Source organism: Pleurodeles waltl, chromosome 1_2 (assembly GCF_031143425.1).
Source record: "Pleurodeles waltl isolate 20211129_DDA chromosome 1_2, aPleWal1.hap1.20221129, whole genome shotgun sequence".
Taxonomy (NCBI): domain Eukaryota; kingdom Metazoa; phylum Chordata; class Amphibia; order Caudata; family Salamandridae; genus Pleurodeles; species Pleurodeles waltl.
Window position 1 is genome coordinate 1,034,778,319 of NC_090437.1, and position 72,089 is coordinate 1,034,850,407.

A 72,089-nucleotide genomic window follows, 5' to 3' on the forward strand; every position below is an offset into this window, starting at 1 on the left:
CTGCTCCAAGAAGCCCCCCACTAGTGGGCAATCCCAGGGGATTGCTAGTGTAGGGTTGGGGGTGGAAGTTGGCCCAGGGGTGGAATCAGGGTACACTGAAGTCACCTTAGTATCCGTGGGTGGGGTGGACATTGCAACTATGGCCACCTTACCTCCCATCATGGAGAGGTATAGGCAGAGGCCTAAAGTCAATGGGACTGAAGTGGAAGCTCTGAGAGATACAGGAGCCAGTGTGACAATGGTCACAGAAAAGCTGGTTTCTCCAGAGCAGGTCTTACCTGGTGTCTTCCACCAGGTGACTTATGTAGATACCAGAACCAAACTCCATCCCATGGCTATGGTGAGTCTGGAATGGGGAGGTGTGACTGGCCCTAAAAAGGTAGCTGTAGCTCCTGCCCTCCCTGTAGAGTGTCTGCTGGGAAATGATCTTGAAGCATCTGAATGGTCAGAAGTGGAGAGAAGGGTCCATGCACAGATGCTGGACCTCCCTAAATGGGTGTGCTGTGACCAGGTCACAGGTGGCACAACAGGGAAATGCTGGACACTTGGACCCTGGAACAATGGGCCAAGCATCCAAGAAAAAGAGAAAGGGCACTGGGTCTGGATTGCCAGCCCCAACAAGTACAGAGGGTCAGGAAGAATCCAACCCTGAGGGGGAGGATCTGAACTCTGAGGGAGGGACACTTTCCCTGCAAACTATGCCTGATTTGGCAGAACTGCAAGGGGCAGGTGGGCCCACCAGAGAAGATTTGTGCCAGGGACAAAGAGAGTGTCCCACTCTTGAGGGCCTGAGGCAGACTGCTGCCAGGCAAGAACAAGGGGATACCAGTGGGTCCCACAAGGTTTACTGGGAGGATGGAGTTCTCTACACTGAGGCAAGGGCCCTCAAACCAGGGGCTACTAGGAGAGTAGTGGTCCCCCAGAAGTATAGAGAATTCCTCCTTACCTTAAGCCATGATATCCCCTTAGCTGGTCATTTGGGACAGACCAAGACCTGGAACAGGCTGGTCAACCATTTTTATTGGCCCCAAATGTCAGAAAAAGTCAGGGAGTTTTGCAGCTCCTGTGTCACCTGTCAAGCCAGTGGCAAGACAGGAGGCAAACCAAAGGCTCCCCTGATACCACTGCCAGTGGTTGGGACTCCCTTTGAGCGGGTGGGGATTGACATTGTTGGTCCCCTAGACCCAGCAACTGCTTCAGGTAACAGGTACATTGTGGTGGTAGTGGACCATGCCACCAGGTACCCTGAGGCAATACCCCTCCGGACAGTCACTGCTCCCACAGTGGCTAGGGCCCTACTTGGTGTGTTCACCAGAGTGGGATTCCCAAAGGAGGTGGTCTCAGATAGGGGCACAAACTTTATGTCAGCCTATCTGAAAGCCATGTGGGATGAGTGTGGTGTTACTTATAAGTTCACCACCCCCTACCACCCACAGAGCAATGGTCTTGTGGAAAGATTTAATAAGACCCTGAAGGGCATGATCATGGGTTTGTCTGACAAACTCAGGAGGAAATGGGATGTCCTCCTCCCATGCCTGCTGTTTGCCTACAGAGAGGTGCCACAGAAGGGGGTTGGATTCAGCCCCTTTGAGTTACTGTTTGGGCACCCTGTAAGAGGCCCATTGTGCTTGGTGAGAGAGTCTTGGGAAAAGCCTCTCAAAGAATCCAAGGAGAATGTGCTAGATTATGTACTGGGCCTGCGGTCACGCATGGCTGAGTATATGAAGAAGGCAAGCAGAAACCTGGAAGCCAGCCAGGAGCTCATGAAGCTCTGGCATGATCAAAAGGCTACCCTGCCTGAGTATCACCCAGGACAGCTGGTGTGGGTTTTGGAGCCCATGGCTCCTAGGGCACTACAGGCCAAGTGGACTGGGCCCTATCCAATTCTGGAGAAAAAAGGTGAGGTCACATACTTGGTGGACCTTGGCACCCCCAGGAATCCTCACAGGATCCTGCATGTTAACAGGATGAAACCCCACCAGGACAGGGCAGACATGACCATGCTAATGGTCACTGATGAAGGGAAGGAGGAGGAGGGTGAACCTCTGCCAGACCTCCTGTCCTCAAAGGCAAAAGATGGGTCAGTGGAGGGAGTGGTACTCTCTCCCAAATTGACAGACCAGCAACAAAAAGACTGTAAGCAAGTTTTGGGACAGTTTGCTAGTCTGTTCTCCCTGACCCCAGGACTCACCAATTGGTGTGTCCATGATGTTGACACTGGTGACAGCTTGCCTGTCAAGAACAAGCTGTACAGGCTGTCTGACCAGGTCAAGGCCAACATCAAAGCTGAAGTGGCTAAGTTGTTGGACCTCAAGGTAATTGAGCCCTCTGATAGTCCTTGGTCCAGTCCAGTGGTACTGGTGCCCAAAGCTAATCCCCAAGGTGGGAAGAAAGAATTGAGATTCTGTGTGGACTACAGAGGTCTAAACGCAGTCACTAGGACTGATGCTCACCCCATACCTAGAGCTGATGAGCTCATTGACAGGCTGGGGGCTGCCAAATTCCTGAGCACATTTGATCTGACCTCAGGATATTGGCAGATTGCCTTAAGTCCAAGAGCTAATGAGAGGTCAGCATTTTCCACACCAGAGGGCCACTTTCAGTTCAAGGTGATGCCCTTTGGCATGAAGAATGCTCCTGCCACCTTCCAACGGTTGGTGAACAGAGTCCTATCTGGGTTGGAATCTTTCAGTGCAGCTTATCTGGATGATATAGCTGTAATAGTTCCACCTGGAAGGACCACCTGGTCCACCTGAAGGAAGTGCTTCAGGCCCTGCTTCAAGCAGGCCTGACTATCAAGGCAAGCAAGTGCCAGATAGGGCAAAGCTCTGTTGTGTACCTGGGCCACCTTGTTGGTGGAGGCCATGTACAACCTCTCCAGCCCAAGATCTAGACTATCCTGGATTGGGAGGCTCCAAAAACCCAGACTCAGGTCAGGGCCTTTCTTGGCCTGACTGGGTACTACAGGAGGTTTGTTCAGAATTTTGGGACCATAGTGGCCCCTCTGACTGAGCTTACCTCCAAGAAACAGCCCAAGAAGGTCATTTGGACCCCAGAGTGTCAGAAAGCTTTTGACACCCTAAAGCAGGCTATGTGTTCAGCACCAGTGTTACTGGCCCCTGACTATAGCAAGGAGTTTGTAGTACAAACAGATGCTTCAGAGGAAGGGATTGGGGCAGTGTTAGCACAAGTTAATGAAGAGGGCCATGATCACCCAGTTGCCTTCATCAGCAGGCGACTACTCCCCAGAGAGAAAAAATGGAGTGCCATTGAGAGGGAGGCCTTTGCTGTGGTCTGGTCCCTGAAGTAGTTGAGGCCTTACTTGTTTGGCACTCACTTCCGTGTACAAACTGACCACAGACCTCTCAGATGGTTGATGCAGATGAGGGGGGAAAACCCAAAACTGTTAAGGTGGTCCATTTCCCTACAGGGGATGGACTTCACAGTGGAGCACAGACCTGGGACTGCCCATGCCAATGCAGATGGCCTTTCCAGGTTTTTCCACTTAGCTGATGAGGACTACCAGGGTGTAGGTTAGTACCCATCACCTTTCATCTGGGGGGGGCAGTGTAGGAAAGTCCTCCTTTTTTGCCTGATCACCCCCACTCTTTTTGGATAGGTACTGGTGGTTACTGACTCTTGGCTGTGCCCTGGGTACTGCTAACCAGTCCCAGGGCCTGTGCTCTGTGTAAAATGGATATGCAAATTAGGCTAATTATAATTGGCTAAGTTAACCTACCTATAAGTCCCTAGTATATGGTAGGGCATGTAGGTTTAGGGACCACAGCATAGGTGGTGCACACCTAGGTGCACTGCTGAGGTGCCCAGTGTCATTTTAAAAGCAAGCCTGCCTTGCTGGCTGCTTTTAAATTAAAGTTATATGCAAATTCGACTTTGGAATTAAAGGTACTTCCAAAGTCTTAAACGACCTTATTTTTACATATAAGTCACCCCTAAGGTGTGCCCTATGTGCCCCTAGGGCAGGGTGCCATGTAACTATAAGCAGGGACTTTATAAAAATAGATTTATAAGCCCTGGTGAGGTAAAAACAGCCAAATTTGTTTTTCCCTCATTGAAGTAAATGGCCTTCATAGGCTAGAATGGGCAGACTTTATTTTAAATTTTAAAGTCTCCTTAAATGTTACATACCAAGAATTTGGTATCAAATTAATTGTTGTAATAAATCCCACAACTTCCAGTTGTTGGATTTAATATAACTTGTTCAGGTAAAAAGTTTAGACTTTACCTAAAAAGTTGCCAATTTCAGCTCTGCATTGTTTTTGCTGCTGTGCTCTGATTGGCCAGCCTGCAGCAGCTTCTGCCAGGCTACTTTGATGAGGTGTGAAGTGGCCTGGCTTCACACAAAGGAATGTGCTTGGGGGAGAGAATCTCCCCTCAGCAGATGGTGAGGCAGGAAGGGAGAGGGCTGCCAAACTGGTCTTCAAAGGCAGAGAAGGACATCTGGAGCACCCAGCAACACCCCCACATCCTGCAACCCCAGACAGCTAGGTGCCCCCTTGATTAGATTAGGAGAGGGCAGGAGAGGGGTGTGTTTATGATTTTTAGCCACACCAGTGGGTGGGCTCAGCCAGATGTAACCTCCAAAAATCAGATTCAGCCATGTTGGATTTTTAGAGACTGTTGCCTTTTGGGATGGATTTTTGCCACACTTCCCAGGAAGTGGTCATCACAGGGGGACGACCCTGTACCTGATTGGAGAACCAGGGCCCCCCTGCTTTTCACCCAGGAGCAAGAATAAAACTGGCAGACCTGTCCCCACACCTCAGATCCCCGCCAACTTTCAAGAAGAAGGAACTTAAGGAGAAGAAGGACTGCCCTGCTGGACCCCTGGCCTGCACCTGGACCCTGCACTCAGAAGGACTGCACCAGCTGCACACTTGGGCTTCACCACAAGAAGGACTTTGCCTGGCTTCAACTGGTTCAAGGAGGGACTCCCTGTTTGCTACAGGTGAAAAATTGCTATCCAGAGTCCCCTGCACCAACTCCTAAAAAAGAGACCAGTTAACCACTGCCCAGTGGCCCAAAAGGAGTTTGCGCCAGGTGCATTCTGGGAGTTGAAGTCCACACCCCCCAAGGACCATCACAGAACTTCTGGACCCTTGGGGTGAGCTGTGGACCCCAAAAAAACCTTAAAAGAACATCTGGGTGAAGCCCCAGAAGTTTGGAGAAGATTTGACAAATTTTGTAAAAAAGCTCCAGAGAGGGACCGACCCGCCGTGGAAATTCTAGCCGGCTTGCCTCAACCGCGACCCGGCCTGACTTCGTGGTTCGTCCCGGCAAAGAAAAACATCCGAAAAAGAGACTAAGAGGGTCATTCTGACCCTGGCGGCCACCGGGCCACCGACCACGGGAGCACCGCCAACAGGCTGGCGGTGCTCCAACGAGCATTCTGACCGCGGCGGTTCAGCCGCGGTCAGAAGCGGAAAGTCAGCGGTCTCCCGCTGACTTTCCGCTGCTCGTGTGAATCCTCCATGGCTGTGGAGCGTGCTCCGCAGCCATGAGGATTCTGACCCCCCCTACCGCCATCCTGTTCATGGCGGGAAAGCCGCCATGAACAGGATGGCGGTAGGGGGGGTCGCGGGGCCCCTGGGGGCCCCTGCCGTGCCCATGCCAATGGCATGGGCACGGCAGGGGCCCCTGTAAGAGGGCCCCGCAAAGTATTTCAGTGTCTGCCATTCGGAGCCGGCATCCTCGTGGAAGGGGGTTTCCCGCTGGGCGGGCGGGCGGCCTTCTGGCGGTCGCCCGCCAGCCCAGCGGGAAACTCAGAATGACCGCCGCGGTCATTTGACCGAGGTGCGGTCATTCGGCGGCTCCCGCCGGGCGTGCGGTTACCGCCTCCGGCGGGAGTCGGAATGACCCCCTTAATGTGTGCTTTGTAGCTGCTTGGAAGGAAGTAAAGTGCTGGACCCATCTTGTACGATAACAAAGGCCTCATGTCCTAGTGCCTTGTAAATGGGATGGAGTGTTCCACCTGCAGGAGTAATCATCTCTGGCTGTCTATGAGACAACGGTACACCTGGCACACAAAACCATCACTTATACAACATCCACGCACCTCATACAACACACACTAACACAACACATCACACAGCACCTCACACATCACCCACACCACATAATGGCACCCAAAGACACCCCAGGTTTTCTGAGGAGGAGCTCATGGTGGAGGAAATCATCCAGGTAGAGCTACAGCTATTCGGATCACAGGTGCAGCAGACATCCATTGCAAGGAAGATGGAGCTATGGCGGAGAATTGTTGACAGGGTCAACGCAGTGGGACAGCATCCAAGAACACAGGATGACATCAGGAAGAGGTGGAACGACCTACGGGGGAAGGTGCGTTCCATGGTATCCAGACACCAGGTAGCCGTACAGAGGATTGGCGGTGGACCCCCACCTTCTCCCCCACATCTAACAACATGGGAGGAGCAAGTCTTGGAGATCATGCATCCTGAGGGCCTTGCAGGAGAAGCAGGAGGACTGGACTCTGGTAAGGCATATCTTTAATATTATATCCCCCCCACCTGCATGCTATCATAAACACCTAGCCCAACCCTCACACCCATCACCCCAACACCCCACTGATAACCCACTATCACAATCCACACAGCCCAAAACCAAGGCCTGCATGTTACACCAATACATGGACCCCATCACCAAAGAATGTCCAGTACAGACACTCACCCAGGCCCCAAAATTACCAATCACACAAGGCCAAAGACAATAAGCCAAGCACAGGAGTAGAGGGTAACTCACCCATTGGACAAGATGGCACACACAGATACAATAACTATGCATTTATCCCCCAACAAGACCCCTACCCAATGTCACCGGACAGGAGGTGCCAGACAGACACAGTGGCACACCAATGGGCCCCTGACACTAGCCTGAACGATGAACAGCCCTCCACCTCCGCCGGCGGAGGGGACAGGAGGTCCCGCCACAGGACCAACAGGCCACCAGCACCCCACCCCCTGCAGAAGGAGAACCAGCCCGCAAATGGTCCCTGAGATCCAGGAACAAGACAAAGAACATTGCCAAGACCACCACCAGGAAATTAGACTCTCCTGGCAGAAGGCAGAAAGTGGTACCCAGATCTGTAAAATGGAAAGCCAAAGTGAACTGTCAGGGTCCATACACAGAGGTAAAAAGGCAGAATCATAAAGTGTCCTACAGTAGTATGATATGAGAGGAGCAGTGCCAGTCTCTTACCTGTGTCTCACTGGAAGATTTGCATGATGATGTTGTTTCCGTTGTCTATATCATCTTCTTCTGCCTCCTCTTCTTCACTGTCCACAGGCTCCACAGCTGCCACAAGACCAACATCAGGCCATCCTCCTGCAGCAAAGGCACCTGGCGTCGCAAAGCCAGGTTGTGCAAAATACAGCATGCCACGATGATCTGGCACACCTTCTTGGGTGAGTAGTATAGGGAGCCACCTGTCAGATGGAGGCCAAAAGTACGCTCAATTATCCTCCTAGTTCACCCATGTGCCTCATTGTAGCGTTCCTCTGCCCTTGTCCTGTGATTCCTCACTGGGGTCAGTAGCCATGACAGGTTGGGGTAACCAGAGTCACCTGCAAATATCAAAGGACAACTGTTAGACATACACCAACCCTGAGGGACTCTCCCATACCCAGACAGCTATGTAAACTGTGTTGGGACCTTGGGCTGACCTCATAGCCACACACGTTGCCTCTGGAATTGCCCCATCACATAAGGGATGCTGCTATTCCTCAAAATGTAAGCGTCATGCACAGAGCCAGGATACTTGGCATTCACATGGCATTTACCGGTCTGCAAAACACACCATCTTCACATTCATCGAATGGTAGCTTTTGCAGTTTTTGTACACCTGTTCATTTCTGCGGGGGACACAAATGCCACATGTGTACCATCAATTGCACCAATGATGTTGGGGATATGTCCAAGGGCATAGAATTCACCTTTCACTGTGGACAAATCCTCCACCTGGGGGAAAACGATGTAGCTGCGCATGTATTTCAGCAGGGCATGTATTTCTGGACAACACGTTAGAGAACATTGGCCACTGTTGCTTGAAAGGACCCACTGGCCAAGAAATGGAGTACTGACAGGACCTGCACTAGAGGGGGGATTCCTGTGGGATGGCGGATAGCTGACATCATGTCTGGCTCTAACTGGGCACACAGTTCATGGATTGTGGCACGATCAAGTCTGTAGGTGATAATGATGCGTCTGTGTTCCACTGTCGACAGGTCCACCAGGGGTCTGTATACCAGAGGATGACGCCATCTAATCATCTGCCCCAGCTGACTTGCCCTATGGAGGAGAAGGGTGAGCAGAGGGTCATACATCACATAGGTTTCACAAGGGTGTTTAGAACAATTGTGATGTAATCGGTGTTTTGCGCTGTATGTCCGTGTTCCTCCCCAAAAGTGCTGTGACGCAGTTAGGTGCCCTGCCATGTGGCCCCCTGAAATGGGGGCTGCCTGACCTGTAGGGAGGGACAAGGGGAAATGAGGTAACTGCGCTGGCATTGTGCAGCGTCGCGGTAGGTAGACGAAGACCGCTGTGCAATTCAGCATTGGTTATCATTGGGGCCTATGGGTTCCAGGAGCCAATGATGATGTATGCCGGCGGTGACGGTACGCACCGCCACGGACGTAATCATCATTTTCTATCTGTCTACTCACTTGAAACCTGACCTTCAACAGGAGAGGAGCTACACTGCAAGTGCTGCTGTGACCTGAGTCTGGAAGCGTCAATGGCTACAGTGTCTGGGGAAAGGGCCCCTGCCTTCACCGCGGAGGAGTTGGACAACCTGGTGGCTGGGGTCCTCCCCCAGTACACGCTACTCTACGGGCCACCAGACAAACAGCTGAGTACACTGTGAGCATGATGGATGGGACATGAATGTATGGAGTGGCGTCGATGGAAGATACAGGTGGGGGGTGGGCAGAGGCCAGCATGTGAGGATGGTCAGTGTATGTGTTTTTGGGCCAGGGTGGGAGGTTGTGGCCAATGAGTAAGATGAACCGGACGGGGGAGTAAAATCCATTCTTACTTTACTTTTCCTCTAGGTCAAGGCCCTCCAGAAGAAGCGCCAAGGAAGTGCGGACCCTGGGGGTGTACCATAGACGGAGCACCCACTGCCGCATAAGATGAGAGGACCTGCGCCACTGGACCAAGAATACGGCAGAGGCCCAGCTGGGGATGGCCTCCCAACGTGGAAGGGGTGCCCGTCGCACCATGACCCCCCTGATGTACCGGATACTGGCGGTGGCATATCTGGAGCTGGATGGGCACTTGAGGGCATCACAGCAGCCACAAGGGGGTGAATACAGTCTCATGCAGCTGACTCTGCGCGCTTTATAAGGTTTCTGGGTGGGGAAGTGGGCTGTGGGTTCCCCTAGGCCAGGGCAAACATGCCAGGGTAGATCCATTGTTAGGCAGGCTCAGTGCCAGTCCAACCCCAAAAGTGGTAGTGGCCCTTTACACCTAGTCAGGCTCCTGTGGGTTACAGGTGTGCATCAAATGGGTCTAGGCACAGTCCCCCATGGGCATGTGATTTTCCCCAGAACTGTTAGTGCATGGCCTAGTGCATAGGGCTGCTTCCTGTGTGTTGTGTCCGCTAACGGTGGTGTTGTTGCAGGCATTGACCATGTGTTTCTTCTGTCTTTCCTCCCCTTTTTAGTTTGTCACCCTGTCCTTGTGTGAAAAAACGGAAGTCCTCATCCTCGGCAACACCCCGTCCGCCTGGGACGACTCCTGGTGGCCCACGGCCCTCGGCACCGCACCGACCCCCGCAGACCACGCCCGCAACCTCGGCTTCATCTTGGACCCTCTTCTCACCATGACCAAGCAAGTCAACGCCGTGTCCTCTGCCTGCTTCCTCACTCTCCGCATGCTCCGCAAGATCTTCCGCTGGATCCCCGCCGACACCAGAAAAAACGTGACCCACGCCCTTGTCACGAGTCGCCTGGACTACGGCAACACCCTCTACGCCGGGACCACCGCCAAACTCCAAAACCGCCTGCAACGCATCCAAAACGCCTCGGCCCGCCTCATCCTCGACGTACCCCGCAACAGCCACATCTCCGCACACCTGAGACACCTGCATTGGCTCCCAGTCAGCAAAAGGATCACCTTCCGTCTTCTCACCCACGCACACAAAGCCCTCCACAACAAGGGACCGGAATACCTCAACAGACGCCTCAGCTTCTACGTCCCCACCCGCCCCCTCCGCTCCGCTGGCCTCGCACTTGCTGCCGTCCCTCGCACCCGCCGCTCCACGGCGGGTGGGAGATCCTTCTCCTTCCTGGCGGCCAAGACCTGGAACTCCCTCCCCACCAGCCTCAGGACCACCCAGGACCACTCCGCTTTCCGGAGACTCCTAAAGACTTGGCTGTTCGAGCAGCGATAACCCCCCCTTTCCCCCCTAGCGCCTTGAGACCCGCACGGGTGAGTAGCGCGCTTTATAAATGTTAATGATTTGATTTGATTTGCATTAGCATCATCTGCCGGAGGAGTATTGGCACCGGAGCAGGTGGGAGCTGCAACCCACATGGCCCAGGAGGGTGAATGTACGGAGTCTGAAGGCACCAGTTGGACGGAGGGCAAGGGGAGCTCCACGACGGGGATAGGAGGAGACACCAGTGACAGCGACTCCTCCTCTGATGGGAACTCCATTGCGGTGGCAGGCACCTCTGTACAGCCACCACCTCCCTACCAGCACCGCCCTCCCAGCAGCCCCTTATCGAGTTTCCCGTGCCCGCTCACCCAGGAGGGTGGACATCTCCTTCGCCCCTGGCACCTCAGGCCCTGCCCCAGTCAGCCCTGCTGCCCTCAGTGAGGAGGCTATTGACCTCCTGAGATCCCTCACTGTTGGGCAATCAACCATTTTGAATGCCATCCAGGGTTTCGAGACGCATTTGCAGCAAACAAATGCATACCTGGAGGGCATTCATTCTGGCGTGGCAGCCCAACAGAGAGCATTTCAGGATCTGGCCTCAGCACTGATGGCAGCCATTGTCCCTGTGTCCAGCACCCCCCTTCCAACTTCCACTACCCAGACCCAATCCCCTCTACCGCAGCCTATCCCAAGCACACCATCAGACCAGCATGCACTCTCATCAACACACAAGAGTGGTCATGGCAAACATAAGCACCACACATCCCACAGGCACTGACACAAGCACCATCCCCATGCAGACACACCAACATCCACTGCCTCCACTGTGTCCCCCTCCTCCACGTCCTCCTCCTCCCTCCCAGTCTCGTCTCCACTCACACCTGCATGGACTATATCCTCAGCCACTACCTCCATCACCAGCACGTCCATCACCACACGTGCAATCACCACCCCCACTACCATGCACACGTCCCCTGTATCCCCTCCCAGTGTGTTTGTGAGCCCTCCTCCCAAAGTACACAAACACCGACACACACCCACTCAACAGCCATCCACCTCACAACAGCCTCCAGTCCATGCACCCTCACCCAAACTCAGCAGATGTACACCTCCTACAACCACTACCTCTTCCTCCACTCCCAAACCCTAAGTTCACACACTATCTCTGTGAGGAATTGATCATCATTATCTTCATATACTGCATATGTGGAGACTTGAACACTATCTTCACACTCTACCTTTCTAGGGTCTTAAACAGGCATACCTTCACAAACCATCTCTGTGAGGCCTTCAACATCCCAATAACCACCCTCCATCTCTTGGGGACTTCCACATCCTAATAACAATACATTTTATCTGTGGGGACATGAGGATCATTATCTTCACACAATATCTGTGTTGAGGCTTGAACATTATCTTCACATACTATCTATGCAGGGGCTTGAACATGCTTCCTTCACACACCAGCTCGATGAGTTCTTAACAATCTCAATAATCAATTATTATCTCTGTGGAGACTTGAACATCTCAGTGACCACATACTTCGTTAGATTGACTTGAACATTATAGATCAACATTAGAGAGCATCTCTGTGGGGACTTGAACATCCCAGTAATGACTCACTATCTCTGTGTGGACTTTAACATAACTGTAATCACACACTATCTCTGTGGGGACTTGAACATCAATATAATCACACACTATCTCAGTGCGGACTTGATTATCATTATCTTTGCACACTATTTGTGCGAAAATGTATACATTATCTTCACATACGATCTATGTCGGGACTTGAATATCCCCATAACCGCACACTATGGTCCATATTAATGACCTGGTTTGCAACAACCTTGCACCACAGAACTTGAGGGTACTTTAACATTACTATAATCGCACACTATCTCTGTGGGAACTTGAACATCATTATAATCACACCCAATCTCTGTATCTCTGTGGAAACTTGAACACCACTATAATCACACACTATCTCTATGAGGACTTGAACATCACTATAATCACACACTATCTCTGCAGGGACTTGAACATCACTTTAATCCACACTATTTCTGTGGGGACTTGAACCTCAATATAATCACAAGTATCTCTGTAGGGACTTGAGCGTCTTCATCTCCACACACTATCAGGGTGAAGACCTGAACATTATATTCACACACTAGTTTTGTGGGGACTTGAACATCGCTATAATCACACACTATCTCTGTGGGGACTGAACATCACTATAATCACACACTATCTCCGTAGGGACTTGAACATCACCATAATAACACACTATCCTTGTGTGGACTTGAACATTGCTGTAATCCCACACTAACATTGTGGGGGCTTGAACACCATTATTGCCACATGCTACCTCTAAAGAGGTCAGGCAGCATGGCTGTACACAGCATCTGTGAAACAATTATGATACTATTATGACAACATACAACCTCTGCCAGTAGCATCACACACTATCCCTAGGCATACATTAACATTTCATGCTTTTTCTAGGGATAAGAATTCTAATAGCTTCTTTGTCATAAATTATTGTAATCTCATTTAGTTATATGTGATCGTATTGCTTGTTTGCATTGTTTAATCTATCCATGTGTTAGTCCTTTATCTCCTAAAACTTTGAACACTAAACAAAAAGTTACAATCAGTTTCAATTTACCTTCCGCAATGCTGATATATTATATCTTCTGATGCATTATTAGTATAATCCATCTATTATGAACCCCTAAGATATGTGTACCCATGCAGTTATGAATAGAATATGACGTAATTTGTGTATACTGACGGTAAAATAAACATTTAGATATGTACTCATGATTGTATTCCAACACAAATGGAAATTATAGAGTAAGTCCCCAAGGATGGTAACACATGTTCAAGTCCCTGTACACGCGACTAAATAACAACATATTCCCCAATTTGAAGCAGGATCCTGTAATATGATTTTTTTCTTAACATTTTTATGTTACTGGTATATTTTTAAAACATTAGGAATGGTTAGTCCCCACAAGGCAAGTATCCACACAAAAGTGACGGTAAAGTGACGGATATACCACCAGCCGTATTACGAGTTCCATAGGATATAATGGACTTGTAATACGGCTGGTGGTATATCCGTCACTTTACCGTCACTTTTGGGACGGATTAACACCTCCTCCAAAGTTGTAATCAGGCCCATAGTCCCCTCAAGGATGGTAACACATGTATGTGTGCGTTTGTGTTCATATTACATACTCCAAGTCAACATCCACAAAGAAGACGCTCACTCAGGATGCTTGAACTGCAGTGAATTCAATTTATTAGTGTAATGACATGGAGAAGGCATGTTTAGGGCCAAAGGCCTTGTTCACATGACCAACAGATAGGCAGTGCAATACGTATAGAAATAACGGACTACATTAGTCTCGTTGAGTGCCATCTTAAAAAAGGCCAAAAGGTGTAGATTGACCTAGAAATAACAGAGAATAATGGCATATGATCACAAATCAAGGAACATATCTCTTAGTAATCATCCAAAAGTGGTATGTTAAATGATTGATCACAAATTGGAGGGTCCACTCTCATCAGAATCAACATCAGCTAGCAGTCATACTGCATGGTGTCATCTCAGATGAATAAAAATAATTATAAATTGAAATAAAGAACATGCACAGCCCTGCCAAGTACCGTGGATCAGGGGTCAGACTTTAGTGCTGATGTCTGCATCGCTGCACTAAAATACATCAGCCACACATGACAGCTCCTTCGTGAATGTGTGATTATAAGGCACTGGTGGAGCAATTAATAACAAGAAGCCCAGGAAGGCTGTTTGGGTGCTTGCTTTCCTGCTGTATTGCCCAGGCAATAAAGTAACCTAGTCAATGAATTTACTTAGCGGCTGCACCATCTGTTTATGTACAATTTGCCATTGGTTCTTGACTAGTTCACTTTCAGAACACTAGGGAACCATAACTATTTTAAAATGTTTGGATTTGCTTAGTTGTAAAAGGTATGTCAGGAGAAACATAGAACTTGCTAAGGAGTGTAGGAAAGAGAAGGAGTCATTGATGGATTTCATGATGATAGAGGAAGTGGATGTTTTGGGTTGAATTAGTGTTTCTGTGATAGAGATCTAAATGCTTCACTCCAATTTAAGATGTTTGCTCCACTTACAGAAGAGGATTGAAAACTCACCCTGCTCCCAGACTCTCTCAGTACACAAAGACACAGTATCCAAATACTGTACCACGCCATCTCTAATTCTGATGGCATTCTTGAAGACCTCAATGACTTGGGCACGGCCGGACCAATGGGCTCTGTCTTTTCTAGAGTCTGAACTAATTTCAATCTCACCTAATAACCTACTTTCACACAATCACAACTACTTATCCTCCCTCTCTTTAAGTCCACAAAGGTCTTCATTCTATGTTTTTGCATATTAACAGCACACCTAATCTCATGATAATCAATTTCAAAACCCTTACCACGCTTAATTTTCAACCACTAAGGAACAAGCTTTGATCCTGCTTTACACCCTCTTTATAGTTCAAATAGAGATAGTTTGGTGAACAGATTTGGAGTGATCCTGTATGTGAGAAGTGTGGACTGTAACACTTTCCTTCAATCTATACCACTTTTACCCGCTAACTGAAAAGCTTCATTAATGACTCTTTAAATCTCTCCACTTAATCATTAGCTGTGGGATGGAACATAGAAATTCTCTTGTGTACAATACCACCTGTTTACAAATAAAATCTTCTGTTTACTTACTGACAAATTGGGGACCATTATCTGAGTCAGTGAATTCAAGTGATCCTTCTCTACAGAACAACTCATCCAAAAACTCAAAAACAGACTCTGAAGTGATTTTCTCCATCATCCTCACGTGTGGAAATGTAGAATAATAATCTACTACAACTATGCCAAACACTTCTTGTCTAGGGAGTACAGAAAATGGACCCAAAATATCAATACCTGATTTCTTCCAAGGTCCATTAGGTAAGTCAACAGAGATTGATCCTTAGCCTTAGTCGACTTGTCACTCGAACCACACAACGTACATGACTTCACCCAGTCATCTACCATATCATCCAACCCAGCGCACCAGTATTTTGCATATACACTCCTCCTTGTGCCTAAAATACCTATGTGTCCCTCATGTTTACATTCCATAATTTTCCCTCTTAAAATGAAAGGAGGAATTACTTTATCTCCTCTGAGAAGCACCCCATTTTCAACCCCTATTTCATCACAAATCTTATAAAAACTAATAAATGCACTAGATAACACTGCTCTGTATGCCAACCTTTTGTGGTGTACTCTTTCACATTTTTCAGAAACATATCCTTTTAACTTTTTTAAACCATTTTTCTCTGTTATATATTCTGTCTCTCCACAACCAATTTCCATCTTAGAAACATCAGAAAGAGTAAAAGCTATGTCACAATCAGGTTCCTCATTCAACCACTGATGTCTAATTCCATTTGTAATCTCAAAATGCAATTTGCGGTCATATTAATTCTTCCCGGCACATCTTTAATCCTGTATTGGAGTGCTTGTAGTTTGGAATCTCATCTAGATAATCTTGCAGTCATTATTATGACATCCCCACAAACAGGAATATACCACACAAACTGCTAACAAAAAGGGGTTTTGTTTTGTGATTCTGACATGGTAGATTTCTGAAAGAGAAAGCAGACTAAATGGAGGTCTTAAAGAGCCAAGTTATGAGCTGTTTCATGAAAACACCACAATAAGACAGTTGGCACATCTAGGACAGCTCATTTCACTGTTTTGCAGATAGATAAGAGAAGGATTGTCCACCACATCTGGCATGGGCAATGTAGGAAAGTCTGAATTGTAAGAGACAAGCTGAGTGTAGGGCTTGAGACGGGAGAGAGAGGGAAAAATACTTGTTAAGTTAGGGATTGCCTATTTTATGTACAACTCTGTAGGCAAAGGTGTGCGTTTTGAATAATGCTAGTTTCAGAATAGGAGCCCATGCATATTGGAAAGGTGATCATTCATAGGCACCCAGCTAGGAAGCACAGAACTGGCAAATCTGATTTGGACAACTTGCAGATGGTTAAATAGAAGACGGAAATCCCTAAGTAGAGAGAATTCCCGTAGTCAAAATGCGAGGTGACTCTGGGTCATGACCTTTGAGGAGAAGCCAATGCAGCATTTTCAGAATGGCAAGATAAGTACCCGAGACATGGTTCACCATGAGTGGTCACAGAGAGGTCTTGGTATAATAGAATGCCTGACAGATTTGTTTGGAACTAGACTCCTCATTTCATCCAGCTGCCAGGAAAAACACCAAACTTTCAACAGTTTTCCAAACGTGACAACCTCAGTTTTGTTATTCATTCAGGTTTATTCATGTCACAAAATTCCAAGTAGCAATTTCAGCCATGCAGGAGAGGAAATGGTTTGAGTCTCTAGTAAACTGAAGGCGATAGAGATTATTATTTGAGTATAGTCTGCATGACAAATTATGTCAAATCTGTGAAAGAGGTTGAAAATATCAAAAGGGTGAAAGGTCCCTCTGTTTTGATCTTCAGATAGCCTGATAGTCATCAACCATAATCACAAGGTAATCAGTCATGTGTAGATTTTTATTGATCTTAGGCTCCCACATTAAGTGATGAGGAGAGAACAGGATATTGCTCCCATATTAGTGGATCCTTTGGCAGCTTCTAGTGAGGCATGCTGGTCCTCAATTTTAACATCTGATACTACCAACTGGAGATGCACAGGAAATGTGCTATGCTACAATCTTCCCTATTCACGTGGGTTGCTGAACTTTGGATTTTGACGGTGGCTAATGTATTTGAAAAATAACACCCCTGACTCGATGTGAGGTCTCCCAAGAGAAATATATTTTAGCGGCAACATCCTTGTATATACCTCTACAGAGGTATAATATAATGAATGATTGAGAGTGACATTGATAATAATAAGAGAATGCAATCTGACACTGCACAGAACAAAAGTGAGTTTTTAAGAGATTTTAGCTATGTATTGTCTGGAAATTGTATCACAGTCAATGCTTACAAGGTTTGCCTCTGCTGTAGACCTTTTTAATGCCTCAAGGAACCCCGTGACAATCCACTAAGCAAGACAATGTGTGGGAATATATTCAAAAACAGTTGGTGCATTTCAGGCAACCAAGAAAGCTGTCTCTTCTAACTACATCATGGACTGCATTGATCAGCAATAGGAAATTGAACTTGTAAAGGACATGGGCCCGGCGGGCTTCAGGAAGCACTGCTGCCATTGAATGGATGAGGAAACATGGACCTAGTGTCTTCTGTCAGCAGTGTTTTGACACTCATTTAACAGGCATTTTCACAACCTGAACTTGAAGCCATAATCATACTGTGATGGTGTAGGAACTTCCAACCTTACTCATTTTATTTGCGACGACTTCTCTCCATCCCTCACTGACACAGTAACTTAATTCTCACTCACTAAGTGGATCTTACATTCATCCACTAGGCCTTCACATTATTCTGTTGGCCTTGGCTAGCTTCACGCTGCACAAATACCTTCACACATACATAAAACCAGAAATTGTTTTGAAATACTGTGATTTCATTTACTTGGATTATGTGGATTGTAGCTTCAAAGAGATGAGTAACAGCTATTTGTAACCTGAACTTATTTGTGGGTTTTGAAGTGCTGGCAAGGGTAAGAAACAGAAAAAGGTGTTCACATTTTGGACTTTGAACATGGACATTTGAAAGTGAACAGGTGTATCACAAATAACACAGACCCTCTGTTTGTCTGTTTACAGTTATATATTTTGGCCCAGATTTAAGAGCGCCATTCCAACTCCACATTAGCATAATGTTTTTACACTAATGTGGCTTTGGAAGGCCAAAAACGCAGCGCCGTGTTTACAAAGTGGTACAACACTTGCATTGTGCTACTTTGTAACCACTTGCACCACATCATGCTTGCGCCAGGCATAATATATGCAAGGGGGCGTTCTGGCACTAGGGGGGGGGGCAAAAAAATTATGCAAAGAAATCTAAGAGATTTCTTTGTGTCATTTATGTCAACATTTCTTAACACGTGCTAAGAGTAGGCATTAAAAAGAGGCTCCCATTGTGTTCAATGAGCCTCTGGGTGTTTTGCAGGATTAGCATCTTAATTTCTTATGTTAATTCTGCAAAGCGCTGGACTAGCATAAAAACGTATGACGCTAGTACCCGACTACCACCATGGGGCACTGTATTTTAAATGCAGCGCATACATGGTGGCATTAGGGAGGCGCTAAGGGGCGCAAGAAAAGTGGCACTGGGTGCAGCAGCACTTTTCATAAATCTGCGCCTACATCTATCAAATGTCACCATAGGATACTTCCACAAGCATTGCACACTGGAGGTACTGGGAAAATCTAAACAGCAAGGGCGCAGTCACAAAGACATGCATTTAGAGTTTGGGTAGTGGCCTCCCATCTACCAATGTGGTGGCAGTCATAACCTCTGCCACCTTGGCCGATTACTGTCCACCATATCTAGAGATCTCCGCCAACCTGGCGGAGAACTCTGTGGCTTCATTACAGCGGTTCCTGTGAAGGACAGAAAGTATTCTGAGTGGTTGCCATTTTTACACACAACCACTCAGCAAATATTCTGTGGTAGACTGAACAGATATGAAAGTAGATGAAACCCTGCACTTTCTAAATAAGGTGGATGGTAATGTGTACTTTATACTGACAGCTCTAAATCTGTTGAGCCATATGTCTTTTGGTCTAGGGTTCCTGCCAGAGACAGCAGTGGAAACACAGGTGGAAACATGTGAGTCTATCATACTGTCCGAGAAGACCATTAGTTTGGCAGACAGAATAAGCTGCCACGTTTGCGGCAGAGTACCTAGCACACCAAACTCCAAATCATCGCTAATGTCTGGATTTCTGATGGAACATTTCACAACTGTTCTTTAGCAACAAGCCTAAAGGCCACAGCAGACTCATCTTGCACAAGACTCTAGTCCAAATCCATCACTATTTAAGGGTGGATAAGATTACCTAAGTGGTTGAAAGACAAATGAAAAACCTGAAAAATCACAGCAGAACACCCTCAGTTTGTGTAATGTTGTGCCCAGAAGAAGTGCCAGGATCAAGAGATTTAGGGCCTGATTACAACTTTGGAGGAGGTGTTAATCCGTCCCAAATGTGACAGACATACCACCAGCCGTATTACGGGTTCCATAGGATATAATGGACTCGTAATACGGCTGGTGGTATATCCGTCACATTTGGGACGGATTAACACCTTCCTCCAAAGTTGTAATCAGGCCCTTAATGTAAATTGCTATAAGTTTCACATTAATAAATGCCCATCCCTGATACTTTAATATGTATTTATAGCCCTCCATAGCAAGCTATACCAGCAATTAGAGGCCAACTTGAGCATTAAAGGCCTGTGTCAAAGGCAAGGGTCTTTAACGAGGGAAATGTCCTTTAGTGACCATTATAGTCTTCTACAGCTATTAGAACATTCCACCCAATGAGAGTGGAATGTCCTAAATGAACAAAGCAGCAGCCTAGAAGATGCTGGGGACATCTGACTCCCTTGTGTTTTCTAAGCATGAGTCACCTTCACAGCTTTGGCTGTATGTTTGCCTGGTAGTTGTTAGCATGCTCACACACAGCAAGAGCTATGGAGCAGCTAGCCCCAGTCTCCTTGGACTTTGCCAAACACTTTTTCTTAATTTGGAAGATCTGAGGGAGACAGGAGCTGAGCAGAATTCTCCCCTTTACCTCTTGAAGACTCTAGTGACACTGAGAACAATGGGAGGAGGGAAAGCTGAAGATTCTCTTAGTGCCCAGTCTACTGCCTCTGATGCTCACATTCCCCTTTGAAGTACAAATAGCCCGTGGAGAGGCAGGGGAGTTGTAGAGTCAGAGGGTGCGAATTAGGGCATTGGAAATTTGAAAGCGGGAGGCATGTACCACCGTTTGGAGCCTGATGCGACTCCATTGTCTTCAATCAACTGTCACCTTTCTCATATTCTAAGGAGGAATATAAATGATAAGACTTTTATTTTTTTAAAACTGCATTTGAGAGGGCATTTCATGTGAAAGCAACCGGGTTAGGAGAACTTGCTAAAAACCGACCTTATTTAACTATAACCACATTAATCCCGTAGCACTACCCAGTGTCATCTCCCAGGACAATGCCATGTTTGAATATACTCACCACTCACAATTGTAGAGCACAGCAGAACACAGTAACACACTGCCTGTAGAATAATAGCGGTATACAAATTCAAAGAAAGGTGTAAATCTACTCTTTAACAATCAATGCTATTTTAATTCTACACACTGCGTGGATTTGCTCATTGTCAGCAGGACAACTGTGGTATGACTTGCTCTGATTCACTGTGCATTGCGTAAGTGGGTGTTAGTTGAATGGTGTGATGTCAGGTGTCGCTTACAGCTACAGTAGGAGAGATACTCTTTTGTTGCCTACATCCTACAGTTAAACAGAGAAATAAACAAAATTACATCATATCTAAGCCGGATAAAAGTCTTCTATAAAAACAGACAAGGCCACTGTAGTGTGCACTGTATTTCAAGGCCTATTGCACAAAATACTGTTGACCTATTTATGGATCCACAGTCTCCTAAACAAGAAGAAACAAAGTGTGATCAATAGGTTGTCATGATAAGATGTGAACTGAGAACAAGTCTGACATAGAAAATAATTATATACACCTTGTGCTGTGACCCCTAGTCCTGAAGTAAGAGATGAATTACTCCTTGCAATTTTGTACAGAAAGGCAATCTTCAGTGATATGAAAAACCGTAGTACCTCCCCAGAGGCAAATTAGTGAGGTAAAGCATACACAGTGCAGGAGATTGGATCCCGTGAATGACGGAATACTTAGGAGGGAATCCTGCAGGGTAAAGGAGCTGTAACAGCAGAAAAAATATCTAAAGTAATGGTCTTCACAGTATCACTTTTCATTTATTAGAATACTGAAAATGTGTCGTTTTTCAGTGTTATATTTAAAAGAACAGGGAGTAATTCAACACATCAAAACATGTAAATTCAGTAATTGCTTCCTAGAGGTACACTTATTTGAGTCAAATATTAGGCATTGAAATGTCATCATCTTCAATGAGATTTCTGTAAGCAAACATCTCTAGAATAATGCGATCGTAATATAAAATGTGCTTTTGCTAGCATGTGCTCTAGTTCGTACGAGCCTGAGGTAGAAAGGGGTCCTAGCTTTACACGAAGATATCAATCAACCACTATTAATCTTTTTACACGTAGATATCAATCAATCACTATTAATTTGTAATTGCAAGTGATCACCAGAACCCTCTTGTCCTGAATATCTTTTACATTAGTAGCTGTAGTTAATTAATGCAATCTTAACTAAAGACCAGTGGAGTGCTGTACGGAATGCGTGTATGCAATGACTCAAAGTATGTAAATAAGGATGGAGGAGAGAGAAGCCTTAGGTAGAGGGCCTGAGTACTGAAGAAGTTTGGAGGTTCTTTGTTAGTTTTGGATGGGGTGATCTTTCAAAAGATTTGTTTGAGATTCTTCTAAAAATACAACAAATGAAGGGCAAAGCTGATATTTGGAGCAACATTGGTCTATCTATTGTTCTTATTTGCAGAAGGCTTGTTTAACTCTTTGTAGCACGGTAAGTGGAATACGTAGAAAAGTTGGATATTCAACTAATGGACTTTGTGGCCTATGAATACTATTTGTTTGTAGAGAACGCAGGTTCTGTTGGTTGTTGTAAACTATGAGGAAAAGAAGCAGCCTTACTCTGGGATTCCGATCCTCTTCGCTGTAGTATTGAAGATTCCTCAAACCCTAAGAGGTTGAACAAAAACTTTTTAAATCAAACAAAAAAAGATAATTTCATGAAAAGATGCCTTTATTTAGGGGATCGGCAATTGACTAAAGTATGTAGGAATAGCAGGGGTCATCTGCTTCTCCATGAAACGAGCTTGCTGTTTTCCTCAACCAGGTACATTTGGTCTCATTAGATTTTCTTTTCCTCAGTCATTTGGGATCATCAACCTGGATGAAGCCCTTGATTGTTATGACTGTCATTTGCAGAAAAATTCCTACACTGCATACAATCAATCTCATTACGATTTTTCTCTGCTTTTATCAGAGAAAAGGCCACTGCACCTACAGCCATACTCTATTCCCTGCTCAACTTCCATAATTACCTTGGCACTGTCCCTATCTGGCTTAAGCAGGCCATAATTTCGCCACTCTTAGGAAGACCCCTGTAGATCCTTGTATTCATTCCAATTACATTTATTTTCTCTTCTTTCCCCTTCTGCCGAATTCCTGGGTGCCTCAACCAATACCCAACATATATGTCATATTAAGTCATGTAACATCCTCGATTCTTCAGAAGCTTTGTTCATCTCGGGCCATAATATGAAGTTAGTCCTGGTGGCAGTATTTGAGGTTGTTTGAGGTATTCTGTACAGCTTATGAATCGCAACCCTGCTCCTTTTGAACTTCTTTCCGACTGTTAGCACCATAAACAATAACAATGTAATCCCCAGGTTGTACAGTGTTGCATCGGAGACAACTCTGGCATGACATCTTTTCTGACCCTTCAGCTCAGAGTTTCATCTGATCAATGGAATGCCATAGGCCCCTATTCTCAGCCGCACACTTTTTATATCTATGTGGTATGCCTATTAGACGGCCCCCCTCTTTTTGATTGAATTCTAGGCATGTGTTAATAACACACAACTCATCCTTCAGATGGATGTGGGTGTATCATCTATCTGTAAGTAGGTGCTTAATTGCATGTCTTACATTGCTGTGTGGATGTCCACCAATAAACCCAAAGTCAACTCAGAGGAAACTGACATAATCGTCCTTATCAGATGTTTAGTACCTTCCTTTCTGAGTACTCACCTCCCCCTTTAGAGAAGACTCACAACGGAGCAGCTGTTTGACTTCTCATTTAATTTGTTGCTTCAAAGATAATAGAGTCACTTCCTCTTGCTTTGTCCTCCTTTGCTCCACCAGAAAAAACACACCTCTCTTTGTGCTAAACTACTGTGTGACGAGGAAGTTCGGGTCACCATCACTGTCGATATTGATTTTTGACATGCAGAAGAACAATTCATCCCATTATCAGATTCTCTGATATTCAGCTCTAGACCTGGTCTTGGTACCAACTAATACATTTCTGTCTTCTCTCATGTAAACGTAACCCATTGCTGCAGGCTCAGAAACAGATACTGCTTGAATACCGATTCTTCATAGCCGGCCATCCTTGCCGACATCTAGCCTGCAGCCTTACAATCTTTCCTCTTTCCACTTGATGGAGGTTCCTTTAGCTGTCTTTCCCCAAAGCTATGAAACAACCTCCCCCTTTTGCTTTCGACACATCTGAACCTGCTGCTCATCCCAAAAGGCCTCACATCCTGGCTCCTGACTTGCAGATTTAAATCAGGCTAATTGTAGTTAATTACCACAACAGATTTGGTTCAAGCTGGAAATCATGCCATACATTGAAAGTCACAAAGTAAGAGGATGACGTATGAAGTTTTATGCACCTACTAATTCCAGAACTTGATTTTTATTGATTAAACAGAACATTAGAGATGCCTGTGATGTTAAATGGTACATTAAGGTAATACATAATAGCTACTATCAATAAATTGTTTTTGCTTCAAAATGCGTTCTATTCACATGTTTGCAGATAGTGCGTTTAGGGCTGATGACAGATATCTCATCCGCGGAAATCTAAACCCTAGTATGTCATATTGGATATAGATTTCAGGGAATGGAATATCCGTCACCTTGTGGCGGAGTAACCCATCCATCAATATCTAAATCAGGCCCTAAGTTTCCAAGAAGCACAGAATGGAATATGCAGTTTACATACGGTAGCACAATGTTGTACAAAGTGGAACCTGCCATTATTCACAAAGATATAGCTTGCAGTGTTAGGATGTTGGAGCTAAAAAGCAGGGGTTTACACACCACTACAGTCACTATTATGCATGGGAGGGTCACTTTTGCAGGGACCCAATTCAACAGCACCTTCCTAGAGCTGCCGACCATGGCAACACATTAGAACCTCGCACTCATTGGAACAGAAGATACCAGGCACTGTCAATGAGCCAAACTACTATGGTATTACAAAGGAGAGGTTCTGAGAGGCGACAAGGTTATGGTTACATAAGTCTGTCCTTGAATACCTGGATTCTGAGGGACCATTCATCCTATTTTTCTTGAACCCCATAATTTTGTGTCATCCTATAGATTCCAGAATAGATATTAGATATCTGCTCTGGCTGAATAGCTAAGTGGAAGATTTCTATCATGTGTGAATAATCTGAAACAGGCGGGCTTCAAAACATAGGGCCTGATTTAGAGTTTGGCAGACAGGTTACTCCATCATAAACATGATGGATATCCCGTCCGCCGTATTACTGTTGCCATAGGATACAATGGGATAGTAACATAGAACACCGGATATCCGTCACATTTGTGAACGACTAACCCCATCTGCCAAACTCTAATTCAGGCACGTGGTCTGCAAAACTAAAATGAGGCGACTTGTTTCCTCCTCTTGGGCTTCAGGGTAAACAAGGTAACATTGCATATATATGAAATTCATTCAGTAATGTGTTGGTCACATTAGCAGCTCTATAATCAATCTCAAATCTTTCCCAAATAATACTGATTACATGAAATGCATCTTAAATGTTCATAGCGGGTAATACTACTGAGCAGCTTCATTTTGCACTTACGTGATTATTTTTATATCAAGTTATGCTCTACATGCAAACTATTCCTTTGCCCCAAAACTATAATGCCAATATAATGGCTATATTACTGGTCACGAGCTGATAGTAGTTATGTATAACTACTAAAAACTGCCACGTAATAACACCACATTATTTGCTCCAGTTTGGCCCCACATTGGGACATGACATTTGTTATCATTTTATCAATATTGTATTCAAAACAACAATGGTGATCATGATGGTTACTTTTAGGTTTTGTTTTATTTAGTGTCATATTCACTTACGAGCCATTGCTTCTTTTTCTCAGGTATAGTCCATTTCCGCTATTCAACTGGTAAATGATCTATTAGAAAACAATCAAAACTTGTAGTTAGTGCTTCATTTGTAAAAGAATATGTGCTGGGGCACAGAGATTTGTACAGAATCCCTCAGCCAGTGAAGGCCGGGGTGCACAAAAACCAAGGCTGCACAGTCTTCATTCCTCCTGATGCCTCTTTAATTCACCACTATACAATCCATGACTCTTTATTTCACTGTTGCTAGTTCTTTTTCTCATTTATGCTTCCCCCTTTGTTACTGTTTTCTGTCTTTTTCTTCCTCGTTCTTTCAACCTTTTGTGTTTTTCTGTCTCCTGCTCTGGATCAAAGTCTATTGAGACAAAGTGCTGGACTGCAAAAATGCGAGCCAGTAGACCTCACCTGCAACCATCAACACAAATTAAGCATAACCTGTACTGTACCTGACATTACTATGTTTTTCATTGCATAAATGCCCAGATCCAATCGAAGTAGACTGCTACATGAAATAACATCACACTTTGTCAAAATGCAGTGAATCCTATTTGATCAGCAGTTTGGCAAATCTTTGACCATCACCTCAAGTTTGTTATAGAGCTAGACATAAATAGGCCATCCACTCACAAGTCGTTTTCTTATTTGCTTTAACAAATTCCTTTCACACAATTAGGCAATATCTAACTAAATTGTTGTATGAGAGAGGCATGGTCACCCTCACGACACCCGTCTTTATCATAGATCTATTTCAATTTATGTTCGACAAGATGAGCATGGATGAATGGTCTCAGCAGAAACTGTTGGATATTTGCTTCATTCTCCACACAAGGGCACCTGTTTTCTTAAAATCTTTTTGCAAGTGATGGAACACAGCTTCCCTGCTTTCCTGTTCCACAATTTAGTAATGCAGTTTTAATAAAATAACTAGTTTTTTTAATTGATCACATAATTTAGTGGTCTTCTGCTTTTTGTCAGTGGGCAGCGAAAAGCCTAATGTACGCTAGGTGAATCAAATTTATATTCCTGATCAAATCAAATTTAGCATCAAGCTTCCCCAGACCCAACTGTCAAGCTCCAGATTGATACCTCTCATTGAAATCCATATAGAATACAAAGATTGTAAAGTACCCAAGGAAATGTACCCCTCAGCTGATATCAAATGGGGGAGCAGAAGTGGGTGCTGTACTTAGTGCAAGAAATACATGGCTTCAAGTTCTTCATCAGCTTCTATAAATAACATGTTTTTCATTTTCTTTCTCTTCAGATAGATAGTAGGTCAGGAGAGCAAATAAAATCAGGGAATGGCAAAGGAACACCACTATTGTTGAGGGTGCTAGGGCTAAATCAGGACAAACGGTCAACGATTTTGATAGTATTATAGAACAATTCTAAATTGTTTTCATTAGAAATCGCACAGTAATGATAATCGTTCAGATTTGTCTATACCTAAAAAAGTTTGATAGAAAGGAGCACAACATTTAAAAGTAATTGATACAGAAATGTTAGAGACAGAGATTACACAGCAAAAAGTTATAAGCATGAAACATGTTGTTGCTGATGGAAAAGCCACTGGAATTCTATAAACTTCTTTCAACATTACTAGCTCCAGAAAATGGTTGCTCCGGAGCTTGATAGTGGGTCAAAGATACCATGTTAAGGGACTTTAATGCATGTTGCAGTTTTCTTGGAGAAAAATAAATCAGACATTTGTGACTCCCATCAACCCTATTGTTAATTCATTCAGATGCCAGATTTACGCTAAAGTATTAGCAATGGGGTTTGCCACAGCCAATAGGTAAACTAGTTAGTAATGAGAAACATGGTTTTATACAAGGACAGGATACCACTACACATATCAATAATGCCATTGAAATGTTCAGTGCGGACCATACAGTATGTCACCGAGTTGGAATAATCCTTCTTGATGCTGAAAATAATTTTGACCACATCAATTGGCAATTTCCTTTTTTGTCTCTTTCTAAGATGGGTATGGTCCGAAATATGTTGAGAGATGTCAGGCATCATACAAATGTCCGGCTGCTAGAGTACCTCTAATGTGGAATGTTTCTGCAAAGATTTTAATTTCACATGGTGCTCTTCAAGATTTTCCAATCAAGCCAAAGATATTTGCTATGTATTTTTGACCATATCTATGTGAATTGAATCCCAACAAATAATCTTTAAATATTCACTATGTTAGCATGAAAATCTCAGCTTTTGCTGATGACTTTTCAGTTTACTTCATCAATGTCGCCAACGTTGCAATAGAGAAGAAAGCAGATACACCTGTGCAGATCCCTTGTTATAAACTAAACCCTGGAAAGATACAAATCTTGCTAAACTATAGGGAAAAGGTTATGAACTCACAGGCAGTCCAACAGGCAAACTAGGTTGGTATCAAGGTAAGTAGTGAAGTTGGCATGATACGTAAAATGAGTTATGGAACCTAATTAAAAATAAAAATCATGCCCTTTGGCACCTAGAATCGGCTCCCTATTTCTATATCAGTCAATGTAACATCATTAAAATCGGCATTCTCCCTAAATTCCTGCATTTTTTTCAATCAATCCCACTATGTGTCACCAATATGTTCTTTGGCTTACTCAATACTGCAATTGGTGGATTTATTATATATTACAGAGAAAGGACAGTGTTCTGCTTTGCGAAACTTTCACAGATTTTAAATTCTACTTCTAGGTCAATTAAATCGAAAGAATCATGTGATCAAACACTCAAGCTCCTCAAAATATTTTTCTATGATATTCCAATTAAGTCTTGGTCCTCAACATAGTTTAAGTTTGCATAAATACTTTGATCCAAGTTACTTTAAGAGGGTGTGCTTTAAGGTTATTTAGTCAGCTGAACATGTTTGTAATAAAAGGGGCAAACTGTTTAATATCCCCTTTAATCGATGGGTATACTACCATGTATGATAACCCATCATAACCCAGTACTTTTTCAGGACACTTCAGGTATAAAATGGGCAAAACTGACTCTGACCACAGTTGAAAAGATGGTCAAGAATGGGATATTCCAAGCTTTCTTTGTTTTGAATGAGAACAATTTATCACAGGGTGATTTCTTTAAGGATTTACAAATCAAGGATGTTTTTTTAAACAAGATATGCTAACTTTGCAAACCAATAAAATATAAATTGTTGAAGTACCAAATGCATTAACAAATTTGCCTCTATGAGTTTTTTCTAAAGGCTTTCATAATGTCTTAGATGAGGGATAAGTTATCTTCAAACTGGTCTGCAACATTAGGAACAGATACCAGTAAAACATTGGTTTTAAATGCAATTGAATTGGGATGTAAAACATGTAAAGTTGTCAATTTACAGCTACTGCATGTTAAGATTTAAAATGTTATATTAACAATTAAACACCATATAAGCTACTTAAGTGGACATTTTGACCATTTTAAAAGGTCCTCAATGTGGACAATCTGAGGTACATGATGTTGCCATATGTTTTGCTGAATGCAGACAATTAAGAGAATTTTGATTCAGTGTCACTTAAGCAATTTGTGGATTTATACAATACAATATCCTACTAACTAAATAGAGTATTGTTGCTCAAAAAAAGATTTACCTTAAAGAAATGAAAGCAAGAGGCGTTTGGCAAAACAGGAACAGTTGGTTTAATTAAACACAGTGGCAGGGAGAGTGCAGTACAGAGTCGGGGTCTGATGACTGTCTCTCAAAGTTTGAGTTCTGGGCACCCTTTTATAGAATTCTTCAATGGTTATAAAACAATTCTATACATTCTTAGTGGAAAGGAATCTGGGCCTAGTCATGGAGTCTTAAATCTGACCATTCTGATAAAGTGCTCAGGTAGGTCTTAACATTGCATGGACAAGATGCAGACCAATAGGTAACATGTCCAGATGTCTGGCATGAGGAGTGCGTGATCACTGCGTATTGTGTGTGTGTTGTGTGCTGATTGGCTGAGTGTTCCTAGCTTCATGTGGCATCTAAATTTTATGATGTTTTGAGAATGCATGCCGCTCCAGGGAAATGTGTTTTATTGTGGGTCAATGTCCTTCGACTATTGTGGTGTCATTACCTATCTGAAGGATTGATCTGGATCTTTAATGTTCGAGTGTTGAATTTTTAACAACTTTATCCAACCCATGACAGTCACATTATTTGAGGTTTGACAAATTGTCTGTTGTGTCCACCACTATTTCCTTTTTTACTTGCATTCTGCCTAATTTGAGGACTAAACCCCCATTTGTAAGAAACAACATAAAAATAGCACAAGAATGAGGATCAGAAGTAATGACATGCACAGTCTGGGCACTCACTGGGGAAGACTGGAAAACCAATCAAATAACCAGTCCTGCTAAGGGGCACCTCCCTCCTCCTTCATGTCAGCTTGTAAACAATGCAGTGCTTGTATGGCAGAAGTTAGTGTCCCATTGTTCAGGCCATTCCCGGGCATGAATGTACAACACATACACGATGTTGGATCACCATGAAAAGGATGGATCTTAGTTCTTCCCTGATAGCGTTTCGGCCTAGCTCAGTATTGTTGAGCATCTTCAACATTTGCCACCTAGTTATCTGCAATCATTGTGTGTTTGCTTTTGTCTGATTGGGGCGAAGAAGAGTATGGACTCTCCTGCATTTACTTGAGCACCAGTGAGTAGTCTGAATTCTTGCAGAACGTCCTTTTGCTAGCCCAGCAAAAGTAATCAGCAGTTCTTTTTTCTCAAGCCTGATGCAACATAGTTGTTTTCTTCTGTAGTGGATGCTGGAACAACTCAGACAGGTCTTCTCCAGGGATGACCAGGGTTTGGGAGTGAATGGTCATGATGGAACAGAGGGCCCATTATCAGGGATGAGCTGAGCATAGGCAAATTCTCCACTCAGCCAGTAGAAGTCCATCAGCTCAGAGGTGCCCCAGTGCATATCTGGTATGTGCAGTATTGCTTCACAGTTCTCATTCATGCCAAATGGGATCATCCCTTTTCCTCTGAAACACAAGGAATATGGTGTAAGTTTCCATACAATTAGGGGTTGAGCCTTCCTCTCCCACCACATATTCTTATCTAGCTCAGCATCGCAAATTTCCTGACATGGAGTATCTATGTTGTTATTCAATCCTCCCCTATGAGACTCATTTCTCCTTGAATCATTAAGGTAGATGGCCCTACACAGGAATCTCGTGTTTGGGGTTCATTTGTTATTACAGAAGACTGCCCCAGACATGCTAAGGGCTACCGTGGGGCCACAGATGGAGACAGGAGCAGACCCGTTTGTGCACTGCTGTGAGGTTTTGCTACCTCCAAGAACCTCTTTTCTGGAAAGAAACAGAGGCTCTTTTCTGGAAAGGAACAGAGGCTCTTTTCTGGAAAGGAACAGAGGCCCCGCCATCCAGGGATGAACTGAGTATAAGCAAATTCTCCACACAGCCAGTAGAAGTCCATCAGCTTGGAAGTGCCCCATTGAATATCTGGTATGTGCAGTATTGCTTCACAGTTCTCATTCGTGCCGCGCAGGATCGTCCCTTTTTCTCTGAAACACAAGGAATACGGAGTACGTTTCGGTCCAATTAGGAGTTGCCCCTTCCTCGCCAACCACATTTCTCACCATCCCAGATTTCTTTACATGGGGTATCTATACTGATATTCAATCCTCCCCGATGAGACTCATTTCCCCTTGTATCATTGAGGTGGACGGTCCTACACTAAAATCTCATGTATGGGTTAATTTGTTTTTGAAGAAGACTGCCCAAGACATGATGAGTGCCACCCTGGGGCCACAGTCGGAGGCGGGAGCAGATGCATTTGTGCACTGGTGCAAGGTTTTGCTACCTCCAAGAAGCCTCTTTTCTGGAAAGTCTCTGGGCCAAACCGTGTTCTCCCCTATAATGCCTCACCTGTGCATCTTATCAAGCTCAGTTTGAATATCGCTAGGCTCGGTGTAAAGGTAGAGTGCAGTGTGAATGGTCTTACATTGAGTGCCTTTTACTACCACCCTATGAGTTTCCACTTTACTAGGTTGTAACTTGGCCCTGATCTTATATAGGTAAAGCTGGAGAAGGCATTTTGCTTTCTCTGCGGCTATTTCCGGGGATAAATAACACCTGTCTGCAGCTGTGGCATGTGGTATTAGTGCACAAATATAGCACAGACTGGTTGATGTCTGGGTGCCAACAGTTGTGTCAGAGTGAGCTGTGTAGTATGTGTGGAATACTAACATTAGGTTTAGTGTAACTGTAAACGAAGTGGGAAAGACCCTTATGCAAGTGCTGTAATATGTTGAGGTGGACTCTGTGTGACTGGGCATATTTCTGGCTATGGATGAATGCAGCCTTGTCCACAACAAAGAGAGGTCATAGAATGGTGCAAGAATACATAACACTTGGAATTCTGCAGGTCTCGGGATGGTTTTCTGGGTAACCATCTGCGGTCTTTTGGTATTCCAGATGTTTTTACTTTGGCAAATGCTGTGGTACTGGAAGTTTCTTTGACTTGGTAAGAGAGTTTGTAAAAACAGTCCAAAAAACAGTCTGTGTAGTGCATGGAGGATTTTCTGGTGAAGGTTTTAGTTGCATGTCGGAGAGGTGGGCCCGGGCCTCTCTGCCTTCCACTTTAAGGGCAGTGGGTGTTGCCAAGATTACTTTGTACGGCCCTTCAAACATGGCTTGTTTCATTTTCCTCACAAAGTTGTGTACATAGACTTTCTGCCCAGGTTGAGATGAATAGTAGCTTTGTGGTGGTGAACTTAGAATTCTGGTGGCTGACCTGTTTGTAAAGGAACTTGATGGTTTTGTTTAGCTCAGATAGGTATACATGCAATGCATCTCTTAATGCCTGAGAGCTCGCCTCAGAGCTTTATTTGGTCTGTGTCTTTGGGATAGGTGTTCTCACCAGTCTGCTGGTTACAATCTGTTGTGGTATAAAGTGGTGCTAGCTGCTAGGTGTGCTTCTTAGCACAAATAGGACTATAGGCAGACAGTGGAGCTACTTTTTGTCAAGGCTGGCACACATTTTTATTTGTTTGTTTTTTTACAGTCTGTTGAGCCTCTCAATGACACTGTTCTTTTGGGCTGATATACTGAGTCAATGTGTGCATTATACCTCAGAGGGTGCAGATGTGGTCCAACATGGAGTTGACAAAGTGGCTGCTTTATTCTGATCAAATGATGTCTGGAACCCCCCATCTTGGTATTACCTCCCTGATGAGGAATGTGGCTACCACCTTGGTGTTGCAGTGCACACAGAGGCTGGCTTTGATCCACCTGGATTATGGGCAGACCACAACTATCAGGTACCGATAGTTAGCACACCGCTCAATCATATTGATAAAATTGATTTATAGTGCTTTGAATTGTCCTGTAGGTTGGGGATAGTCAATGACACAATCTTCAGTGTAGGTCTGGTGAGTATAACTGGCAGATGGAAATACACATTTAAATACATGGCTATCACCTCAGTAAGTTTGGGGATAAACCAGTCGCTCTGGAGATCAGCTATCATGTTATCTTTTGTCGTTTGTGCCAGTAAGTGTTAGTGGGGTAAGACCTCATTGACTAGGCTCTGTGGCATGATGGGTTTCCCTGTGGGCACGTGTCGGTATGTAAGGTTGTGCAATTTGTATGCATCCCCTGGCTAACCAATGCTCTTTTTCACCAGGAAGTGCTGTTTCCTGTAAATTTCCTCAAGAATAATATTGCTGTCTCAGTGTATGACTTGTTGTGAAATGGTCTTGTCTTTGTAGGTTGCAGTGAGGGGTGTCTGTGTGGTATTTGATCATTCTTAAGTTGCCTTTTTTGCAATGTGGTCGGCTAACACATTCCCTTGAGATATGAAGTGCTTGCCCCTGGTAAGAGAGACGTATTTTACTATGGTCACACATTTAGGTAAAGTTAGCACATCTATTAGTAATTCTAGGAGATAACCATGTGCGACGGGGGTGCCATCTGATTTTAGAAACCCTTGTCTTCTCCATCTGCCTATGCTAGAGTGCACTTTGGTGGTGACATATACAGAGTCGGAGTAAATGAGTACCGTTTTCCCTGCACTTTGAGTGAGGGCTTCAATTAGCGCTGCCAGCTCTGCTGGCTGTGCTCACAAGTGAGGGAGGAGAGTAAGCGGCACAGTGACGTGCAATGTATCTAAGGCTGCATGGCTATGAGCCATCACTACTACTCCCTCATGTGCTTTACACCCATCTCTTGATCTATTGCAGAAGATCCGTCGATGAATAAAGCCTCATTATCTACAATAGCATCCTCCTCTCCCTGACTGATCCCTTCGGGTGTGTAGGTGGCACAGTCATGGAGCTCTTGTCCCTCCTTGACCTCGTGCACTAGAAAGGTGGCTGGATTCACCAGATGGCACTGCACTATTTTTAAAGATGGCCTAGAGAGCGTTAGTTCGCATCCCAACACCCTCTGTGTAGTCAGTGTGCTCTTGCTCTTCTGTATAACGGCAAACACTGAGGTGCTCATTACGAGTTTGGCAGTCTTTTCTAAAGACTGCTGTGTAAGCGGGTGCCAAAAGACCGTGATGGACCATACTACGAGTCACCAACACAACACCACACTACCAGAAAATCTGACAGCGTCGGCCTGATCGACGGCTGGAGAGAGGCGGTTCCACCACCAGCACCGCCACACTGACAATAGCCCGCCCTCATAATTACGACTCACAAATCAGCATCTCAGGTCTTTGTACAGCAGTAATCCATTAACAGTCCGAACCGCTGCGGTCAAAAACGCACCTCCACCATAACAGTGCACCACATTGGACAATACCCCACACCTGATACACATACACGCACCACACACACCTGATCACAGCACCATATAACAACCCCCCAGGCACACCCATAATCCTTTGCACCCTGAAAGTCTGACATAGCAAGGCAAGACCACACTGACAGAAGGCACTGCACCTAGAAATCACAGGCACCATCACACTGAACAAGCATCACACAACCCACAACATCAAGAGCAACACAGCATGCACATCTTCACTTCACACAAACAATACAAACCACACACACACCCTAGCACTCAACCTCACACCAACAAACAGCACACCCAGCATCCCTGCACATCACACATCCCACCACCCACGACACAACTACCATTGCACCAAAAAACACCCACGATTCACAGACAAGGAGTTGAGGGTCATGATTGACAAAATCATCAGAGTGGAGCGACAACTGTTTGGAGCACAGGTCCATCAGACATCCATAACCTGGAAAACGGAGTTATAGCAGAAGATCCTCGTCAGGGTGAACGCAGTGGAAAACCATCCACGCACAAGGGACGACATCAAGAAGAGTTGGAATGACTTACAGGGGAAGGTACGGGCCATAGCATCACAACACCAAATTGCCATCATGAAGACTGGTGGTGGGCCCCAACCACCTCTCCCAGAGTTCTCATCATGGGAGGAGAAGGTCTTCGTCATCCTACACCTAGAAGGGCTGACGGGAATACCAGAGGGAGTGGACTCTGGTAAATCAACAACACTCCCTGGCCACCATGTACCCCTGCACAGCATGTACCCCTAACGCCCTGTCACCCTCTCACACCACCCTCACGTGCACTAAATCACCATGGACCCAAGACCCTCCCTTGCATTCCACACCTCCCTACTAACACCATTCCCTCATAGGCCCACCTAGTGTATGTATTTCCCTTTCTGCAGCAAGTACTACCACTACCACAATGCAACACTCCCTACCCTTGAATGACTGCAAAATCCATTCCACATTTGAGCACCTGTACGTATAACCATGTCACCCCCCTTCACCAACAAGAAATTGCAATGCACATTAGTACATGGCAATGACACTAGGCATGACCAAAACCAACTATAGAGCCAAATTTGACCATAGCAACTTTCAACTGATGCAAAAACAAACATTAATCCAGAGACTGTCAATGTCATTACTTCTCAGCAATTCCAGAGAAAGATGGCAAACACCCATGCGTACCACTAGTACAATACCATCATGTAACACAACACCTTTCATTACACAGGTATCCAAAGGACTGCCCCACAACAGAGAATGCCAGAGACAGAAAGCCCAGCCGTGGATGTAGGTCCAATAGAGGAGGAATACCCTGGATGTCTTGATAGAGATGACTTACCTGGCCCATCAGGCATGACTGATCAGTCCACCACCACCAGCCTCAACCTGTTCACGACAGAATCCCCCTTCCCTGTGGCATCCATTGCATAGCAGAGCCCACTTCCCAAACCTGTGTCCCAAGGACAGATCAAACATCAGTGTGCCCCTCAGTACAGGGCCATGAGTCAACACCCAAACCCAAGACAATGAAGGTCCTGTTGTCAGTGGAAAGGGGTACACTGCACCAGGTGCACAGACACAGGGTGCAAGGGCCAGTGGGAGGGCAATCATGAGCCAAGGGATGAGGGAGCAACAGGACACAACTTGCCAGTAGGCCATCTACAGAGTCCTGGGAGCCTACCAGCAATCCCAGAACACGATGGGCCAGATACTCACCACCTTGCAGGAGAACCAAAGGCAGCAGAGCGAATACTAACAGAAGCCGTGTCAATGGCAGGCACACAATGCCATCATGGTCTCCATGTTAGAAGTGCTCAAAGAACACAACACCGTCCTGCGGCTGTCCTCACCCAACAGCAGACCCCATCGAGTAGTCAAAAAACACCTGTACCCATCATCTGTTGTAGATGATGGGTACAGGTGTTTTTTGCAGGTGCTGCTGCTGGAATTGAGGCCCAGCAAGAGGACCCACAGCCCACCAGCACCCCTGCCCCAGCAGTTGAGAAACCCCATCCCGTAAAAGAGGTCGACTATCCAGACATCCCCTAAGACCTGAGGCCAAGACCAAATACACCACCAGGAAGAGATCCCTCTCCTGAACTGTCACCCTTGTGTGCCACTGATACACCCTGTTGACTGTCCAATGCCTAATTCCCATCACCCTAACGCTAATGGATACAGGACCTGTGGAAGAAACAGCTGGACCACCCACTCTGATGATCACATAAACCATGTCCTTACTCCTCAGAACTGTGAAGTGAAACACTCAATAAACACCAATGAGCACACGTAATGGTGTATGTGTTGTCATTCTTTAAAGTGACATCTCTGTTAACAAGCAACAATCAAATACTCATATCTAGACAACAAGAATGTCAGAGTGACAGATGTTGCAGGAATCTCCAGCAGGTGTGTACATACATCCATTTGGTAGTAACGTCCAATGGCAAGGGTGCCAACAGGTAGTTCAGAAAGCAGATTGCAAACAGACATGTGACCTCCAGAGGAAAAAAACAACACGGGATGAGGCTCACTGTAGTAAGCCATATAGGCCATTACTATACATCAACAGCACGGGATAATTGCTGCAGCGGGTATGATACCACATATGTATAGGCCAGGATTTTCAGTCACACACATGTGTAGTGAAGGTATAATTCCTTATAAATGACATCCTCTACAGAACACCTCCTTGCATAGCCAGACAGCAGCTCACAATAAAACATGATAAGCTTACAGAACATGACAAGCCCAATAAGTGTACCTCACATTTACCCAACTATTCAGACTTAGGAGCAGCACACTTGGGTACATCTATAGGGATGAATTGTGATGGTGCCAGCATTAATCACAAGTAATTTGCAGCAATGCAATTTCCATTTACCCTCATGTCAGAAACCTGTCTGCTTTGGGAATCAAGATGGAAGGCAGTAGTCTCCACACACACCTTGATGCATGCAATATTTATGTACCAACTCACATCTCCAATACATGGCCCAAGGGTACATTACATTTAAATTACACTTACCCATGGATTCATTTAAAGTATTGGCAAATCAGGTCAGTCCTGTTGTCATCTGCCTCCTCTTCGTCTGCCTCCTCTTCAGTATCAGTGTCACCAGACTCAGCCACAGCTCTTGCAGCTATGTTCCCCTCCTCCAACAGTAGGATGTGCCTTCTAAAGGCCAGGTTATGTAGCATACAGCAGGCAACAATGATCTTGCAGACTTTCCCTGGTCGGTACTGTAGAGCACCACCGGACACATGGAGGCAACGAAATCTAGCTTTCATGAGGCCGAATGTCCTCTCTATCACCCGCCTTATCCGGCCATGTGCCTCATCATACCCGTCTTCCCCATCTGTATGTGGATATCTAACAGGTGTCATGAGCCAGGGCAGGTTGGGGTATCCAGAGTCACCTGTGTGGCATTGGGATCATTACAATAGGAAACAGTGATAGGCATAGTGCAGTCTGTGTAGGGAGGTAGATAAAGCATCTGACATGGACAGCAGTACAAATAGCTATCATCCAGGCCCTTTCTCGCTATAGCTGTAACATCAATACAGGGACACTGCTGTTCCTCAGGACATAGGAATTGGGTACCGAACCAGGGAATTTCATTGTCATATGTGAAATGTACTAGTCTGCAAGACACACCATTTGTACATTGATCGAATATGTACTCTTCCGGTTTCTGTTCACCTGTTCATTGGTCCTCAGAGTTAACAAGGCGATGTGAGTCCCATCAATGGCCCCTATTACATGTGGGACATTTGAAATGTTGTAAAAGGCTGCCTTAACAGTGTTAAAATCTGGCCGTTGTGGGAACCCTCAGTACCTGTCCAAATGCTTTAGTAGAGCATCCAGCACTTCCTGTAATACCATACTGAGCATCAGCTGTGACATCCATGCAGCCAGTCCAACAGTCACCTGAATTGAGCTGCTGGCCAACAAATGGAGGACAGACAAGACCTGGAATGTTGGAGGGATGGCAGGAGCTCTGGCTCCAACTGGGCAACCAGTTCCCTGATTGTCTAATGGCTCAGTCGATAGGTCGTCATGATGTGCCTCTCTTCCATGGTTTCAAGGTCTACTAGGGGCCGGTAAACTGGTGCATTCCCCATTACTCCAATTTGGTGGTAGCTAGGCAGGGAGACAAACAACAAGCAGGACATATCTCACAATGTGGGGTCCTATTTATGACATATGACAATCAGAAAGTATTAGTCATGTAAGTTGTCTGTCATGTTGTAGAAAGACACATTTCACCACACACAATTCCTACCCAGATAATATGTCAATACCTCATATTGTCATAACTGTGACAAGGGACATGAACAGGACTTGTATTGATGTACACACATAGACTTGCCATATGTTTCACTATACCGAAATATAGGCATATGTACAAACAACTGTAGTAATGCCAGCTGACACCCACTACATATGTGAGTGTTGACATATTGTAACCTATAATTGAGCAAATAGTGATGATATGCATGTAATGACACAGTGGGAACATAGGTAAACTATGCAAATATGTAAAATGGCAGCCACCTGTCCTGCATGCAGAGGACAAATGGAAGTGACCTCATTCCGTCGCGGGAGTTCTCATGGCGGAAGGCAGTCGGAACCGCCATGCAACTCCTCATTGGTCAACATTGATGTCTGTTGGAAACTGGGGCCAATGACGACCAACGCCGGCGGTGACAGTCCTATCCGCGGTGAACGTGACTGACATTTTGTTTAGCCCAACTCACTTGACTCCTGGCGCTCAGGCAAGAATGACCTCCACTTCGTGTCCTGCTTTGTCCTGTACCTTGGAACTACGATGGCACGCACTGCAGTGGATAGGGCCCTAGCCTTCACTGCTGAGGAGCTGGATAAATTGGTGGAAAAGGTCCCACCCCTGTCTGGGCAGTTTTATGGGGCTTCAGAGCAACAGGTCAGTACAACATTCATTAACTTGCATTTCGGGTGGTGTTTGACAGCGAATGTGTGTGCACATTGACACAGGATGTCTAAATTGGGGAATTGCATGTACATGATGTAATGTGGTGCTTGGAGTATTGGCTATGTGCATGGGCCGTATTTGTTACTTGTCACCAAATGTTGCAACTGTAAAGGTATAATCTACATTACGTTCTCCATTTTCTCAATGTTTCCTATGCAAGTCAGCGCCCACCAAAAGAAAGGGTTGTGGAGAGCCATCGTCAAACAAGTGCGGACCCTCGGAGTCAATAGCCGGCTGAGCATCCAGTGCAGGAAGCGGTGGGAGGACCTGAGATGCTGGGCCTGGAAGACCTCAGAGTCCCAGCTGGAGACGGCCTCCCAACGTGGAAGAGGTGCCCGGCAGACCCTGACCCCCCCAAATGCCCTGCATACTGGCGGTGGCCTACCCAGAATTGGATAGACGCTTGAGGACAGCACAGCAGTTACAATGGGGTAAGTGCAGACTGTTAGGTGACTAATGTATGGTTGTCTACTGTGTCCCTTACTGGACTTAGGTATTGACAAGGTCTGATGTTACTTGGGGAGTATACAGTCCCGGTTGTCACTCCAAATATGTTGCACTTTAATACGATAGCTGTGTAAAGCCATGCAGGAAATGATGTGGTGGTATTGTACCACATGTTCTACTGTAAATGTAACTCCAATGTTGAGGCATTCTACTGCCTTCATACTTTATACTAGTCCACTGTACTCGCCCAAAGTGATCTTGTTGGCACTGTACTTGGGTAATGACAAGTATGTGTAGTGCACATTGTAAGTGGTAGCATTGCAATATGACTGGACATCTGTACAGAATGTAGTCCACACATACCTGGCATAATGTTTGTGTAAACAGTACTTCTGTAGTCAAACTTCTTCCAAATTTAAAGATAAGTAAGTTAGACAGTTGACAGGCATGTAGGATGTTATTATTTTAACAACAGCCACATTTGTGGTCTTGTTTTATTTCTCTCTATCTAGCTGTTCTTTTCCTAGGCCAGCACTGCGTTCTTAAACAAGACATTTCTTTCACTCTGTGCTTTTCTAAAGGCTGTAGTAAGATAGGTTGCTGGTAAACGTGGTAACGCTTTGTCTCTGGTATTCATAGAAACATACACATCCTTACGTAGGGACATTTTCTCAGAACATCAGCTGTTTTATTATAAAAACTTCCCTGTCCCATTCATGTTAGAGGGAGATTCCAGCCAGATGACCACGAGTATATGCTGATTGCTGAAAGTTTCACTACAGCTGCTTATGCAGACTTCATGCCTTTGCTCATGTATTGGGGATGATATCTTCCCAGGGGAACCTGAAGGGTAGAACTAGAGCTTTATATGCCGTGCTCTAATATAGCCTAGGTAGGAATTAGTCTATTGAGTCTATTGACAATATGGTAGCGTTATTTCTATGCTTTACTCTCCTTGTCACAATTTTAATCCTGTCATGCTTTATCATCTTGGTTATTGCAGTGCATGCTTTATTATCTAAGATGCAGTTGCTTCATTAAAAACCTTATTAAAACATATACTATCTCTGCTTGTCCTTGTATATGTGAGACCAATGTAACTGAAAGAAACGGATGAGATGCGAGTGACCACGATTTCCCTGAGGAGTCAATTGTGTCATGCGCTTGGCTGCCCAATCATTCGTGCTCTTGGGTAGAGATGAGGCACTTCTAGTTAGCCGGTGCAGAAATCCCGGATTGGGGTGACAGGTGTCACCTGTAGTGGGTTAGACTCAGTCTCCCACACTGCAGGCGAGTCCGCCACTCAAATCCATTAGTCTCATTAGAATAATGAGAGCCTACGTGACACCGGGACCCAGGAGGCTGGCACCAGCGGAGCTGAGGGGACTAGTGGGACGGAGGGTGAGGGGACCACCACGGGGAGACTGGAGCTACTACGGCATCTTCTTTGGATTCCTCCTCCAATGGCAGCTCCCTGGCAGCGGCGGACCCATCTGGGACCACCCCAGCACCCTCCTTGCCCGCCACCCCTTAAAAGCACTGTCCTCCTTGTAGCTCCCCACCCAGTTGCCCGTGCCCACTCACCCAGAAGGGTGGGCATCTCCTTCGCCACAGGCACCTCTGCCCCTGTCCCAGTCAGCCCTGCTGCCCTCAATGAGGAGGCTATTGATCTCCTGAGGTCCATCTCTGTGGGACCGTCAACCACCATGAATGCCATCCAGGGCCGGGCATCCCAGATGTAACAAAGTAATGCCTACTTGGAAGGCATTCACGGTGCCTTGGGTGGCCTACAGAGATCGTTTCAGGCTCTGGCCTCCTCGTTGACAGCAGCCAGTGTTCCTTCATCTTCTGTCCCCCCTCCAGCTACCTGTTCCCAATCCACATCCCCTCTCCCTTCACACATCCACAGCACACCTACAGACCAGCACACACCCACCACAGCAGACAAGGTGCACAAAGAGAAACACAAGCACCACATACGAACCCACAAGCATGCACACACACGGCACTCATCTGCATACACAACAGACACTTCTCAGACTGCTTCCCCACCTCCCCCTCCCTTACAGTCACATCACCACTCACATCTGCTGTCATTGCATCATCACACCCTGATCCTGCCACTATTCCTGGCATACCCTCAGTCACCACAACAGCAGACTTACAGACACCCACCCCATACACCACATCCACACTCACCACGACCACCTTCACTACCACCTGCAGCACATCCACCTCACTTGCACACACCATCCGAACATTCACTCACACATCTTCCATTCCCTCTCCCTGCATCTCTTCCCCCCTCCTCCCAAGGGACACAAACGCACCCACTCACCCACCCAACATACACCCACCACACACATGCACACACTGCACACACCAGCATCCAAGTACAGCACATCAACAGGTCACACGAGCACTCCATCTACCTCCACCCCATCCCTTTTTGATGTGACCACCCATGTGTTCCTAAAAAAGTCTTCCTTGCTTCCCTTGACCTGTTCCCTACTCCTGTCCCACCCTGTGTTGCCCCTCAACTTCATGTCACCATTCCCCTACCCGGACCTTCCACCTCCCATTCCTCCACTGCCCCCTTGTTGCCCCTGCTCTTCCACCCAGTAAGAAGTACACCCCTCCTAGAGCCAAAGTCCCCCCTCCCAAGCCCAAACAGAAACACCCCCTTGAAAACCCAAGTCCCCCCACCATCGCCACCCCCACATCCCTGAGGTGCCTGCCTGCCCCATTGATGTCCCTATGACGTGGAGACCTATTTGCTGTCATGAGTCAAGTTGGGGCTTTAACATGTGGACTTTGTGCTTTGTGCGGTCCTGCACATTGGACTTTCCATTTGACACTTTTTGTATATAGTTATTTTTTTTAAATTAATGTTTAAGAATATATCTGCTCACATTACTGTGGTTGGCAAGATGAGAAACTTGTCCTGGTTTCCTTTTACATGGTGGTGTGACATCTGTGAGCAATGGTGTGTGTGATGTTTGTGTATGAGTTGTATCTCTGTTGTTGCGTATGCTGGGTAGATGAATTGTGCGATGTGCATGTTGCGATGTGTCTAAATGCTGGCTTGTGGGATTGTATGGGGTGGTGTGTGTATTCCTTTTTATGTTGGTTGTATGTGGCATCTCACCTGTCATTGTTTGGATGTCTGTTCCGTGATATTGATTGTGTGTTGTTGCTGCATACAGCTTTTTGTTTGTGTGGTATTTCTCAGCATGCCTGTCTATGACTGCGTTGAAGTGTTTGTGGTGTAGTTGTCATTGTGTGATTTAGGTGTGTCGGTTATTGATGTGTATGACTGTGTTGGTGGTGTTTGTGTCGTTGGGCTGTGTGTTTGGCACGTGTCTGTTTGGCGTTGTATTTTGTGTGTGCGTGTGTAGATGTGTGTGCTGAGACGGTATGTTTGTTTGCATGTGTGTGTGTGTGCCCTTCGCTGTCCGTGCCGGGTATGTGTGTTGTGTGGGTGTGTATAACTGCCCTTCCCTCCAGTGTGTTCTAGGCAGGGGTACTTACAGTTGTTATCTTCATCGTTGTTTCTGTTCCTGCAGGTGTATCGCAAGATACAATGTTGGGAAGACTTGCAGTTCATTTGCCATGGCAGCCACGGACGCGTCTGTGTACCTGGAGGTGAGTGTCTCCTTTTATACTTTCTGTTTCCGCTAGGCTTTTTGTGCAGTCGGACCGCCCTGGAAATCCTGGCAGTCTGGTCACTTGTAATATGGTGGGTGGTAAATTGGTTCCTGTCAGCCTGAAGATGGCTACCGGCACCGATGGCGGTCCGACTACGGTGGTGGTAAGTTGGATGTGTTGTGTTTGGTTCACCTCTGTAGTCATAATATGGCGGTCTCACCACCGACGTGGCAGTCCAGTTTCTGCCAAACTCGTAATAAGGACCCAAATGTTCTGCATACAGTGTCAGCAGTGCCCCTATCACAATGGAGGTGCTTTTGTCAATGTGATGCTGCCAGCGCCTGAATGCATGGGAAATGACCCTGCATGACTGAGTCCAAGAGCCTGCTGTAAAGCACAAGGGGCTTGTGTCCCAGGGGGTACTTTTGCGTTAAGATGGCTGTCATGACTAGCTGAATAAGAAAAATAATTTCTTGTAGTCGAGCATTCCTAGTACGGGGAGTGTGATATCTTTGTTTTCAGCTTTTAAAAAATCTCATACATCTCCGGCGTCCATGCTAGTTAGTCATGGCTCACTCTTCTTCATTGCCACGAGTAAGGGGGCGATGAGTGTGCTGCAATCAAAGACCCACTGTCAGACATAGTTACATAGTCCCAAAAACTTCTGCAGACCCTTTTTTATTTTTGGGGTAACAGAGCCCAGATAGAATCTAGGAATTCTAGTGTGATCCACAGACTGGTCGCTGGCCCAGATAGCTAACCTGTGGTTGTACATACTGCACCTTCCCCTTTTCCACTTTGTACCTTCTTGTGACAAGTGCGGTCAGGAGAGGTAGCATCTCTTGGTGACAGAGGTCCTCAGAGGGACTGCATACCAAGATGTCGTTGGCGTACTGTAGAAAGGTGCTGCTGGATTGAGGTTTTCAAGGTCTTCTCTCAGTATTCAGTTGAAAATACTGGAGGACTCGCAGTGCCCTTGAGGCAATCTTCTTTATAGCAGCTGGACCCCTCGGAAGGTGAACTGTTGGGGTGCAGTGAAATGCTCATTAACATATTTGTAGATATATCATGGGGAAATAGTTGGTTTTTGCAGGTATGCTAGTTAGTATGACAGATGGATCTGGTACTACGGTGAACTTGGGGTCCACTCTGTCATTGAGGGGGTGCAGATCCTGAACCAGGCTCCAGGTCCCTCCATTACTTTTTTTGACTGGAAAGATTAGCATATTGCAGGGGAGACCCCCACATGGAGGACCTCTTGATTAATTAGTGCTTGGATTGTGGGTGCTATAACTTTGTCCACCTCCTTAGAGAGAGGGTACTTAGAGAGAGGGTAGAACAGCCCTCTCCTGCAGTGTTCTCTTTACAGGTTTGGTGGTGTTAATGAGCCCTATATTATGGGGCCCCTTGGCCAGAAGTTGTGACAGTACTGTGGACAAATCTTGTTCCTGCCATATCATTAATACCGCCATGTGTGAATGGGCATCATTCTGGATGGAGTCAGCAAAGATAATTTCTGTAGCCCTCAAGTGCTCGCCAAACAACTGACCATCAGTTATCTCCAGTGTGCTGATGCCGGGTGTGATGAAAATGACACACACCCATATTGCATCTGCTTGGTCGGTTGTTTGCAGGATCTGGGTCATATCTTGTCAGCCTCCAGGAAGAGCACTGCTTCCCCTTGGAATTCTGCATCATGGTGACCTTCCTGATGGAACATAATTTATGGGGCAATAGCAGCTCCCGGCCTACCAGCTCTGGTGTGTTAGCAATGAGGGTGAGGATGACATTAGTTAAGGCCAGCATATAGACAGGTGCCGCTCTGGCTGTGCAATGTGGGTGAATCAAGGACATGAGTCTTGCAGGGGTGGCCCCAGGGATCGAGCACGTCATTGTCCCATCCTCTGCAAAATGAATGGTCATACTTAGTTTGGCCATCAAGTCTATTCCTAGAAGATTAGTCAGAGATGAGGGGTGATATTGTAATGTCCCCTTCATGCAGCCACCTCCCACATCTAACTCTAGAGGTTTCATAAAGGAAACCCTCATGACCATGCCTAAGAACCCCTGCGTGTACCTGGAATCTTTGAACACAGACAGTAGCCCTTCTTTTAGGCAGGATTTTGTTTCCCCTGTATGGTATGTAATTTATCAATTTCATTACAGTGGGCTCCTCATCGGATTGTCGGGTCACTGAAGTACAGGACACGTGAGTGGGTGTGTGCTTCTCACCTGTCGGGCATGGGTTGACACGCATTGGTCCTGCTGTCTATCTGGTTCTGCAGATGGAGTGGGGAATGTGACTTGGTCCCAACTCTGGGGGCACCCTGTATGACTTTCTTGATTCCCATCTCTACATGCTAAATCATTCCCGACCGTCTGCAGTGACACCCTCATGGGTCCTATGTCCTCTGGCCCCTTCCTAAGGCCAGGACCATCTGAACCAGTTCCCCTTCATAATACTATTTGGTAGCAGGTTGCAGAATGGATGGGCAAAGCTTTTCCTGTTGTCTCTCTCTCAGGGCAAGCTGGTGGTCACCAGTTGCTTGGGTCTAGCGGCAAGCAACCTTGCCATTAGATCTCAGATGGGTTGAAGTGTATGCTCTCCGCTCGGGTTTGATATAAGAAGTGCAGCAGATGGGGCTTAAACTCTGGGGAACCCCAGCACCAATTCTTTGGGATGTGACGGGAGTCTCCCCAGTCCTGGATCCAGTGGCTTTCTCCCAGGGGTAGAGGGATCCTCCAGGCCCCACTACCGGTGGATTGGTGAAACCTAATGCAGAAATGGCTGGGATGGCAGGCACCAGAGAGATCACCTCTGTACCTGCATATGGTGAGGGAGGTGTGGACACTTTACTTGTGGGTTTTGGTTGGTTGCTGGTCGAGGCCACCTCAAAGATGGCCCATAGTTTTAACAGTGCCTCTCTTTTAGCCTTTTTCCGGCCTAAAATTTGGTCTGAATGTGTGTCCTGGTGTGCTCTGTTGTGGTGATGTCAAAGGTTCCCCCCTCTGGCCAGGGGAACATGTGTGCCTTAGTAGATGCATACTATTCATAGCAGCATTTATTTAGCTTTTTAGCCTGCGTGGTGAATCTAGTTTGCATGTGGCTTAAGGGCGATTCAATGATGGGTTGGGAACCTTTTATTTAGGGGACTGGTACAGTTCTAACTTTATTTAAGTTTCAAAGAATCCTAATTCTGCTTTTATTATGCAGAAATGTGTACACAGGTTTATGCCGACAATAACTACTAGCTATGAGCTCAACTTTAGACAAATATTCGTCAAACAGACTTTTTACAATACATAAAACAACAGCTAGGAAAAAATCACAACCTGAAAGAAAGTGCAATTTCAAAATATTCAGAAACATAACATTTCAGCACCACAACATCATCAATGCATCACTTGTAAGCCACAATGGAAATAAAGAGCAAAGAGAGGAAAAAATGACATAGAAAAAATTATGACGTTGTCCAAAACAAACCCTTAGCCGCTCCTAGCGCATGCTGTCAAATGCTGAGGGAAGGCTCTGCGCCATACATGGTACTAAGTGAGCCCAATAGTCTGTAATTATCAGCTCGGGGGCAAAGATAGCAACAATTTCCATGGAGAAAACAACTTCAGGCCCCTCTTGGTCAAGCATAAGCTGCATCTGATCTACAAGGTCCAAATCTTTCTCTAAGGTCCAAATTGTACCCTGTTTCACACCCAGGAGCTTAGCGTACCATCTGTGTCATACCCAGTGGTCCAAGAGAATAACACCTCTCACTTCTTTCAGACATCCCCTGTGTTTAAAAGGCCGATAGTGCAGAGAAACCCTTTTAGACTAAAACATAAGATTGAGGTATTGGCCGTATATCGCACCCAGAGCCTATGCGTACCATCTGTTGAGGCCTCTTCCCTATGTCACACTCAGGGGTCAGGCGTATCATCTGTATCTCACCCAGCGGACCAAGCGGAGCCCTATATCACACCCAGGGTCGGGTGTCCCATCTGTATCCCGCCCAGCGGTCTAAGCATAGTCCTATATCACATCCAGGGTCAGGTGTACTATCTGTGTCTTGCCCAGTGGTCCAAACAGAGCCCTAGTTTGCCATAAGCCAAATGCTGGGACTAAGGATCAGATGTAGTCTCTTACCCACTGGAGTTGCCTTCTGGATGGACCTTGGGCCCTTGGATTCAGCAGAACTTTCAATCAGTTGAATTCATATGGGTGGGGTCCCTTTCCTTCGACTGCAGTTTAGGCTTGGAGGGGCAATCACTGCTATCTTGCTTGCCAAAATGTTGCTCAAATGTTGATTTACCTTAAAAAAATGAGGCGTTTGGCAAAACAGGAACAGTTGGTTTACTTAAACGGAGCATCCAGAATAGCGCAGTACAGAGTTGCAGTCTTATAACTGTCTCTCAGAGTTTTGAGCACCCTTTTATACAATTCCTGAGGGGTTATAAACAATTCTATACATTCTTAGTGGATAGGAATCCAAGCCTAATCGTGGAGTCGTAAATGTGACCATCTGATAAAGTGCTCAGGTGGGTCTCGACCTTGCAAGGACAAATTTCAGGCCAGTAGGTAATGTATGCAGATGTCTGGCATGAGAAGCGTGTGACCACTGCTTGTTGTATGTGTTGTGTGCTGATTAGCTGAGTGTTCCTAACTTCATGTGGCATTTAACGTTTATGGTATTTTCAGAATGTGCACCCCTCCTGCCAAATGTGTTTTATTGGGGGCCGATCTCCTACGACTATTGTGATGTTGCTGCCTATCTGAGTGATCAATCTAGGTTTTCCCTATTTGAACATCTGTCTGTGGGATATGTGTCACCCCACCGGTGATCTGTCAATCATTACCTTCTGGCCTAGGTCGCAGGGCTAGCCTGACCACATATTTCTGACTCAGGGTTGATGGGGAGAAGTACATTTATTACACAGACAATACTAAATAATATGCAATAATTTGGAAATATGTACATTGGCGGATGGAAAAAAACACATGCGACATTCTGTAATCACCTGTGACACAAATAAAGCAAGTGAGTCTATTGGTTTTGTCAAGTTTTACGAGTAACAAACCATACTTAAACGCATTGTCAAAACAGCATAATCCTGCATGATTGCACTCACTTATGCTAATAAAGTATATACACTGTGAGCAGCAATCATCGTCATCATTATATGAACCAATAAAGCATTTGCAATGAGTAAAAACCTATGTTTGTGTATTAATATTATATATTTACAAACAAACTACAATTATAAAAACAGCCCCTAGAAACACTTCAACATAGGTAGTTATTTTTACTACTGTCATACCTTTCAGGGAATAATGAACACCACCATAAACATAGCCCCTAGAAGTTATAGCACTCCCACTTGTAAAGCACAAACTCCAGCCTTCAGAGTATGTGAAAATGTAAGGAAAATAATGGGTAGGTGAATGTTTTTGAGTTGACCCCCAACTTAGGTTGGGGACTCCTCAAAGCTGTTCCCATCACCCTGGGGCCACCACAAGGGAAGAAATGATCAAAAATAAGGCAAAACAATCGCCCCAGCAGGGCATACCTTGGAGCTCCTTTGGGAGCCATTAATATTATATTAGCCACTCTCCCACTGCACCAGTCATGTCTTGATTTTTATTTTGTGTTTTTTTTCTTTGCAGCCTCGCTCTGTGCTTTTTCTTTCTTGGGTGTCTGAACCCACTCGTGCACCCCACGTGCAAGATCCCATGATGAGGGACAGCTCAGGGAGCCCATCCTATGCTGTCCACTCTGGTTCCCCACACGGGAAACACTCTAGAGTGCTGCCACTAAAGGCAGTAGCACTCTTCTGGCCTACTCCCTCCCGTGGGATGGCGCCCTGAAGGTGGCTGGCCTCCTACTCCCCCAGTCACGGGCACCAACAGCGGGGCAGGCTGGTCACGTGGAAGAATCCGGTGACACCCATCCCCATCCTTCTCTCTCTCTCTTTCTATGGAACCATGGCCCAGCAATCGGGTCAAGGGCCCCTTCTTTCCATCACTGGGAGTGCAATGGCACTACCTCACCTGTGTTTTTTCCTGGCAGCATCAAAGGTCTGAGGGTAGGGTCCTGGGCCCCCAAAACAGAAACACACATAGGGGATGGCGTCCCTGGATGAGGAGACTTCTTCTCTATGCCATCCATGGGCCCTGCCCTGGGCCTTGGCCCACCCCAGGGGAATATTACTGGCTGGGCAGCTGAGCCCAATGTGCTACTGGTCAAGAGGGGTCAAAGGTTGCCAAGCATTACAAGTCAATAACTCAACCTCTGTTGGGCTGTTTTTGACAATTCTGGGCCCATTTTACTTCTGGTGGTGAGCTCTAGTCACCAGGGACAGCTGCAGTAACCCACCCCAGCTCCGAAGCAGTGCAGGCTTCAAGAAGCTGATTCTCATTGATCCCTGCACCAGCTCTCCTCCTGATCTTGGTTTCTGAGTGTAGAAAAGTCAAGGTCTTTCCCCCAATGTGTCCTCAGGGTATGTAATGGGACATGCCTCACTGGCCCTTGGGTCAACTAGGCAGAGGCCTTAGTCCTTGGGCATCAAGGGGTATCTCCTTCCTGTCCTCCATGACAGCCCTAGGATCCAGCAGCAAAGTGTAGAAAACTCTACAGGCAGTTTTTAAAGGGGAGAGGAGGGTTCTAGAAGTCAGTCACCTCCCTGCCAATCCTAGGGTGGCACATCACTTCCCCATCCCTGTTGCAACCTTCCTGCTCAACATGCTGGGACAGTCCAAAATGGTGTTTCAGGGGTCACTGGTCACATCTGCTCCTAGGGTCTCATCTCCGCCCCTCACTGACATCACTGTTAGGGTCCTGCACACTAGGATTTCACAGGGATTCTCCCCTCTGGGTGGTATCCAGTTGTCTGGGCACTCTCCTTTGTTCAGTGGGCTTGAGCAGGCCCATCCGTGGTACAGTATGACAGCTGAGTGATTGATGCAGATCATTCCGCCCCACCCCGTTTCTCCTCAGGAGCTGGGTGAAGTACTGTTGATTGCTTCCTTTGTGTGGGGACACTGTTTTCCTGCCAGTAGAGAGAACTGTATTTAACTGGGCACAGCAGGGTGCCAAAGGGCCTGGGCTCTGATCCTTAGCTGAGCCAGAGAAATATAAAAACTCTGTATGGCTCAAAAAGTGTACAAATACTATTTAGGATGCTACATAATTGATTTTCCTCCACAGGCCAGACTCCAGTTCAATACATCGATTGTCTCTGTGATTCAAGGGGGAGCAAAACTGCACTCTAAGGAAGATCTCTCCCTATGTGTATGATGGAGTGTAACTGTAGACAAATTGGTAAATCACACTGACTTTCCATATTAGTATACACTAATGTTATAAGGTCTATCCTGGTGAATATCTAATCCTGCAGAGTTCCCACTGTGCTAGGCTACCTGTGTGGAGTTACCAGGCAGTGCATGACAGCAGTATCCCACACCCAGCCTGCACACATGTGCATACTTGTGCATACCCATATTCACATTTAACCAGCCAACTGCCCCAACCCATGCTGTGTCACAGCAGCCTTATCTTAAAAGGAGGACACAGGCAGTTAACATGCACAGTCTGTTTTCCATATGATTACAGTGGGTCAGACACCAGTAGTGAGACTCACCCACAGTAAAAAGTCCAAACCAGATGATCCAAAAAGCAAAAGGGTATAGTGAATCAGAGGAATCCAATTCAATTGCAACAAAAATCATCTCTTCTGCTCCTGACTCCTCTCTCTGACCTTCCTCACTCCCCTCCACCTCTGTAACCCCCCTCCCCTATCTTCCTATCTTTTCTTCCTAACTCCCCGCCACCTTTAAACCCCCCTCCCCTATCTTTTCTCCCTTCTACCTGACCCCCCCACCCTCCGCTTTCCCGCCGCCACCACCTGCTCACCCCCGGCCCCCCTGCTCCCATTCGTCGCCCCACTCCCACCCCCTGCCCCCAGCTGACCCCTCCTCCCCCCTCCTTCCTCTTATGGCGGCCGCTGCGCGACAGAGTTAGCGACCCTTGCCCCAAGGGTAGGTCGCTCCCCCTGCCGCTGCAGCTCCACCAGCCAGGCTTCTGAACCCTCCAAGCAAGTCCTGCGAAACCACAGTAAGTACTCCCCCCGCCCAGCCCCTCACCCTGCCCCGCGCTACTCACCTCTTCTACTGCTTCCCTCTTCATCTTTGATCTTCCTCTTTGCTCTTCATCTGTATTCTTCATCTGTGTTCTTCTTTCTTCCCTGCACCCCGTCCTGCGTGTTCTTTCTTCTGTCTTCATCTGTGTTCTTCTTCTGTGCTCGTCTTTCTTCCCTGCTCCCCCCGTCCTGCGTGTTCTTTCTTCTGTCTTCATCTGTGTTCTTCTTCTGTGCTCTTCTTTCTTCCCTGCACCCCGTCCTGCGTGTTCTCTCTTCTGTCTTCATCTGTGTTCTTCTTCTGTGCTCTTCTTTCTTCCCTGCACCCCGTCCTGCATGTTCTTTCTTCTTCTTTGTCCTTCTTCTGTGATCTTCATCTGTATTCTTCATCTGTGTTCTTCTTCTGTGCTCCCCTTCTGTGTATTTCATCTGTGTTTCTTCCCTCTCTTCTGCACCGCGACCTGCGTGTGCTTTCTTCTGTCTTCATCTGTATTCTTCTTCTTTGTACTTCATCTGTGTTTCTTCCTTCTCTTCTGCACCGCGGCCTGCGTGTGCTTTCTTTTTCTTTGTCCTTTTTCTGTGTTCTTCATCTGTATTCTTCTTCTGTGTTCTTCTTTACCTTCTCCTTGGCTCTTCTCTCTTCTACTCCTCACTCCTCTTCTTCTTTACCTTCTTCTGGGCTCTTCTCTCTTCTGTTCTTCTGCTCCTCTTCTTCTTGGCTCTTCTATCTTCTGTTCTTCTGCTCCTCGCTCCTCTTCTTCTTTACCTTCTTCCTGGCTCTTCTCTCCTCTCTCTTCTGCTCTTCTGCTCCTGATGCCTCTCTCTGACCTTCCTCACTCCCCTCCACCTCTGTAACCCCCCCCCTATCTTCCTATCTTTTCTTCCTAACTCCCCGCCACCTTTAAACCCCCCCTCCCCTATCTTTTCTCCCCTCTACCTGACCCCCCCACCCTCCGCTTTCCCGCCGCCACCACCTGCTCGCCCCCGCCCCCCCTGCTCCCATTCGTCGCCCCACTCCCGCCTCCCACCCCCAGCTGACCCCTCCTCCCCCCTTCCTCCCTCTTATGGCGGCCGCTGCACGGCCGCGCCACTGGTGCACCGAAGGCGCGCCAAAGGCAAGCCTGTCTGCGCCCGTCCGCGCCTGGACCGCGCCCAGCGCCACGACCCCTGGCCACCAGCACTCCCAAACCCGCAGCATCGCTACAACCCCGTCACCCTCCACGCCCTCAACCCGGGGCGCTCCAGCACCTGCTTCCAAGCCAACCCGAAATACACCCACGGACCCTTCGTATGTCACACCTGCAAAAACACCACGCCCGCCAGCCCACGCGCCAACAACCACCTCAAATGCATCCTGATCAACGCACGCTCCGTCTACAAGCACGCAGTTAAATTATGGGACCTCCTGGACTCCACCGCTCCGGACGTCGCCTTCATCACTGAGACCTGGATGAACGCCTCCTCGCCCCCGACATCGCCATAGCCATCCCTGAGCTACAAGATTTCAAGGAGAGACCGCACCAACCAAGTAGGTGGAGGAATAGCCATCGTCTTCAAGGACTCCATCAACGTCACCATCTCCACCGAAGACACCCCCCTCGCCGCCGAACACCTGCACTTCCAGATCCACACCGACCCCAGGACCACACTCAGAGGAACTCTCATCTACCGACCCCCTGGACCACGTGCCCTCTTCAGCGACTCCATCACTGACTTCATCTACCCGCACGCCCTTGCCTCGCCGGACTACATCCTTCTCGGTGACCTCAACTTCCACCTGGAACAGAACAACGACCCCAACACCACTGCCCTGCTCGACAACCTCGCCAACCTCGGCCTCAAGCAACTGGCGAACACCCCCACCCACATCGCCGGACACACGCTAGACACCATCTTCTCCGCCAGCAACCACATATCCTTCAGCCACTCCTCAGCTATACACTGGACCGACCACAGATGTGTCCACTTCACCTTCTGATGCGAGACTCGCCACCTCCGCACACAACCCATCCCACGTCGACAGTGGAACAAAATCCCAGAGGAACAGCTTCTCTCCACTCTCAACGACAACCAACCCACCTTCTCCTCCGACCCCAACGATGCAGCCCTCAGCCTCACAAATTGGATCACCAACTGCGCAGACAACCTCGCTCCCCTCAGACGCCTCCCAAGACAGACCAACACCAAAAAACCTCTCTGGTTCACCGACACCCTTAAGGAATCAAAGAAAACCTGCTGCACCCTCGAGAAAGCCTGGCACAAGGACCACACTGCAGACAACATGACTGCCCTCAAGAACGCTACCCGCGAACACCACCAACTGATCCGCGCCGCCAAAAGAAATATCTTCACAGAAAGACTGGACAAAAACAGCCATAACAGCAGAGAACTCTTCAACATTGTCAAAGAGCTCTCCAACCCTAACGCCAACGCCATCACACCCTCACAAGACCTCTGCAACTCCCTCGCCACCTTCTTCCATCGTAAGATCACCGACCTACACGACAGCTTCGGACACCAGACCCAGCCAACCACCACAGAACCTACAACCCCAGCCATCACCCTCAACGCCTGGACTCACATCAACACGGAAGAGACCAAAGCCACCATGAACTCCATCCACTCCGGTGCCCCCTTGGATCTCTGCCCACACTTCATCTTCAACAAAGCCAACAACATCATCGCCCCGCACCTCCAGACCATCATCAACAGCTCGTTTTCGTCTGCTACCTTCCCCGAGAGCTGGAAACATGCTGAAGTCAACGCCCTACAGAAAAAACCCACGGCAGACCCAAGCGACCTGAAGAACTTCCGCCCCATCTTGCTCCTCCCATTCCCCGCCAAAGTCATAGAGAAGACCGTAAACAAGCAACTTACCAACTTCCTTGAAGACAACAGCCTACTCGACCACTCTCAGTCCGGATTCCGAGCCAATCACAGCATAGAAACCGCCCTCATCTCAGTCACAGACGACATCAGAACCCTGATGGACAACGGAGAAACAGTCGCCCTCATCCTCCTCGACCTCTCGGCTGCCTTCGACACCATCTGCCACCGAACCCTAATATCCCGCCTCCGAGCCACCGGGATCCAAGGACAGGCCCTGGACTGGATCACCTCCTTCCTCTCCAACCGCTCCCAAGGAGTCTACCTCCCACCTTTTCGCTCAGACCCCACCGAGATCATCTGCGGCGTCCCACAAGGCTCCTCGATCAGCCCGACACTCTTCAATGTCTACAGGAGCCCCCTCGCCGACATCGTACGCAAACACAGCATCATCATCACCTCCTATGCCGACGACACTCAACTGATACTTTCCCTCACCAAGGACCCCACCAGCACCAAGACCAACCTGCAAGACAGAATGAAAGATGTCGCAGATTGAATGAAACTCAGCCGTCTGAAACTGAACTCAGACAAAACAGAAGTCCTCATCCTCGGAAACACCCCGACCGCCTGGGACGACTCCTGGTGGCCCACGGCCCTTTGCACCGCACCGACCCCCTTAGCCCACGCACGCAACCTCGGTTTCATCTTGGACCCACTTCTCACCATGACCAAACAAGTCAACGCCGTATCATCCTCCTGCTTCCTCACCCTCCGCATGTTCCGAAAGATCTTCCGTTGGATCCCCACCAACACCAGAAAGACCGTGACCCATACCCTCGTCACAAGCCGCCTGGACTACGGCAACACACTATACGCAGGAACCACCGCTAAACTCCAGAAACGTCTGCAACGAATTCAAAACGCCTCCGCCCGCCTCATCCTCAACATACCCCACAACAGCCACATCTCCGCCCACCTGAGACACCTGCACTGGCTTCCCGTCAACAAAAGGATCACCTTCCGACTCCTCACCCACGCACACAAAGCCCTCCACAACCAGGGACCCGAACTCCTCAACCGCCGCCTCAGCTTCTACACTCCCACCCGTCCTCTTCGCTCCGCCAACCTCGCTCTCGCCGCCGTCCCTCGCATCCGCCGCACCACGCGGGTGGGAGGTCCTTCTCCTACCTGGCGGCCAAGACATGGAACTCCCTCCCCACCATCCTCAGGACCACCCAGGACCACTCCGCTTTCCGGAGACTACTCAAGACCTGGCTCTTCGAGCAGCAGTAACCCCTTCCCCCTAGCGCCTTGAGACCCGCACGGGTGAGTAGCGTGCTTTATAAATATTTATGATTTGATTTGATTGAGGCTCATACCCTTGTTGGCCACAATGGCTCTCCCGCAAATGGATGGCACATCCTTGTCTTGTAACTTGTTTTTTAACATGTTAGATGATGAGTAATTTACACAAAAGCACTAAATGATTCAAGAAAATAAATATAAGACGTGGTAGATGGAAGTACAAAAGTTATGCCAAAAATAAGACCGTGAGCTCATTCCATATACCTCATATACCTGCCTTGTCCACAAAGTTAATGAAATCAAATTTGTGTATTATTTAAGTGGCACTATGAATGACTCCTGAGGAACATCTTTCTTGGATGAAATCTCAAAACAAATGTGATCCTTTAGCTATAGGCGGGATACATTGACTTCAAAATGGACACATCAAATGATGAGTAATCCTCCACCACACGCAGGCAGCTGTGTATATGGACTACAGTTTGTAGAAAATATTGATGTAACTAAACTAGCAGTGAAACCACATGGTCAAGTCATTACCTGAAACCCTCATTTTAATATGAAATACCTGTCCCATTGTAATAAGATGCACGGCCCCATAACCTTTAAGTATATAGGGAAAGGAAATCTTACTGTTTCAAAAGACCATTAACACAGCTGAAAAGAACCAGAGGACAAATGTAATCTAGAGTCACATTTCCAAAATGTGCATGCTCAGCTTGAAGACCAGTCTCTCCTGCCAATTCTCTGCAATGAAGGTGTTTTCCGTATTGTAGCTGACATTTTTATGAGCAATCCAGTAGAATTTGATGATCTTTATCCAATGGCGGGTATTTTCCACATGACAAAAGTTGCATTGCGGTGTGCAGGAAGTTATCTCCGTGGATGTGGCATAGACAATGCACTTACTGAGGATGAAGTCTTTTGAAGCAAAACTGTCCGGTCACTATTGAGTGGAATGCATTATGCTCATTCGTTGCAAGGTATGCTCATCATATCTGAGTCTATAGAAACTTTGCATTGGAATGATTTCCCAGAACGAGAATGACAAATTAGGTTTTGCATATCTTATCTCAACAAGACACAAGGTGCACTTCATTCAAAAGACATAATGCAAAGCCAGGCAATGCTCAATACACTCAGTTCAGAATCAGAAAGCCTCAAAACCAAGTACGTAGAGTTTGTCAAAGAATGTGAAGAAAAATCAGAACTTTTCAAGTAATGGGGAAATGCCCTACACATGACAGCTCTAGTGAAAAACTTGGTACATGCTGATTGGAAAGGTGATTTGGAGCTACACTTGAAGATTGTAGAGTCACTGAATACTGTGCTTCACAAATCAAATTGCATAAAGAACCTGAGATATAGTTCCTGGTATTTGGAAAGAGTGAAGAAGCTAGAGGTGAAAAAAATACCCCTTCAGAAAATGCATCCAAAGAAATTCTTTTGTGGAGAAACACAGAGAGGAAGGTTCTAATTGTCAATCATTTGATGATCTTTGGTACAATGTGTTCAACAGATAAGTCATGCTAAGTGACCTTCCATCGACATCATATTCTGTGAGTGGACACATTAAAAGAGCATTCTACTTGATCAGGTGGGGTGCAAATGTTTTGGATCCTGCATATGTAGAGAAAGATCCCCGTGAATTTGGTTGGGAAGCTATAGATGGGGTTCTTAAACCTCCAAAATTTCTAAAGGTTTTACCCATAGAACTTACAAATACACATACTTGCAAAACCTGTGCTACAAAAAGATGTCCCTGTCAATATGCTGTTCTCAAATGTTCAACATTCTGCAAATGTTCAACGATGGATTGCCGAAACAAAAAAATAAAATGAGCTATGAAAATGTGTCTAAAACAGGAGTGATAGACATTATTTTTTTCATTTTCAGATCATAAACATTGTTTGGTGTATGCATAAAAAGATTTTAAACCATCATTTTTTGTTTAATTTCTATATATGTCTCTTCTTCTTCCTCTATTATAGCCATCATTTTGGAAAATGGTGAAAGTGTTGCTCTGAGCAGTTATTTTCTATCTCTGTAAGACTACTTGACCCTCCAAAACGTATGTTTTGGCCCCAAAATAAAGTATATAGCTCTCATAATTCCAGAAATATTACACCATCACTGCAAAACATCCTCCATTTTAAAAAATGTCATCCAGAAGAATTCAGCGTAGTTCAGCAATATCTACCCAAGCTAAATTACTTCTCTAATGATCTAAAAACCCAAATCAAAAATGAAAATCCCTGGCTAACAATTTTTTTATGGAGGTATGCCAGGGGTCTGGGATTATGAGGATAATTGGACAATTATCCTTGATCAAACCTATCACACTTTTCTAGAGGAGAAGTGATTCTGGTGAGAATCCTGCTCCTCTTGCTCCCTCTCTGTCAATAAGCACGGGAATATAAGCAGGGACCCAGAGGGGAAAATGTGGTAAGGGGTTATGTTTTTCCAATTTGTGCAAAAGCCATTTTTCTTGCTGGAGCATAGCCTCATAGTTGATATTCAATATGTTTGCACATATGCTAATTGGAAACATTCACCGACCCATGTTTTGTAACATTGTTTATGGGAGAAGGCTGTGTAGCCACGAGGATTGGTAGATACAACTGAACAACTGGTTTGTTTCTTGTTCAGCAATTAATCAGTCTCTAATAATCCTGACTTCCTGTCCCTTCTTAGATGGGGAAGAAGGTCAGAGCTCCTTCTTGGTCTGAAAAGGTAATGACTTTACAGCAGAGGTCTTCAAACTACGGGGCCTCAAGTGATCCGTGGGGGGGGGGGTGCCAGACTCTGGGCAAAAGATGCTTGGAGTTCTGCGCCATCTAGGGGTTATGTGTATGTTTGCAGTTATTATGATATGAAGGGCCTGAATTTGGTTAAAGGAAATACATGACTTGAAGCAACTTTTATGAGCCAGATTTATGGTTGCAATGTAAATGTGTTTAGAATGTGATGGCCTCTAGGGGATGCTGTAAAAATTACAGTTTTATGATTGAAACATTTAAAAAAAGACACAGAACACATGTTTTGCTTATTATAAATGCTTTATTTGATGCACATAATGATGACTGTCTACTTCTCACAGTATATATATTTTATTAGCATTAACAAGTGCATTTACATAGGAGTGTTGTTTTGGCAGTTGCCATTATGTGCCAGATGATGTTTTTAACATGTTGCTTGTAGTTCTTGAACCTTGACAAAACATATAGACTCTCTTGATACGTTTGTGTGACTCCTTTTAGAGGGGTCAAGGGTGATTATGCAATGTCACTTGTGGTATTTTCCATCAGCCAATGTACATATTTGTAAATTATTGTGTAGTATTTAGTAGTACTACACAATAATTGTGTTATGCATAAATTAAATTTATGCCTTCTTTTCTAAAGAATAGGCAGTTCCTGAGCAATCATGTACTGAGTGTTATTATTGCATACCTGTTAATGTGAGTAGTAGCCCATTCCCACCTCTCTTGAGTAGACCTTGAACTGCTCTGCCTCACTGCCCTGGGAACGTCAATTTCTACAAGGTGGTGCTTGGTTCCCAATGGGGGGATTGTGGACCTATTATTTGTGCAGGCCACGTTACGAATAACCCAGTTTCCTACACACTGGAATAGTTTGTTTATTAGAACTGAGTTTCTCCTGTCACTCCAAGTAAATACTTTATGTTGTTTTCTTCTTCTGAGTGTGAATGAAGAGTTGTAAATATTGATTTAGGCTATAGTATTAGAATGTTTATCTTACAGGAGCAGAAATTATGCTGAAATTACTATTTCCTTCCAATGTCTGTTCCCGTGGCTATGCATTTCCTGACTAGAAGTGTTTGTATTTTTAATACTCTATAGTAAGTGTTTCTCAATTCACTTTTCTTTCGAGATTTTAGCAATTTCCTGAACAGCACTATACCCCTTTTGGAGTGCTATAGTTCTGAAAATCAATGCTGTTGTTAAATGGGCAGTTCATAAGAGAACAATTTCCATGGGAAAATATTTAAAGATGGTGTATAAGGTAATCAAGAAAAGACTAGGAATCATCATAAATGTTGTGTATTCCTTTACATATTTCATATTAGCAAGTACCAGAGGCAAAAGCACAAACAAATTGTTTTTTATTCTCAAAGTTTATGTGGGGTAAAAGAAGAGAATGTGCCCTATAAGTTGCTCATCAACTTTGAGGTAGCTTTTCTTTGTCCGGTTCATCTGACACTCAATTTAAAGCACAGGGCGAAATTCTACATTCTGCAGGGTTCCTTCTGGTTTGTAAATCATCATGTTCTGATAGTATCATAAAAATATTGTAACTATTTTTTTGAGTTAAATAAACCTTAATAATTTCCTCCATATCTTACCATAGGGAGACTCTACTCTGAGGGCAGAGAAATCAGCAGTGTAAAATATAGGGGAAATTAAAAAAGTTTATGTTAAATCAAAAAAAGTTTGTAAAAAATATGTTTATCATAATATTATTGTGAATTAATTGTACATATTTCTTTTAAATGTAGAACTCAGAAAAATATACTACTGCACTGTTAACTTTAATTTTGAATCTAAGTTTGAATTAACATAAAACTATGAAATTAAATTGCATTTATTTTCCTGAAATTTAAATTAAAAAATAAACTTACACCTAAATAAAGTATTTTTTATGATGCATAATTATTAAATGTGATATATAGATTCCAATAAAAGTAATGTAATTATATTTTATTACCATTTACTTTTACATTAATTTTAAAATTCTAAAACGCATTGGAATATTTTATTATTAATACATATGTACTATAATTAAATTGTTATATTAAATCACACATATAATTATAATGATTAAAAAGTAACATTACATCAAATTTTAAATTAAAAAATAGTTGTCAAAAAAGGTTATGGTTAAAGAACAAATATGTAATATATTTATATTTTTACATTAAATTACAATGATATATTTATATTTTATTAAAATTGAATGCTACATTACGTTTACATTTTAAAAAAAGGTTTTAAATTTTGTTTTACATGAAATTATATTGGAAATGATAACTGTAGAAGTACAGTTGGTAAATAGCTAATTTGTGAGTGAGTGAATATACCTCCCTAAACTCCTCCCTCACTCTTCCTAAACTCCTCTTTATTCTTCCCTAATCCCCTATTCTTTAGTCAGACATATTCCTCATTTTTCAGCCACTTACCCTGTCACTCTAACGTTTACCACAAAAATGTATACCTGTGTGTGCAGAGCCTGCAGCTACAGATATCCACATAGAAAAAGATAGGAGAGGCAGTGACTATCATTTTGTAGTATGTTTGTAGTTCTATCATGGTACTACAAAACGTACTACAAAATGCAGTACATGAATAGGCACCAGGTGTTTTGACAGCACACCCTTTTAGATCTGTCTACTGGATGTTTTGACTGGTTTTCTTTAACATAAAGTGCGAAAGAAGTGGAGAAAGCATGTGTAATGGATATGTGAATCTGCTTCCCATAACGTGTCACTGAGGCAATACCTCATACAATAAATGAGGTAAAATGTGGTCCCACAAACCGCCTTGGAATCTAGGTTTCATTGACAGTGGGTTTTGAAAATTGTCAAGACAACAGAGCAGGAATATTGTGAGTGCCTATTTACCATGTTATCCATAAGCAGATAACACAGTTATTCTGGCAAGGCTTATAAGGCAAAAAGTAAATTGAGTATTGTCTTGCTATGTCCGTGTTTGTTGGGGTTCCAGTGCAAGCAGTCTTCTTTTACAGGTTTAACAAATAAATGATTGTAGAGAGGAAATTCACAATTGCATCACAATACTGACTCTACTGACCAGCTCTCTAATAATTACTATATTTGAGAAGATGTTGAATGCCTTACACCAGGTTAAGTGAGTTTGGTTAACACCTAAATATGATTGTTTTTAATGATGAGTAGTGCTTTCTTTCAGGAGGGGGAGAGGAGTCAGTTTTATGCTGCACTAACTTTCCAATGATCGTTTCTCTTCTATTCAAAATGTTGCTTCTCTTTTGTCTTAATTTATACTTGAAACTGTTGTCACTGAAAATGATAGTTGTTTTTGTATTTAGATCTCAGGGCCATATTCACAAGGCCCTTTGTGCTGCTGGAACGTCACTTTTAGTGACAATCTGGCGATGCAGACTGCAGGACCATATTTACAAGGCCACGTAATTCCACTCTCCACAGCTTTTCATGCCCTTGTAAATATGAACTGAGTCAATGTAGTGCAAGTCACTGCGTTGACTCACCCTGTGACAAGGAGGCATGCCATGGGAGTTGTGATGGGTGTTCCCACACAACACCCATGAATTTTGACACATTCCCAGATTTACAAGGATTTGTAAACCTGGGAATGGGTCAAAAGCCTATGCCTCCCCAAGGAAGGCATAAGTGAGGCTCAACGAGGAGAAATATATTCATTCCTCCTCTTTGTTTTCTCTTTCTATCTGTGCTGCATTCTGCAACAGGGAAACGCCCCTCGTGATTGTTTCTGTGCAGGGAGGAGTTCCTTCCTGCACAGAAAAAATAATCCCCACAATGCCTGGTTGGGAGCATGGCAGCCCATTGTGCGCCAGCGTAGGGGAAAAGGATAGGAATGCACCACATCTTATAGATACAGCACATGCCTGCCCTTTTCTTTTGATGCAGGGCAGCGCAGCAAGAAGGCTTGCAGCACTGCCCTGTGCCAAAAGCTTGTCAATATGTCCCTCCGTTTAGTCATTAGATTCTATTACGTAGTCCAGTAAAACTTATGAAGTTTTGTAAGAGTTGCTGAAATACTTTGGGACCTCAAACCTGAAAAAAAAGCCAAGTGAGTTTGAGTTTCTGCAGGACAAACTAACAAAGAGCTGGTTAGTTCTCATTATAATTATAATTTTCACATATCATCACATATCAAACTTCCAGGCACTGCATTCTGTAACAAGATAACCACACCTCGGAGGTTCTCATGCACAGCTTGAAAACACTTCCCATAAAGGCTCGAAGCAGAAACATCACCATCCCAAATATACACCCTACATGGTACAGGTTGCTGCATGTGTGAATAAGTGCTTCAGCCCACTACATAGGGGTAGGAAGTAGGATACAAATGCTACAATGCCAAATAAGCAATACAATTAGCACAGACCCAGAAAATCTGGCTTGGTCACAAGGAGTGTAGCCTCCACGGTTCAGTGATCATTTTGAACTTTGCCTCTTCTCTACAAATGATTATTCTGAAAGCAAGATTCTTCTTTAAGATCCTTTCCTTTGTATAACTTTATTCAAAGTCTGTTTTTGTAACTGTCACTAAATGTGCCTTTTGTTAGACCTGCAATCCACAGGGGGATCTTCCCTTAAACTTTTTGCCTCACTCCTCCATTTTTGCTGATCTTGTTTTTTATTGGCCTTGGAACTCTGTGCAATTTACCACTGCTGACCAGTGCTAAAGTGCATGTGTTTACTCCCTAAAATATGTTAACATTGGTTTATACCTAATTGGTACATTTAATATACAAGAAAGTCCCTAGTAAATTGATTCTACATGTACCCAGAGCCTGTAAATTAAATGACATTGCAGCCTGTGTGTGCAGTTTTAAACTACTTTTTCAACCTGGCAAAAAAAACTTTTGCAAGGACTAAACCAATGTTTTTAATACATAAGTCACCCCTAGGGTAGGCCCTAAACAGCCCATTGGGCAGAATGCAGTGTATGTCAAAAGATGGGCATGTACTCTTAAGTTTTACATGGCCTGACAGCTGAAAACTTGTAGATTTGTTTTTCACATTTGCAAGATCTAACTCTCCCAAAGGATAACATTGGGTCACCTTATTACATTTAGTAGGTGCTAACTTGCAAATGGGAGCAAGTAGGAATGTTGAGATTTTAAGTCACAATTCTGAAAATGCAATTTTTACAAAGTTTGTATTGTGCTGCTGTGCTGCCAGGACTGCTACCTTGTTGCCCTGTTGTACTGCCTCCGTGGTTGCTGAGAAGGAAGACTGGACCTGCACCCCTAATTCCAGTCTGAAGTTACTCCAAGGGTCAGCTGACTGTCCTCCTGTTCTGAGGTACAGGGACCTAACATGCTCCAGAGACCTTCCTGCATCTCTACAGCTGACCTGCTGCTTGGACCCACAGCTGGACCTGCCTGGGCTCTGCTAGAGTAAATTTGTGACCCCCAAGAGGTACCCCTCAGGTCCTGTCCCCTTGGTGTGGTATAAATTGAGCTCCCCCTTCACAGAAAGGAGACATCCTGCATTGTGGCCTCTTTGTAAACACAAATGGGCTTGTTCACACCAAAATCTTGCCACCCATGCAGCCATCCAATGTGAAGTTCTAGTTTGCCCAACTCTTCCTGCCAGAGTGAAAGCCATCAACGTCCAGAAACAAAAATCTGCAGTTCGTGCTACACCATCAACAGCCTGAGCTGGCCACCAACGTGAATCTCCAGCAATGACTGTCCACTATGCTCGACAGGATCTTTGCACTACGGCGATGACCATCCACGACACCCGGCCTGCTCTTTGGCTACATCGATTACCATCTGCGATGATCTTCCTGCTCCTTGTAGCTCCTTCCCGTGTGAACAGAACTCTTTGTGCTAGACTTATGAGATAACTTTTTGAGTAGGATAAAACTGGTCCCTGTTTTTTGCCCACACACCATCACAGTCAGCCTGAACTTTTGACTTTCACCCGGTCTTTTATGACTAGACAACTGTGAGTGGCACTGTGTGCTTTTAGGTACTATACTTACTTGAAATCATTACAATTGCATATCTCCAGTTCTACTGATGGGATTTTGTTGTTTCAGTCACAAATAATTTTATTGAATTTTACTCTATTTTCTAAATTTGAGTGGGATTTTTCTTGTGCTGTATTTTCACTTTATTAGTTTTTGAAGTGCTGCGATGGTTTACACACTGCTTCTAAATTAAGCCTGACTGCTTTTGCATCAAGCTACCAAGAGGGTTAGGGTTAGTTTGGGATTTGCATGTGTCTGGCCCTGACAAGAATTGTGGTTTCAACTTGAGTATGGTTTCACCTTCCTCAGCCAGTAGCCCCAATTTCCTAAACCTTTTACGATATTATTCCTGTTTTCAGATAATTAGCAATGCATTTTGTGTTTTCTTTATAGGGTTCTGCACACAACCTTAAATCAATTGCATAATTTTTTCCACTTCACATTGATTTTCAGTTTTTTTTGTCTACCTCTCTTTGTTTTTCAAAATGACTCTTTTTTAGGGTCGACCCTGCATCGCATGCGCTTGTGCATGCGTTTCGCTTGCGAGACGCTTTAGGAGTTAGAAAAGGGCTCGGAGCCCTATCCATGTCACGTCAGTGTCTTTCATTGGTTCGTGAGCTAGCCTGTTAAAATCTGCTTGCTTTCATTAGTGGAAGGCATGCATACGTCATGCCTTTTCCGGTGGTTAGCCCTCCTCGAGCGCAGCGACCAAGTACTGAAAACATGCGAGGCTCACTGTTTTCCATTCGGTTTATGGACTACTTTTTATCTTTGTTTGCAGCGCAGAAATAACTAATAAACGTGACACATTGAACTGTTCTCTAACCGTGTTCCTTCAGTTCATCAGCCCCAGGCTGCAGCGCACACAGATACCCCTCCCCTCGGCTGTACAGGGCTGATAGTGCTCTGAGGCCATTCACAGTGAAGGGACTTTGAAACCAGCCCCTCCCCCCAGTGCTGACAAATACCTGATAAACACCGGGGACTCGTGAGCACAGGGGCACCGCTTTGCATTTTTTGGGTGGTTGCGCCAGGAGCCAGAGCCTGTTTTTGAAGGGGGAGGGCAGGTACCCCTGAAAACTTCACTCCAGTGAAGCACTCCTCGAACCCCATAAGAAATTCCATTTTACGGCTTTGGTCAGCTGGGAAGAGCGGCTGGTGAAATCATGATGGCTGGAGGCGAAAGGGAGATTAATAGATTCAGTGTCTGTGGGGCGGAGTGAGGGCTGTGGAATATTCTTGGTATGCATTCCTGCTTTTATCAGGCGGCAGCCCCTCAAATGAACACAACATGCGCACAGGCTCGGACGGAGCCAGACAGGGGACCGAAACCGGGCTTCAATGTGCTGCAGATGCCCCGTCAGCTGTGGGCATCTGGGAAAATATTATCCATCACGAGGGTGCATCTGTAACGCGTGCCAAGTATTTGTGGGCTAGCCGGCTGACAATCGCGCCCTAACTTGGCACTTAAGTAACAGGGGGACATAGAAACATGGTGATTTGCTCAGGATCACATCTTTTGTACTTGGGAAAGAAGCTGGGATTTCTGGACTTCTGGTCCCATTTTAAACACTAGACAACATTTAGGCCCTGTGTGTTTTTCATATCTAAACAGGCCCTCTCAGTGGTAACAATAAGCAGGCAACACAAGCCTTGCGGTCTTAATCATGTGTGTTCCAGGCCCTAGATGCTTTCTTGAACAAACTATGCAGTTTAAACGGCACTTCGTGCTGGGTACTAATAAGTTTCTAAACGCACTCAAACTGTACCAATCAGTACACAGATGCACACTGTGCCATGGTGATCGGAGCAGAGACCCACAGTATTTTCAGTTCAGCAGTTCAGGATTAGAACCCCTATCTCTTGATGCTGTAGTCTGTAAATTGTTAACTAAATGAATATCTAGCTAAAACCAACAAAGGCAAAAAGTGTTTCATCTACTTTTTAATAGCAATGCACCCGGTTCACAACTGCTCTGCTTTTCTGAGGCATTGTTTTGTGTAAACGAGTCCCATTTCTAAGGGCTTCCAATACTAGTAGACAGAACAACCGTGGTGCAGGTAGACAAATATGTGCCCAGGAGCACACAATTCTTTAGCACACTGTAAAGTTGGGATTACATGCATGCCAAGTTGTACAGCGGGCGTCATAACGGCAATATGGCCTCTTCACCTAATGATTGAGAGCAGCGCTTTAAGTCAGTAGAATAAACTGGAGGGCCTCTCAAGGGGGCGTGGCTGATGTAATTAAGGGCGTGGCTTAATAACATGTAAAAAAAAAAAATCTGTGCATAAACTGGTATTTTGCTGCATTTTTCTGGCATTGCTTCCAAATATATAAAACAGCCAGTAACATTACACCTATAACAATCCAGGACTATTGGCTTTCTAAATGGTCTTTAGTTGCATAAATTAAATAAGCCACAACAATGGCTTCGCTGCAGAAAATATTCAAAATGCTTCTGTTCTGAAATGATGAGACTGTGAAGTAACAGTAATGAGTCTCCTTGAAGTTGCATCAAAGGCAGCCATGGTGGTACCGCTGGCGAGTTACGATTTTTTTGTTTGCTTTGAGGGTAAGGGCACAAATGGAAAGCCCAATGGGGACCTGTCTCAGCATCCGCTTTTTAGGGTCGAGCCTGCGTCGCATGCACATGGTTTCGCTTATGAGACGCTTTAGGAGTTAGAAAAGGGCTCGGAGCCCCGTCTATGTCACGTCAGTGTCTTTCATTGGTTTGTGGGATTGCCTGTTAAAATCTGCTTGCTTTCATTAGTGGAAGGCATGCATATGTCATGCCTTTTCCGGTGGTTAGCCCTCCTCGAGCGCAGTGACCAAGTACTGAAAACATCCGAGGCTCGCTGTTTTCCATCCAGTTTATGGACTACTTTTTATCTTTGTTCGCAGCGCAATCTCTCTTGGCAGAAGTCGAGCGCTTTCCATGATATCGACCCTGTTACATAGTTAATTGTACTTTTGCTGGTTACGTAGATAATTGCACTTTTACCGATAGGTTTCACTACGAGTGAACTGTAGCAGTGCGATCGCACTTTTTTTTTCCATTTAATGTGGCAAGAAAAGTCCGGTTGGGCGTTTACAACTACTAATGGCTCTAACTTGGAGAAATGCGAGACCCGTTGCATTGCAAATGCTTGTTTCTCTTGACATCCCTGTTCTTACGCACAAACTCACATGAGGTTGATTTTCATTTCATGCTAAAATATCTCGGATGCGTCGTTGTCGATCCTAGGAATACCTGACTCAGTTAAGTGCAGCATACTTCCTTATTTTAAGGTTTTTATTTTTTGTTTATCTCGTTCATAAGTTTCATTAAGGGATTCACAGGACTTCTCATGCAAGAGAAAATATAGTTTTAACAGTAAATTAATATATACAAAGAGGTAAATATTGCACATCAGATACTCAGAGTCCTTATAACAATTACATTAAGAATGTAGTCAGCCTTGTATACCCTAGATAGGGAGTTCGTGTATATGCATGCTCATTGTGGGTAAGGGGCAGTGAATTATTTAGTGTAGCCTTTAATAGTAGACGTTTGTGTGAGTGACATCACCGTGAAGTAGTTAAAAAAGTTTAATTCGACTCATTTATAAAAAATAAAAATAAAAATGGAAATTTGCAAATTAGGGCCTATTGCTATTTTGCGAGAACTTGCTTTGTTGGTTTAACGGCTGTGATAAACCATTCATAATCCTGAAAACGAGCAATGGGTAAAAAATTCAAGCCTAAAAGTAAGCACAGTCTGTGCTCCCAGAGGCCCTATCGCTGTGGCCATAACAAGTGAGATATTGTATTTCTGCCGCTTCTTGAATGTAAGCAGCAGTAAACTGGGAAAAGGATGACCTTCCATCAGAGACTGGGTTCACAAAAAGCTATTTCTAAATTAAGTAGTAAAAAAGTGTCCTGGAAGATTAATGTGTCCAAGAGAACAGTGTGTTTTTTGGGTCTAGTCCAGCTTTTATATTCTTTATCAGTCAAGACATAGAAAAAACACAGAACTGAAGTCAGTAGCAGGAAAAAGGAAGTGCAGTCAAAAAGAAAAATGTCCTTAAAATCAATGTGGAGCAACCAACATCCAATATTCTTTCCTGGCCATCAGTTTCATACACATTCATCAAGAAAATGATAACTAATGCATGAAGGCACACAAACTGAGCCAAGTGTAATTTAATTAAGTGGCCTCAGAGCTCTGCCTGGCTACATCCTCCTCCACACACACCATGCCCATTTTCATATTTAATTCAAGGTCTGTAATGTTCTGACGATGAACGTAATGCCCATATGCGTCACAGAATTGATGTAATTGGTGCACTAGTTGCTGTAGGCTTCATATTGTTTAAGTTTATTAAATGCATCCTAACACTGAAACACCTGGACCACTTTTTTAAATTTGCGTTGGCATGTACTTAAATATAGGACCTCATTTATAAGGAAGTGGTGCAGCGCTGCGCCAAAATTAGCATCGCCGTGCTGCTTCACTTCAGAAACCAAAAGTTGCGCCATATTCATGGAAATAGGCACACCCCTGTGTTTCCCTAGTGCTGACGCTAAAATTAGATGCCTAGCGGCAACACAGGCACCCTTGCACTATGGTGCAAGGGTGCCTGCATTGCAATAAATGATTATTTATGTGTAGGAAGGTGTCCCTTCCTGTACATAAACAATCATCAATGGTGATTTGCTAGTTCTATGTGGGCTGCATTCTGCAGAAGTAGAAGTAGCAAATCATCATTATTTAATGGTTGTTTATGTGCAGGAAGAACACCTTACTGCGCATAAACAATCATTCATGGTTTAGGTCTTTCTATGTGTGTTGTAGAATGCAGCACACAAAGAAAAAGCAAAAACAAGGAGAAATCAAATTTCACCTCATTGCACCAAGTGTGAAGGAGCCTTATTTACAAGGCGGCGTTAAGCAACAAAAAGTAACCTAACGCCGCCTTGTTAATATGGTGCAGGGCATTGCATCACATTTGCATAACACAAATCCAAACTCTCCAGTTGGTCTCCCAGGAACAATCAAAGATGACATAGGAGTCTCCGTGGTGAGCAGAGAGAGCAACCCTTACACACAGTGAAATTAAATGCAGATAATTAACGTTCCACTTGGTATTTCTATTTGTGTAGTTTGCTCTCAGTATTCCTGAAGAAGCATTACGTCACATCCTTAAGCAAACTGGTATTGTAATGTAATGGAGAGTTTCGAAGTACACTCTTTCATCACTTGATATCTGGAATGTAAATGGTTTCTATTTTCAAGATCTCTTTGACCGATGTATCATTGTACTACTTCTGGAATGCCTATTTGCTCAGCTCTCTAAAATAATGTGAAAGTTTGTTTAGCAGAACTCAATCTGTCTGGAGTGCATCTGAAAAGTTGCCTCAGTGCACTCTTATCTTTGGTTAGTTATTAGCACAGTGAACCTTATCATAGCAAGCCAGAGCAACGGGCATTTTTGTAAAGTTCAGAGCCATAGCCAGAAATAAATTTTTAGGGGGGGGCATGACCCCAAGCTATGACCAAACATTAAAGCGGTGCTCCATAGGTGCATTTTTTCCAAAATACTTGTACTACTAAATAACAACCCCTAAAATAATGTGGTACGAGAGTATCAGGAGAAACATTTAGAAAGGTCCGTCCATAAAGGGAAGCAAACATTTACTATTGCTAAGTCCACATCTACATGCATTAAAGAAATATGTTTGCCTAGGTACACATAAGTGGAGTAAGATATAGAAAAACTATATTTACTTACCTGTCAATATTGTGAATTTGATATTCTGTCCTCAATATTCTGTCCCCATCAATATTCATATTCATATTCTTGTTTCAATATTCACGGTTTTGCTAATTCTGACCAACTTCATAAGTGACATTTTAATTTAAATCACCACTAATTTAAAATAAGTTTGCAGAGAGCTCAGAGCATATTCACTAAGAACATTTTGGGAAATTAGTGGTGAACAATGTGTTTTAATTATTTTTGGTCCTGACTTTTCATCCTTGGTGTGGTCTCCCTTAACTTTTTGCCTCTGTTTCCCAGGTTGTTGATGTGTGCTGGACTCTGATTTTGCTGTTTTTGTTACTCTGGGCACTTTACCACTGCTAACCAGTGCTAAAGTGCAAGTGCTTCTATACAAAATGTGTATGTAATTGGCTTATCCATGATTGGCATATTTGATGTAGTAGTAAGTCCCTAGTACAGTGCAGTAGAGGTGCCCAGTAAATCAAATGCTACTAGTGGGCCTGCAGCACTGGTTGTGCCACCCACATAAGTAGCTCTGTAATCATGTCTCAGACCTGCCATTGCAGTGCTGTGTGTGCAGTTTTAACTATAAATTCGACTTGGCAGGTGTACCCACTTGCTAGGCCTAAACCTTCCTTTTCTTACGTGTAAGGCACCCCCAAGGTAGGCCCTAGGTAGCCCCAGGGGCAGGGTGCAGTGTATGGTTATGGGAGGACATATAGTAATGTGTTTTATATGTCCGGACAGTGAAATATTGCTAAAATCGTTTTGCACTGTTGTAAGGCCTGTCCCTCTCATAGGTTAACATGGGGCTACCTTTAAATATGATTAAACTGTATATTCCCTTTGGGAGAAGATGGGCATGTGGAGTTTGGGGTCTCTGAGCTTACAATTTAAAAATACATCTTCTAGTGAAGTTGATTTTAAGGATGTGTGTTTGAAAATGCCACTTCTAGAAAGTGAGCATTTTCTTGCTTATACCATTTCTGGGACTCTGCCTGTTTGCGGATTCCCTGTCTGGATCAGTTTGACAGTTAGGCTGGTTGCACCTCACACTAGACAGTGACACAAAGGGAGCTGGGGTGTAGTCTATAATTCCTGATGAGCCATCTGTGCTTGGAGGGAGGGGAGGAGTGGTCACTTACACCTGAAAGGGCTGTGCCTGCCCTCACATAATTCAGTCTCCAACCCTCTGGTGAGTGTCTGGGGCCTGGCCTGGGCAAGGCAGGATTTCACATTCAAGAGAGACTTTACTTTGAAGTAGGCCTACTTCAAAGGAGAATATGGGTATAAGAAGGGCACCCAACACCACAGACTTTAGAACACTTCTGGAAACCAAGAGGAACCTCTGCCTGGAGAAGAGCTGAAGAGCTGAGAAAGAAGAGCTGCCCTGCCTGTGACTGTGCTTTGTGGAGCTATTCTGCAGTTGCTGCTTCTGAAAGAGCAAGAGGGCAAAGACTGTACTTTGTGTGCCTTTCATCTTGTGAAGATCTCCAAGGGCTTGATTTAGAGCTTGCCTCCTGTTGTTTGAAGTCTCAGGGACAGCAAAGACTTCTCCCTGCCAGCACCTGGAGTCTCTGGAGAGACTCCTATTCTGCCAAGTGGTGCCCATCCAGGTCCTGGGACTCTGAAAGGAGAAGCTGGCAGCCTAAGAGGAACACCAACCATGCACAGCAGCCTAAGAGGAACACCATTCCTGCACAAAATGCCATACAGGGAAAAGATCGACGCAACACTGATCTGTGGCTTCGTGGCTGAAAATCGATGCTCGTCTGCAACGCAACCAAAGAATTCATGCACGGAGCTGGAGAAACGACGTGCAGCATCGCTGACGGAGGCTGGTGAGATCGCAACCCGCGCTGCTTGGTTTTCGGATCATCATGCGGCTGAATTTCCAACGCAAATACCGCTGGGCATGTAAAAACAACGCAAGGCCTGCCCGGACCCAAAATTGCTGACC